This window comes from Ochotona princeps, chromosome 6 (genome assembly GCF_030435755.1).
Source record: "Ochotona princeps isolate mOchPri1 chromosome 6, mOchPri1.hap1, whole genome shotgun sequence".
Taxonomy (NCBI): Eukaryota; Metazoa; Chordata; class Mammalia; order Lagomorpha; family Ochotonidae; genus Ochotona; species Ochotona princeps.
In genome coordinates, this window is record NC_080837.1 from 28,967,918 (window position 1) to 29,028,865 (window position 60,948).

At 44.8% G+C, this 60,948-nt stretch overlaps 1 protein-coding gene and 1 non-coding gene across 2 annotated transcripts; both read left to right on the forward strand.

The window, feature by feature from the left end:
- The first annotated feature begins 22,593 nt into the window (after positions 1 to 22,593).
- LOC118759396 (U2 spliceosomal RNA) lies at positions 22,594 to 22,780 on the forward strand. Its single transcript, XR_009245653.1, has one exon. It is a non-coding gene; the product is annotated as a U2 spliceosomal RNA (small nuclear RNA).
- Positions 22,781 to 24,400: 1,620 nt separating this feature from the next.
- Positions 24,401 to 60,275, forward strand: TNFAIP8L3 (TNF alpha induced protein 8 like 3). Its single transcript, XM_004578078.4, has 2 exons — positions 24,401 to 24,928; positions 58,818 to 60,275. Exons 1-2 carry the CDS (start codon positions 24,877 to 24,879, stop codon positions 59,378 to 59,380), a joined length of 615 nt encoding a protein of 204 aa, XP_004578135.1. The 5' UTR covers positions 24,401 to 24,876; the 3' UTR covers positions 59,381 to 60,275.
- The last annotated feature ends 673 nt before the right edge of the window (positions 60,276 to 60,948 follow it).

The window sequence follows — 60,948 nt, forward strand, 5'->3', positions numbered from 1 at the left end:
TTTCCGCTAGAAAAGTTTGAAAACAATTGGCATTGTAGTTGTCACTTAGGGAGCCAGCATTGTGGTGCGGTGGTAAAACTTCCAGCTGCAATGTCAGCATCCCATTTGGGCCCCAGCTCAGGTCCTGGCTGCTCCACTTCCAATCCAGCTCCCTGATAATGGCCTGGAAAAAGCAGTGGAAAATAGCCCAAGTGTTTGGGCCCCTTCCAACTATGTGGGAGATTCAGATGAAACTCCTATTTCCTGATTACTGCGTGGCCCAGCCCTGACCAGTGGGGCCCTCTGGGAACTGAACAAGCAAATGGAAGATCTTTCTGTCTCTTTCCTTTTCAAATAAAATTCTGACAAATTAAACAGAAAAGTAATATGTAGCCATTCCTAATCCAGCTCCCTGCTAATGTGCCTGGGAAAAAAGCAGAAGATGGCCCAAGTGTTTGGCCCTCTGTCATCCATGTGAGAAATCTGGATGGAGTTTCAGGCTTCTGGCTTCAGCCTAGCAGAGCCCTGGCTATTGTGACCATATTGGGAGTAAGCCAGCAAAAGAGGATTTCCATTTCTGTCTCCTCTTGCCTCCATGTAACTCTGCCTTTCAAACAAATAAGCTATTTTAAAAGGAAAAAGAATAAATAAACTCCACTGGTGGGAGTTTAGGCACCATTAGGTTATCAAGGCCTACCTGGTGGTACACAGAATGTTTTGGTACCTTCCACATCACACACTGCTGGCAACTGTTTCCTTCCTTGTGCCACAGGTGCCTCCATGCAGTGTCTGGCAGATCACACCTATTAGGGCATCCAGATCCTCTCCCAAGTGGAGAACCTCATCAGCTCTCCCTGAGGAAGTGGACTCAAATGAAACAGCAACAGAAAACAGATAAGACTTTCTGAAAAGAAACTGCACAAATCTATTTTGTCATTACTCCTGGAAATAGGGGACAACATACCCTGAGTTTTACATCTAGAAATTGAAAGAAAACAAATAATAGCTTAGGAAGTTCCTAATGAACTGGAAATCTCCAAAAAGACCATGGGAGGTAAATGTGGAAATTTTTCAAAATACCACCAGTTTACCAAAAAGCAATTTTCAGTTTGAATGTCCTTTGGAAGTTTTCTTCTATTACTTTCATCTGTATTTCAGGTTCATTGGTTCAAACAGCATCGCATGGATTTAAAATTTTCTTTCTTTCTTTTATCATTATTTATTTGCGCATTTGTTTTACTCTTTTGTAACAGAGCTTTATAGACTCTGGGGTTTTCTCTTCCCCGGTCACAAGTCCCTTTCCCTCTTAACGCCCTCCCACTGATTTTCCTTACATCATTACAATAGTATAGTTCTTCAAGAACTATGTCAGTCATTCTACTTAGGTGTGTCCTGACATTGTTTTTTTTAATTGTATAAATTTTAATTTTGATAATTTTTACATATTTGATTAGGGTACGAACGGTCAACGGCTAGAGGAATGTTTTCACATTCTCTTTTTTTCTTGTTGTGTCTAGGGGAAGGGGAAATAAGGGAAGAAGGCACACTCAGCCTCTCAACCATCCCAGGGTCCCCGATGTAGGGCATGCTCCAAGGGCATTGCTCAAGTGGTTTTGATAGTTTAACAGCTCTGAATTGCTGCTGATCTTGTCACTCCAATCACAATGAAATCTGCTCAGACTCCACTGGCTGACATAGTCCACCCAAGAATCTCTGTTTGCCCAGGTAATCACTGCCAACTCTGGGCTGGAGTAGTTGATTTGTTCTGTCTTCCATCCTCTGTTATGTTACAAGATGTCAGTTGCTGAGTCAGTTGTCTCTAGCCCTGTCTTTTATTTTTTTTTTAAGATTTATTAATTTTTATTGGAAAGGCGGATATACATAGAGGAGGAGACAGAGAGGAAGATCTTCCGTCCGATGATTCACTCCCCAAGTGAGCGCAACAGCCAGTGCTGCGCCGATCCTAAGCCAGGAACCTGGAACCTCCTCCAGGTCTCCCACACGGGTGCAGGAACCCAAGGTTTTGGGCCGTCCTCAACTGCTTTCCCAGGCCACAAGCAGAGAGCTGGATGGGAAAGTGTAGCTGCTGGGATTAGAACCGGCGCCCATATGGGATCCTGGCGCTTTCAGGGCGAGGACTTTAGCCGCTAGGCCATGCCGCCAGGCCCTCTAGCCCTGTCTTTTATTCAAACCAATAGGTGTTGCAGCCCAGCCCGATCCTTCCCAGTGCACACTCAGCCCCCACACAATTGAGTGGAAGTTTTAGCCAACTCAGAGCTATCCGCAATAACTCCCACCAGGCCCACCCCTGCTCTGGTTCCCGTGTTTGCTAGAATGTCCAGCAGACTGGTCCAGTTTGTTCCACATCCCATTTACCTTTCATACATGTCAATGGGCATTAAAGCTTAGTTCAACCCAACCTTCCCCACTATCCAGCCCATACATGTGCCGGTAGGTCCGCTCTCTGTCTACCCATGCCTGCCACTAGTCCTAGTTCTCATGCTCACCAGTGGGAGTGGTAACCCAAGAGGGAGGTGCCCACTGTTTCCCTAATGGGCTCACTCCCACTCCTGGATCTTGCACTCTCCAGGTGGTTCTGCAGAGTCCCACCATCCCATTCCGGCACCTGCCAGCTGATGCTGCAGCAAAGCCCAACCAAACCCATACCCACTTCAGCTTATGCATGCACTAGTAGGAACAGTCAACCCAGCCTGGCTTTTCCTTGATCCAGCTCACCTGCAGGCCAACATGTGTTGTAGCCCTGGCCGGACTGGTGTACCTCCAATCCCAGCTCTCACTCTAACCAGCACGAATAGTGGATCAGCAGGGGAGCTCCCTATAGCCTCCCTCCCAGGTTTGCCCTCTTCCCCCTGTCTCATGTGTGCTGGTTGGGTAATGCAGCCCAGTGTGGCATGGCCCACCTCACCTCAGCATTTGCCAGTAGGTGCTGTAGCCTGGCCTGGCCTGCCCCGAGTTCTAGCTCATGCTGGAGGGGTCTACAATCTAGCCCAGTCTAGCCATCTCCCAGTCCCAGCCCTAATGTGAACTGGCTAACATTATGGCCTGATCTGGCATGACCCACATATTATTCTGATGCTTGGATTTGCCAGTGGGTAATATGAGCTGGCCCAGTCTGGCTCACCCCAGATCTGAGTCAAATGTATGTTGGTGGGTACTGTTACCTGGCCTGGTCTGGGCTTCTCCCTGTCTTTGTTCTTGCACTCACCTACAGGTACTGTGTCAAGTTCCACAAGCTCCTCCATCAGAACCTCTCCCAATACCAGATCTTGCGCACACAGGTAGGACAATGGGCCAGGCCCACTCAGTCCACCTCCTGTCCTAGTAGGAATAGTAGCCTTTCCTTGTGGCCCTCACTCATTTTGGTTCTTACTATTGGGTTAGAACAGTCCAGCCAAGTCTAGTCCAAACCCAGACATAGCTCATGCATGGCTCAGCAGGAGCAGAGACCTAGCCCAGACCGTCCTACACCCACCCTGATTCTCACAATCATCAGCGGGTGCTGGAGTCTAGCCCAGTCTAACACACCCAGACTCACTCCACACCTGTGCCAAGGGAGACTGCAGTCATGTTCAGACCAGGTCACAGCCCCACTCTGGCCTCCGTGCTCACCAGTGGGAACCAAAACCCAGCTAGGGTATCCCCTTAGCTCCCCAACCAGGTCTGATCCCAGCCATAGTTCTCACGCATGTCGGTGGTTGCTCTGACCCAGTTTGGTATTGTCCCCTCCCACCCTTGGCCTTTGCCTTCAGATACTGCAGCCTGGGGCCTGGCCCAGTTAGCCCCTAGTCCAAACCCCCAGTCCTCTCCTTGGCAGGTGTTGGAACCTCTCATCTGCTCAGTCTGCTCCCATCCCTGGCTCTTGTGAAACAGTAGGTGTGGCAGCCTAGGCCAGCATGATCTGTGCTCCAACCTGGTTTCTGCACTTGCCAGTGGGCTATAGATTGCTCAACCCTTCCTGGTCTGCTCCCTTCCAAAACCAACTCACGCACTTGCCGAAGGATAGACCTATATTACCCAGCCTGCCCAACACCCAAGCCTGGACCACGTGCTCATCAATGAGAGCTATGACCTACCAGGGGAGTTTCCCAGGTTCCTCCATTTGGGCCCTCTCAGACCCAGGTCTCATGCATGCCAGCGGGTGCTTGGCCCTTACCCAGCACAGCCTGCACCATCTGTCCCGGTTTTGTATATGCTGGTGTGGCCCAGGCCACCCCACACCCTGTTTTAGGATGTTCATGTGGGTGCTGCAGCCTGGACTTGTCCCGCTTGTTCCTAGCCCTAGTGAGCATCAGTGAGTTCTATGGTCATGCCTAGCTCAGTCATCACCATCCCAACCTTCAAGCTAACCAGCGGGACTTGTATTTCCACAGAGTAGGGTCCACATATCCTCTCCCAGAATCAACCCCTGGACCTAGTTCTCCTGCACGCTGGTTAGTGTCATGGCCAGTCTAACGTGACCCATCCCCCGTTCTGACACTCACTGTCAGGTACTGGGATCTAGCCCTACCGGACAGGCCCCCAGCCATAGCTTGCATGTGCACTGGCATTTGGAGGTCAGCAATGTTCCATGCTAACAAGCCCAACCCAAAACTCCCATGTGAGCTGGTGTGTCTGTCTGACCCATAGAGATCTTCTGGTCTCTCCCCTCTAAACCACCAGGTCTCAGTCCCCTTGCTTACCTGCAAGTACAGTGGCCCTGTCATTGGATATCCCTCAGGATTGATTCCTCACCTACATGCACAGTGGCCTTATCCATGGATGTCCCTAGGCAGTGATTCCATACCCCCGAGACCCAAGAGCTCGCCATGAGGCAGCCAGCAGGTAAGGCCCAGTGCCAGTTGGTGCTCTGGCCGCCCACAAGCCCAGAACAATCTGCCCCCACATAGCAGCAGTGGATGGGGAGCTATAACCCCCAGCCAGAAGCCTGGCCCAGAACAAGTTCCCTCAGCCACCGCCATGTGGCTGTGGGATCCAGACACCTGCACCGCCACTGAGACTTACCTGGACTCTACCCACTAACATGGCCAAGTGTATCTTGACATTGTAAGTATGGACAATGACAGAGAGTCCAGCATTAAATTGTCAAGACAAATTTAACAGTTTCATTAGGAGTTCACCTTTGATTTGAAAGCAGAGATGCATACTGCATTGTATCTTCACATCTGTACGTGATAGTCTCGATTACACAGTCACTATACATCCCCTTAAATGAAAGCCATAAAACAAAATCAAAACAGGAAGAAAAATAGAAAAATTAACAACAAGGTAAATAACATGTTACTAAATGACCAATGTACTGCTGAAGAAATAAAAAAGAAAAAGCCTTCTTGAAGAAAATGATGCTACTGTGTGATCTATGTGTCACCAAAAAAATTGATGACAAAAAAAATCACTTTTTTGAAGAAATGAAAATAAAAACAAAAACATCAACCCCCCGAGATGTAGTAAAAACAGTACTGGAGGAATAGTCATAATATCAGGTGCTTACAAAAATTTGAAATATCTCAAATAAATGATCTAATATATATCTCAAGAATTTATTTAAAAAGAAACAATGAACAGGAAGCAAGAAAATCTGAAAATCACAGCAAGAAAAAATGGAATTGAAATTAGAAAGTACAATTTGCAACAATAGAGAACCATTTTTTAAAGAACATGAACAAAACAAACTTTTAGCAAAACTAGCAAAGAAAACCGAGAGAGAAAAACCAAGCAAAATTAGAGAAAAAACAAAACATCCTAAGAAACCAGTAAAGATCTTCCACGCAATGACTCACTTCTCAAGTGGCCGCAACAGCTGGTGCTGTGCTGATCCAAAGCAAGGGGCCAGCAGCTTCCTCCAGGTCTCCCACATGGGTGCAGGATCCCAAAGCTTTGGGCTTTCCTCGACTGCTTTCCCAGGCCACAAGCAGGGAGTTGGATGGGAAGGGGGGCCGCCGGAATTAGAATCGGTGCCCGTATGGGATTCCTGTATGTTCAAGGCGAGAACTTTAGCCACTAGGCTGTTGCATCAGGCCCCTCTCTCTGATCTTTTAAATTTCACTTTGAAGCCCAGAGCTAAGCAAAAAGAAGCCTACACAGTGCTGCATCTGGGCATTTGTCCACTGCACATCCTGCACTTCTCCAAAATTTGGCTAATGAACTACTACCTTCAACAGACCAAAGACTACATAAGTAGTAGAGGCTAAATGAGAACTTGAGGGTCTTAAGGGAACTATAGGGCAAGATAGTGGTATGATCTTTTCTTGGGACAACAGGATCAAGGCTCAGCCATGCCAAGAAGTTACTTGGGTCCCTTCTTCTAGGTCTCTCATTGATGGGGGGCCTGACTGTAAATAGCTTTCTGTCTCCAGGCCCAAGTACCCTGAAGGATTCAACCAATGTAAGAAGCCAGGCATTAGAAACATGAAAAAGAATGAAAATACCACAAATGTAGTCTCTCACTCCCCCTCTCTCCCTTTCTCCTTCCTCCCTCTTCCTCTCCACCTGTATACCCCTCTGCCTCCATTCCTCTTCTCCCTTCCCCTCCTTCCACTTCCTTTCCCTCTTCCTCTCTCTTCATCTTCCCCTTCCTCTCTCTCTCATTTCCTCCCTCTCTCCCTTTTCCCTTCCCAATGACCCCTACTATCTTTAGAATTAGGGATATCCAGAGCAGAGGAAATGCAGTCCTTTTTTTCTGTCTTTCTCTCTCACTCTCACTGTACCTTTGGGATTAGGAATATCCAGAGCAGAGGAGCTGCTGAACCCAGAACCCTCATTGCTGGGGTACCTGCAGCCACAGACTTCCTATTAGAATGCCCAATTGAGAATCTCTTTCTAAGAGACAGACGTTTGCAGAATGAACATTTGGAGCAGATTAAGATGTTACTTGGTGGCTTGGCATGGTAGCCTAGCGGCTAAAGTTCTCACTTGTGCATGCACCAGGATCTTATATAGAGGCTGGTTCTAATCCCAGTGGCTCTGCTTCCCATCCAGCTCCGTGTTTGTGGCCTAGCAAAGCAGTAGAGGATGGCCCAAAACCTTGGGACCCTGCACCCATGTGGGAGACCTGGAGGAAGTTCCTGGCTCCTGGCCTCGGATCAGCAAAGCACCAGCCATTGCGGCCACTTGAGAAGTGAATCAGCAGATGGCAAATCTTTCTCTCTGTCTCTCCTCCTCTCTGTATATCTGACTTTCCAATAAAAATTTTAAAAAAGATGTTATTTGGGTTGCCCATACCCCATATTAGATTGTTGGGTTTTAGTCCTGAATCTGCTGTGGGTTTCAACTTCCTGGTAATGTGCACCTTTGGAGGCTGCAGGTAATGGCCCAAATACTTGGGTACCTGCCCCCACGTGGGAGACCTAGAATAAGTTCCTGGCTCCTGGCTTCAACTAGACTCTGCCTTTAGGCATTTGGAGAATGAGTCATCATTTGGAAGATATCTATCTTTGTCTTTCTACATTTACTATTAACTAAATAGATTTTCTTTTTAAAAAATCTGTATACAGTCAACTAGGTGGTCCTTCTGTATACAGTCAACTAGGTGCTTCTCTGGAAAAAGGTTTGGTTTTGTACCAAAACTTTGCCATTTACAAGCTATGTGACCTGGGCAAATACCTAACCCTTTCTGAGATTTCACTTCCTCATCAATAAAATGGGTACGAAGTCCAGTGGTGCCTATCTTACTGGAAATTTGGGAAGATAAAGCTAAATCTTGAGGGTTGTCACTGTGGCAGAGTAGGTAAAGCCTCTACCTGTGGCCTGGCATCCCATATGGGCACCAGTTCAAGTCCAAGTTGTACCATTTCCAATCCAGTTACCTGCTAATGTGAAAGGCACTGGAGAATGGCCCAAATTCTTGGGCCCCTGCATCCATGTGGGAGACTTGGAAGAAGCTCTTGGCTCCTGGCTTTAAACTAATCCAGCCCTCAGCAATTGCAGCCATTGAGGAGTAAACTAGTGGATGGAAGAGATTCTCTCTCTCTCTCTCTTTCTCTCTCTCTTTCTCTCTTACTTTCTCTCTCTGTTAACTCTTTCAGACAGATCAATCCTAAAAAAAAAAAAAAAAAAAAAAAAAAAAGCTAAATATTGGTACAGGCAAAGCACATACCAAGTGTCCCACGAATTTCCTAAGGCCAAGAGAGGGGACCCTGCTACAATAACCAGATGGAAAGGGTCTGCCCACAATCACTCTCATAGGTCTTTGGTGTGGTAGCCAAGGAAACAGGCCCAAGATCAGCAATGCACAGAAAGGATAGCTGAGAGCACTGCAAGTGGCACAGAATCAGAGGCTAAGGTGAGCCACTTGAGCTGCCCGCTCCGCCCTCGTACAGGGAGTGGGAGGCAGGCACCTGAAAGCTATAGAGAATTGACAGACAGTTTCCAGGCTCTCGTCCAATAAATTTGGGGCTCTGGCTGTGCTTGGCCAATGCTCATGAACCAAGCTTTCCAGTCACGTAGTCTGGGGAGGAACTGCTCCCACCTACTCTGCCTCTGTGACTTCCTTACTGCCACCCTCCCCACCCATCTAAGCCTCGAACTAGCTCTCAAACTCACAAAGCCGGCTCTCCACTTCACCCCGCTGCTGCCTTTCTTGGCATGTCTGTGTCTGTGCAGCTTGCTGGCTTACTTACAGCTCTCTGTCCACTTGTCACCTTAACCAAAGGAATGTCTTGTATGCCATACAGAATCCTAAATGTGACTTTTCCCATCCCTCTCCAGTTCCCTTATTTTCTTCACAACACTTTATACCAGTTGGTTCACTGCATACTGTGAGTTTGTTATCTCCAACTCTTATAACACTAACATGAAGGTACTTTGTTCATTCCAGTATCTTTAGAGTCAAGCCTGCCACCTGAGCATGTATCTGCTCAATAAAGACTTTTTTAGATTTATTTATTTGAAAGTAAAAATTATAGAGAGGGAGAAAGAGAGAGAATCTTGCATCTGCTGATTCACTCTCCAGATGGCTATAACAGTCAGGGCCAGGCCAGGCCCCAAACAAGAGTCCAGCAGCTTCTTCCAGGGACCCAAACACTTGGGCCATCTTCCACCGCTTTTCCCAGGTGCATTAGCAGAGAGGTGGATTGGAAGTGAGACAGCCAGGACATGAACTGCTGCCCATAGAGGATGCTGGTGCTGCAGGCAGTGGCTTTACCTGCTATGCCAAAACTCTGGACCGGATGCTCAATAAATATAAATGGATTTGAGCTCATAAGGAAATTTCTAAATTCTTTCATCTGGTATGTGAAGGATACCAGAATTCTGAATTCGTTCCAGAACTGGCCAGGACTAATCCAGACATCAAGAAGGTCATAATAAGGACTAGTTAGAATGAGTTCAGACCTTCGGAGGAGGGGATTGAGTTGAGACAGGGCAACATCTCATCTTGGGACTGCCATTATAATTGCTTCAAATACCTCTCCTAGGATAATTTTATTCATATTGATTCAGTGACATAAACTACTGTTGGTGGACTTTAAGGCACTATGGCTGGTAGGAGTGCTGTCAGGTATGACTCAGCTAAGTGACTAAGTCATTTCATAACTCCTCATAAGGCCAACTCCAGTGGTAATCACAAGATCATGTATGCAGGTAAGTTAGGACAGAAGTGAGAAGATTTCAGTCCTGGTTTCAGCAGTTTCACAGGTAGGAGAAGCAGCCACATATGTCATGTCTCAGAGATGCAGTTTTCATAGCCGTGTCAAGGCTTCTCTCCCTGGTGCTTAAATCACCACCTCACCATGGAAGCAGCCAGCTGGGTGCCAGCACAGGGAACAATTCATGACACACAGTCAAAGAATGTCCAAGCCCCACCCACAAGCCCAAGGTCACGACGCTTGGCCCATCTGCTCATGACTGAATCCATTGAGAGGAATTATTTTGGTATATGAACACATTTCTCTAGTTCCTGTCCATATGTGGGGAGAAATGGCACACATCTCTTGTGTGACAGTGCCCAAAAACAAGCAGGCTGTGAGCCTGGTGACTGACAGAAGCCTCACCCACAGCCGGGACTGACATCCAAGAGGCTTTCCTGGGAGTCTCCTTGAAGAACAACACCGTTCTCCAGTGGAGGGTGCTGCACAGCAGTGACAACAAGAGAGAAAATAGAAAATGAAACACCTGTGCTGAGCCTGTGGGCTCATGGAGCAGCAACTACTGAAGAGACTGTTCCTTTGCAAAAGTGTCACTGTCCCTCCCCTATGGCCCTGCCTTCCCTGCTGACTGGAGCCTAGGTACTGAATCCCTCCTGGACCACACCTCATCACAACTAAACTACATCCCCATGGAAGAGTTGCATCTGCACAGCATTCACGTGCATGGGATTTGATCTATACCTTTTGTAAAATAAATCGTTTAAATGACAAAACAGCTATCAAAATTAAGCAAGATTTAAAAAATAGTGCATGAAAGACCTAGAATATCTATGGCTGGGAGACAGTGTGCACTCAGTAAAGACTACTTTGCTTAAGCGCCCCACTGTTTTACTTACTTGATATTTTTATTACCTTCCAGTGATTAGTAGTTCTTTTTAATTTATGGGCTAGATTTCCCCTTTTAGTTTCTTCCATTTTTTGTTTCAGAGAATTTGTGTTTGCTATTTTGGTTATAATAAAGTTATACATTAGAACAACCCAAGTCTAATAATAGTCCCAGGCATTATAGTGGCTTTAGGGACATTCACCCCCCCCCCCATTAATGAATACTTCATCTTGTCCTAAAATGAATTTTTAAGGGCTTTTCAAAAATAAATGTAGCTGGATATACAGAAAGACTTTATTGTTAAAGTTTGGTCACAGGTTGGCTCTAAGCCTCCAGAAGTCAGTGAAGGGGAAAGCTGAGCAGGTAAGGCTTGCAGGATTGAAAAATTCCAGCTGTTCCAAGGGAATGCAGTTTTCCCTGCACTGAGGTCTAGATGTGCTCTGTCCAGCCCTCAGCAGCTGCAGAGTCACCACCGCCTGTGATCCTGCCTGTTGGTACAAACCAGCACATCACATCTAAGAGCTACTCAAGAGAAGTCCAACTCTAGCATGATCCAAGAGTGGTATTTTACTTGTCAAAGATGTTAATGAAACTTAACTTTGTTTCACTGACTACAGATGTGCAACAAACTAACTTCAAAACCTACCAGCTTAAAACTGCCCTTTTATTTGGCTTCCAGATATGTGGGACAGAAATGTACATAGGACACAAGAATGGCTTCTATCTGTTCCCTGATATTGAAGGCTCACCTAGGAGCAATAAGAAGCTGGCATATGGACACACTTTCGTTTATCTGTCTGAGGGCTGATGCTGCCCATTGACTAAAACAGGCACATTCATAAGTGGCCTCTTCACATAGCCAATGTTGCCTCACTGCAGGAAATCTGGGTCTAGTCAATTCCTACATGAAAGCTCAGAGCTCCAAAGGTGAATATTCCAGAGAGCCAGACAGAATCTGGATAGTCTCAGAAATTATGGGAACTCCCTTTCACAGCTTATGGATGGTTACCAAGAAAGCCACAAGCTGACTCAAATTCAAGGGTAGAAGACATGGACGCAACTTCTTCATAGGAGGGATGTTAAAATCACATTGTAGGGCTCGGCGGCGTGGCCTAGTGGCTAAGGTCCTCGCCTTGATCCCATATAGCCGCTGGTTCTGATCCCGGCAGCTCCACTTCCTCTCTATCTCTCTTCCTCTCAGTATATCTGACTTTGTAATGGAAATAAAATAAATCTTAAAAAAAAAATCACATTGTAGAAATCACATGGATGGGAGACACTGCTGCTACCATGACTGCAGTATATGTCTCTACTTTGTGCAGCCATTCATAAATACTGTTTCTTGAAGCCAAGCTATCGATTATAACTGGGAAGACCTAAGGGAACAAAATGTCCTTCTGATGCTAAACACTAGGTGGAGGAAGTGGCTGCTTGGTTTAAATAAGCATGTAGCAGATTTGAGAATCACAATGACCATAAGATAAATGGATCATGAGAATGTAGGTCTTCCTGTGTGTCTCAAGCTGCCATAACAAAACACCACAGATGAAGTGTCTTAAACAACAGAAATTTATTTTTTCACTGTCCTGGAAATTCCAGGTGAGTGTATTAATATGCTCCATTGTTCATGAAGGCTTGTCACCTTGGAGGGCAGACAGGCACCTGTCCTCTTCTTTGTGCAACTACATACACACACCTGCACACAAACAGGTAGACAATAATCCCATCAAAAGGGCCTCACTCTCACAATACTGTCCAGCCCTTTGAGATAACCCTAAAAACCCCATGTTCAAAAACCACCCCAACAGGACTAGAGTTTAGCCTATACATTTCAGGATTGGGTGAATACATTCAGTCATAATGTCATAGTTACAGATACGCCAGCATTCAGTGCAAAAATGGTGTCAATCACTAGAGATTTCCAAATGTCTGGAGTCTTTAATCAAGAAAACAAATCACTCAGCCATGTGAATTTTTCACTTTTTTTTTTTTTTTTGCAACTCAGTCTTAGAGTCGGAATGCAAGCCAGAGACTATGACACAGATATAAATAGATCCAGAGCATCATTATATATAATTTGGAAAGGGTTTCACTGGCATACATCTGTAAGCAGCTCAGGAATACTTTCAAGCTGTGTTTACATGATATTGAACATCTGGATGAAAACTAAAAAAAAGTAATCAATTTGGACTGGAAACAAAACAGAAGGATAAATCTCAGTGCACTGGCCCTTGGAATAGCGAATGCAGAGCTGATCCTCACATCCCAGGAACAAGACAATGGTGCATGAGAAGGGCCACTGAAGTGGCCAATGGGGAAAGCACTGTGTAGCAGAAGAGACTTCAGAAAGAGAACTCCGTTATGCAAACAGAGGAGGAGAACGAAAGAAATCAGAGACTATGAAAAACAGGAAAAATAGAAATCTAAAGAACAAACTGCTACAACCAAGAAATTTGAAGCTGGAAAGCAATGATTTCAGTTCAAGTAAAAAAGTCCAATAAATACCTAAACTGTCAGTGAGTTATTCCTTTTCTCTTTAAGTTTGAAAACTGTCATTATATTTAAGATTGATTTAAGCAAGAGAATACAATAAGTGTTATAGTAATTTTACATTTATATACTTGCTGCTTCAGGAGCTTGAGGTAATGGTCTTGATACAGTGGGTCAAGTGCCAGCATCCCTTATGAGTGCCATTTCCAGCCCTTGCTGCTTCACCTGCTTTCAATTATTTTATTTATATAAAGTGAACACATTTCACATATTTCACAGTGCAGATTTAGAAGCATAACTATTCTTTCTACCCTACCTCCCTCCTGCCTACATATGAACCATGCCTTCAACCTCTTAGTTAATTTTCATTCTTTCAGGTAGAAACCTTTGTAAAATGTGGTAGTTATTTAGTGTTTGGGTCTCTAAAAAGAAAACACTATACCCAGCGTCATAAATTACCCCCCAAACTATCAGTTTCTCTTGCTTCCAGGCAAAAGTAAAATAATGAAAATTTCTGGGGAACAGAAATCTGACCAGAGCAGAACATGGATCAAATTTTCTGCTCCATGACTTTGGGAACTCACCGAGGGCAATGTGCAAGCAGAAAGCTAGAGGCATCTTGACCTACAGGCCTGGGTTTGATGCTGTTGTGTTAATATCACTATTACTATGGCCCTCCATGTATACAAAAACTACTTCACAAACACTAGTGTTTCAGTGGTCTCTGTTAAGGAACCCAGTCCCTTGAAATACTTTAGTTCTTCTCTCCACGTTTTTGGAGTTCTCTGCTCTTTCCATCAGTTCTTGTAACAATACAACTTAGGATAGGTTCCCTTAGAAGCAGAACCTGAAACAAGGATTTGAAGGCAAGTTGTTTGTCTCAGAAGCGGTCTCAGGAAACAGCAAAAGGGGACAGTGAGACAGCGATACAGCCAATTCTATTGTTAATGGGAAGCTGGGGTTATCCCAGTGGGGCTTGTGTAAAGCTACATGAGGCTATTGCATGTAAAGGCAGGGATCTTAATTTTATTCCTAGATTCTGTCCATCACTCTCTGAGGGCAGAATATGGCATTTCAGCAGCTAGCAGGTATTTTTTTTTTTAAACTGTACCCTGCTGTCAGACCAGATGCCAAATCATGTGTTCTGTCTTGAGCTTGCTTACTTCTTCTTTTTTTTTAAAGATTTATTTATTTTATTACAAAGCCAGATATACAGAGAGGAGGAGAGACAGAGAGGAAGATCTTCCGTCCGATGATTCACTTCCCAAGTGAGCCGCAACGGGTCGATGCGCGCCGATCCGATGCCAGGAACCCGGAACCTCCTCCGGGTCTCCCACGCAGGTGCAGGGTCCCAATGCATTGGGCCGTCCTCGACTGCTTTCCCAGGCCACAAGCAGGGAGCTGGATGGGAAGTGGAGCTGCCGGGATTAGAACCGGCGCCCATATGGGATCCCGGGGCGAGGGCTGGGCCTGGCGGCGTGGCCTAGCGGCTAAAGTCCTCTCCCTGAAAGCCCCGGGATCCCATATGGGCGCCGGTTCTAATCCCGGCAGCTCCACTTCCCATCCAGCTCCCTGCTTGTGGCCTGGGAAAGCAGTCGAGGACGGCCCAATGCATTGGGACCCTGCACCTGCGTGGGAGACCCGGAGGAGGTTCCGGGTTCCTGGCATCGGATCGGCGCGCATCGACCCGTTGCGGCTCACTTGGGAAGTGAATCATCGGACGGAAGATCTTCCTCTCTGTCTCTCCTCCTCTCTGTATATCTGGCTTTGTAATAAAATAAATAAATCTTAAAAAAAAAAAAGTAAATCTTTTAAAAAAAAAGTAGCAGGGCTGTGGGAATGTGACTAAGAGTCAATGTGGGCATGGACAGTAGCCACTACACTATAGTTCTGATACTCCACTTCTCAGTCCTGTTCTCACACCAAGCAGGAGTTTTAAGTAAAGATAGATTGGCCTATTATTGAGAACCCAAGGAACTCTCCTTTGAGCTAGAAATGTCTCTTTTGATAGCTCAGGGGCTTTTACTACCTGATTTCTCCCTGGTTCTTGGTTAAATTGTTAAAGGTGTTGTGAAACAATGGATAGTTTTTTAAAAATTATCAGGGTGTGTGTGTGTGTCACAAAAAATCCAGTCAAATCAATGTTTGAAACAAAGGGTCCTCTAAATAGCAAGCTGTGTTAGGTAAACTCTTTCAAGTTGAAAACTGATGTTGGTGTAGCCAACATAATGGAAAATGCTCAGACTCCACCAAAAGTCTATGCAGGTTATGGCAATTATCCCAAGAAAGGTACCTGAATGTATACATTGGTTTATACAACATGTGGGGGCAGAGCCAAAGGGAAAACCTTGGGTCAATGGACATGCAGGAACCCAGGGCAAAAGGGATGTCAAGCTACAAACAATATTTATCTCCTGCCTCATCTTCTAGGGGTAAGAAGACTTGGTCAGGACTGCTCAGGAACCAGCAGGAAGGAAGAGCTGGACGGCAGCAAAGGAAACATGCCCCTAGCATGGAAGATGGCAGGTATCCTAAAGACACTCAGAACTAGTCTTAAAAGGGGCAGACAGTGCTTGACATATTTAAAGCCACTTAGAAAGTTCATAGGCTGTTAGCACAAAAACCCAGGTGTCTTTACTCCAACATGGCAGAAATTACCCAACAGTTAGTTATCCAGAGGCAAAGCCAAGATGTGAGCTGCAGAGTACAAGGGGGAACATGGGTATAAATTCCCATGAGGATAACTCAGGGGAGAAGGGTCTGCAGCCAAGCCATAGAGTCAAAACCTCTAGCCACCACAGCAAAGTGTCCCAGATGGCAGGGAAGAGACAAGACTGCCCCTAAGCTAGCATGAGAGGGACAAGTAATGTTCACACTAGGGAGGTGTCTACAGCAAAACGAGAAATGAAGAGTGACACAGAGCAAGGTGCAGAGGAACCCAAATGGAGTGGATGTGGGGCAGACCTCTGACCAATCTATCACTCCTCAGATTCTACCTAGTTCCTTGTTTTAAAATGCATCTGGGGCTCTCCTTTGGTTAGGAAACAGCAGGATAGTAAAAGGGAAGGGTTTCAGACACAGAAGAACAGTAATTGAGGAAACTTGAGCTCTGGCTTGGATATAGTTGGATTTGGTAGAAGCTACAGAAGTGTCTGTTTCAGGAGAGAACAGTTCTCTTGAATAAGGTCACGGTGACACAAATATTACCTTGCAATAATGTTATCCTGAAAGAGTTTCAATAACTTTAACCACTCACTAATGTCTAGATAACCACAAATTTGCCAAGATCTAAAAACCAGATAAGACTGACAGCCAAAGGAAAACGTTGTTGCGACACTGAAGCTTCCATGGGAAGACAGTTTTAACTAAAAAACAAATTTGATACATCTGGCCATAGCATGTTTCCCATGCTTGTAGTAGAGTTTCAGGGCTCAAAATGTTCACACCCATAGTCAAGAAGTTAGGGAAGTAACAAGAGGAAGGACTAGGGGTCCTACCAAGAATGCTATGAATTGGGCCTTTCCTTAGGAAGTCCAAAGGTTCATGGCTATCAGGCATTGGGTCCAGTATTTTGGGCCCTCCCAAGAACTGATGGCTTTAACTAGGCTGACTGTTTTTAAACATGGAAGGGAGGGATTAATTAAAAATAATGCTATCAGATCGGTGCAGCACCAGCCATTGCAGTCACTAGGGAGTGAATCATTAGATGGAAGATCTTCCTCTTTGTCTCTCCTCCTCTCTGTATATCTGACTTTGCAATAAAAATAAATACATCTTTTTAAAAAAAATAATGCTAAAGGAAGACTTGGTGGGGAAGAAAGTGTTAGCTACAGACAGGAGAGGAATGTAAAGTTTGGAAATTCAGGAAAGAAGATGAAGGAATGTGGCCCAGCACAATAGCCTAGTGACCGAAGTCCTCGTTTTACATGTGCCAGGATCCCATATGGGTGCTGGTTCATATTCCTGCAGACCCGCTTCCCATCCAGCTCTCTGCTTGTGTTCTAGGAAAGCAGTCGAGGATGGCCCAAAGCCTTGGGACCCTGTACCCACATGGGAGACCTGGAAGAGACTCCAGGCTCCTGGCTTCGGACTGGCTCAGCTCCAGCCGTTGCGGCCACTTGGGAGAATGAATCGTCGGACAGAAGATCTTCCTCTCTGTCCTTCCTCCTCTCTGTATATCTGACTTTCCAATAAAAATAAATAAACTTTTAAAAAAATCTTCAAAAAATAAAGAGAAGATGGAGGAATGAAGGAAGGGAGGGAGGTAGGGATAAAGGAAGAGAAGGAGGGATGAAAGAAGGGGAGAAAAGGGAAATCTTTGGTTAGACAAAGAAATTTAGAGTCAGTCACTTCTTGTTTTGGACAATTCCATCCCAAGTAGAAATGATTATTGCAATACTGATGAAGTAAAAAGAGGAGAAAGATGAATATTGAGGAGAGTGATTTGTGAACTAAAGGTAGATAAAGATTTAAAACTGGATATAAGGAAGTAAACAGAAGGCCCACAAAAGAGCATGGTAACATGATAGGAGATTTGAAAAACAGCCAGAGACCTGGGTTCTAGTCCCAGCTCCAACCTTAACTTGGCAGAACACTCTCTTTCTGGACTTGTTTCTTCATATCAAAAGTGATGGGGTTAGACTAAGTGACCTTGAACATTCCTTTCTCCTTTTGCAGCTCTCAGTCCAACATAGATATTACGAAATCAGGGACTTATAAATGGAACCTTCCAGATTGAAACATGTATTTAGCTTTTCTAAGTACAAACTGCTTTGAAGAGAGAAACAAAAGCTTCCATTTAACACTTGGCGAGCAATATTTGTTCTGTAAAATAATTAGCAAGTAAGCATTATCGAAGTGGGTTGTCACATAATTGCCAAAAGAATTAAAAGAAAAAAAAAGTCAGGAGGCTCAATTTTCCCTCCCCTAGATCAGAAAGGAGATTAACACAAACCATGGGAGGGTGATTAACAAACATTAATGTAAAAGGAGAGAGCTAATATTCAATAAAAAGAATATAGGTCTAGGGGTCAAAAGCCTTGAAATCTAGTCCCAGCTCTGCCACTTGCAGGACTTGAGCATGCAATCTCCCTTCTGTCCTCTAATTTCCAAAGGAATTCAAAAGATCTTTATCATTCCACAGTGACCTCTCCTATGGTCAATCAGATATAATCATTAAAAAAAAAAAAAACTCTCTTCTTCCTGTGTGTGTACACACCAAAAAGGAATGCCTAGGGAAGCATTTTATATATATTTTCAAAGGAAGTATGTAATGCAGGGAAGTGGCTACACAGCTAGCTGGAGATCCGAGAAGCAGAGGCTGGTGAAGCAATTTAAATATTACCAATAGTAGGCAGTCACTCCCAGACTAGACTGGGAGTCTATCTGGTGGAGGCTATCTGGTGGGGGCCGGAGGTGGCGCTGAATAGATATTGGAAAGACTATCTTGGTTATCCCCTACCTCGAACCCTACCTCCAAACCCCACCCACCTTCTGCTAGTGCCTCCCATGGGTTGGATCTAGCTAGAAACCAGTGGTTCAGGAAACTGGTGAATGCAATCTACAGAGGTCAGCTCCTTGTGAATACAGAGAGAAAAAAGGAAAGAAATGCATCTGAGGACAAGTAGGCCAGGGCTGGCACAAGACCCAAATCCCACTTCTTCTTCTTCTTTTTTTTTTTTTAGATTTATTTATTTTTATTGGAAAGTCAGAGACAATGAGAGACAGAGGGAAAGATCTTCTGTCCATTGATTCATTCCCAAGTGGCCGCAACGACTGGAACTGAGCCAATCCAAAGCCAGGAGCCTGGAGTCTCTTCCAGGTCTCCCACATGAGTGCAGGGTACCAAGGCTTTAGGCTGTCCTGGGCTGCTTTCCTAGAACACAAGCAGGGAGCTGGGTGGGAAGTGGGGCTGTAGGAATATGAACCAGCACCCATATGGGATCCTGGCACATGCAAAGCGAGTATTTTAGTCGCTAGGCCACCACGCCTGGCCCCCAAATCCTACTTTCTTAGAACTTCTACCCATTAGTCCTGCATCAGCCCAGAATCTGAGTCCACATATGATGATATTCACACAGTTGTGCCCTGTTGGCTTTTGTTTTGATTCTTTCCCTGAGCCTGACATTCAACTTTCTCAAACAGAACAGTTTACAAATCTTTCACCAGGCTGGTTCCCCATTCTCTGGGAGCTCCCCAATATGTCTCCTTAAAATGTGGCACCAAAAGTTTAAAAAGCCCCATGTGTTAATAATATCAACTCCAATGCTGGAGGACTACTACTGTCTTTCTTATAGAAATCTGTACAGCTGTTCACTCATGTTGATCTTAACTAGAACCCACACTGTCTTTTTCTTGTAATTCCAAGTCTTCTCTGATCTGTCCTAACAAGGGAATATGCACAGATGATAAACACAAGTATCAAAGCAATTACAGCTGCTTTGTTGTTTCTTTAAAAGGAAGGAAGGAGAAAGGGAGGGAGAAAGGGAAGAAGGGAAACTAGAACAAACCTAAGTAGATGGCAGAGTTCTCTGTCACCCCACTAGAGACTCACTCCAAGGCCATGAATCAAGGTTTACTGGGGAGATTTTTCAACTAGTTCAAGGTCTGCCTAGCAGCAAAGAAAATATGTGAGACTTCATCCTTAAATCACAGACTGTTTCTTGCAGCATCTGTGGCATTCAGTTCCATTCACCTTGCACTTGAAAACGGAGAGTTCAAATAATATTTACAAATTGATGTTGAACAAAACTATACTTATTCATACACCTAGCGACTATCTGAATAAGGTTAAAATGGTCATTATAGCAGAACACGAGATGAACCCACGCTGGCTATTTATGATCACCAATTTCTTCATCAGCTGTTTACAAACATGTTTGAGACTTTTGCTAGAAAAAAAAAAAAAGTGTCACTAACCAGTAATCTCTGGAATCCATTCAGTTTTACCACTAAAAAAATGAGGCAGCCTTACCCCTGGCCAACCTTTAGGTTCTCTCCCATCTTCCTTAAAAAACAGTAAAGGCTCTAGTTACGGCTGATGCCTTGTAAGCTTGACTCTGTCTTCTCCCCAGTCAGGAGGATATTAAATCTTGTTATGCCACATGGATGTGTAAGGACCCAGAAAGTTGGGAAGGTGCTTGGCACACTTAGAGTGTACCCATGGAAGCTGTGTGAATCCGTATAAGAGCATCAATGCAGCAGCACAGTCACATTCTGCAGTCTCCAAAGTGAGTATCATAGGGGAGATGAGACACCATCTGTGATCACAGTGGCTCCCAGCAGAGCAGAACTACAGTCCTGGTGCTGCAATTCAAAAAGTTTACAAGTAATCTATAGGAAACTGGGCCAGGGAACAATGCAGTTTGGGCCCAGGCAGGGTCTTCTTCCTTTTTTCTTTCTTTCTTTCTTTGTCTTTCTTTCTTTCCTTTGTTTCCTTGTTTCTTTCTCTCCCTCTCACTCTCTCCCCTTCTTATACACTCTCTCTCTTTCTTTCATCTCCCCCTCTTTCTCAATTTCCTGTTCCCTCTGAAACAGTGTGTTACATTTACTGTATCTGTGGTAGCTACACAGGAAGCAGTCCTGTAGTCAGCTCATGAGAACAGAAGCTAGGATCCCAGAACAACCTAATGTCTGTACTGTTAGCTTCCATCTTCCACCTTTTATAAATTGTATGGCTTAGATTGGGTACACAGAGGACATACCCACAAAGAAAGAATGATAGGACTTTTTCTACTCTTCCAAACCTAAAAGAATGCTCTCTGAGCTCAATAACTGCTTGACAAATGAAAGAATGAACTCAAATAACTCACCCTCTGCTACAGGTGGTCATGTGCAAGAAAATTCTTGAAGGCCTAAAGTCTTGGGATATACAAACATAATGCAAGTACTCATATTTTGTTAGCCGCAATTTTCTGTCTTATTTCTCCCCTGTGGAAACCAAGGAGGCTGCTGAAGAGTCAGACACTGATTAAACATGTGTAGAAAGATTTAGACATGAGGACATTTACTGATACTATTATAGCAGAAAAACTAGAAATAAACTAAATGTCCAAATTTAGAGAAGTATTTATACATCTTATGAAACACCCATCTAGTACATTACTCTGCAGCTATTAAAAATCATGTTGTCAAAAAGCAGATGAAATAATATTCACAACATATTGCAAAGAGGAAAAATCAAGTTATCAAAGCAGAATGCTATGCACAGAAGTTCACTTTTTGAAAAATATATTAATGATAGCAACTGTTACAATTATAAATGGACTTTTATTTTTCCCTTTTACTTCTATGTCTTTTTCTATAGTGACATGTATTGCTTTTGAAATGATGGGGCGGGGGTAATAAAATCTTATTTTTGCTACAATAAAGAAATAGGAAAAGGGCCCTTCATTCAAGGCCATCTTGCAGCATAGTGCTCATTGAACGGATAGGACACCAGCTTGGAGCCTGCTCTCCAATTCCTCCAGTCTCACGGAAGCCACCTTAACTAAGAACCTTTCCTATGACCACAGCCAACCTCCAGACAAGCTATTGAAAATGGGTTTGTCCTGGCTGCCCTTCTGTCTCCCAAAAGCCCTAGAAAAGAGGAAAGAGTAGCAGCAGGGTTGGTAGATTTTGCAGAGTAGCCACCCTAGCATAGGAAAGCAATCTCCCTGCCTCTCTGCCTCCTCCCCTGCCGCACCCTAGGTTTGCAGACAGCTCTCTTTCCAACCCACAGGAGGAGACAGGCAGATGAGTCACAGCCCTGGCTCACATCAAAGGAGTATTATTGTGTTAGCAGAAATGGATCTATTTTATTATCTATTTCTTGACACCTTACAAATAGATACGCGTTTCCCACAAGACAGGCAATTGCCTTAAAAAGCCCACAATTTGTTTGTGGAAGTTACAGGACCAATGAAGATAAGAAATGAGTGAATCAGAAGAGCTGCCAGGCTGTAAGAGATGTAACGGAAACATTGAAGAAGGTGGTTTGCAATCCTCAGACCCTAGATTCAAGCCTGCAAAGTGATGCCATTCTTCCAAAAATACACGGAAGAACTACACAAACCCTTTCCTCTTACCTCCTTCCTAAGAGCTGCGTTTTTATTTTCTGCTTGCTTGCTTGTTTTGCTCAAGAGAAAAGGCTGGGGTAGTGGGATTCACCCTCTAGATTTCATGTCTTTCATGGAGGTAATGTACTTAGGGTACTATTTTAAGAATTTCCTTCTCTTACACAGATTTTTCCATATTGGAGGGATAGATAAGGTATTTTTTACTAACATTCCTCATTAAACTCACACACACGCCAGCAGTCATTTCCCTTGTCTTGCTGTCCCATGACAACAGACTGCAAATCACAGAAACTTGGACGGTAGGCACTGTTTAGTTTGGATCTCTCTTTCCCATTGTTTAATTTTACATTCAGTTTTTCATTCTCTGTGTGCCTCCTTTTGCAGAAATACTCTGTGAGTAAGTGTAGCGACTGCTGAAGGAGCAGATCCTGTCTGATCCTCTCAGACTTTCCGGGACATTTTGAACAGCATTTCCTCCTCTTTGCTCCTAAACCAGGAACTCATCAAAGACTTGCCGACTGACAGGCCTGTCTGTATGTATTGTAATTGTGCATCCCCAGGGCTTCATTTACTAGTGATCATCGCTTCTCGGCCTCTTGGCTAAGATCAAGTGTAGTGCTCCCCTGTTCTGTTTAGGGGTTTTTTTTTTTTGTTTTTTGTTTTGTTTTTTGGTGTTAGGTTTTTCCCTGGGTTTCTATCTCCCTCTCTTTGTAACTAATAGCACCTGTCATTTAAAACATACAAAGAAGCAAAAAAAAAAAAAAAACCTTCCAAAAACTGCAGGAAAGAGGAATCTAAGGGAGCAGCAAATTTCACATTTCCTGTTGTTGAATTTCACCACGGCCTGTAGCGGAAACAGTATCTTTTCAGTCAAATATGTTGCTATGAATTTATCATCATTTTTCCTGAAGTCTGCAAAGCTATTATGATAAACATTCTAATGATTCCAGTTATTTGGCTTTAAAAATTTTTTTAGTATGAGCTTGCATCCAATTTTTGCCCTTACTTTTTTTCTCACTTAAAGATTAAATTTTAAAATATTTTGTTTTTCCAGATGAAACCCATTATATTCAAGTATAAATGTTCCTTCTTTTATCAAACATGATCTGCATGAGTAATAGCTTCCAAACTCATGATTTCATTTGCTTTCTTGCAACTACCCATTGAAGATGCCCACACTTGAGGAAAAGGAAGGAGGGTAGCTATTTGCCTAAGCATACAACTAGTATGGAACTTTTGGGAATATCTTATGTAAATCCATCAAACTTTCCAGTTTGGAGTCTGGACATGCAAGAAATGTTTTCTGAGAACAGAAGGTAGATTTGTGTTAAAGCCGAGCCCACACCTTCACAAACAAAGCGCCCCCAGGTGGACCAGAAGCCAAAACTCCCTTGGGACAACAGACAACATCAGACAGCAGACAACAACAGACAACATCAGATTTCAAGTCCACTTACTAGACTTGAAACCACAAGAAAGTGATCCACTCTGAGATTCAGTTTCCACTTGTGCCAAATGGGGCAACAAGTTGAATTCTACGAAATTATCAACTCTCAACCACCCCTCACTCACTATCCCCCAAGTAAAAGCATGTTTAAATTGTTCAGCTTATATGGGTCATTGTACAGATTAGATGAATGTGCACAGGAAATGGCAAACTGGTCTTTTTAAATCTTTCTCTTCCTGATCCACCTCACACAAGCACACACCCAAGACCCAGAGTTTGCATTCTCCATGCCCGCTTTATGTTAACAAAAGGCACTTGAGGCAGTGTAAATGCTGGAGCCTGTCACTCCAGAAAACCTGCGTGGATAATAAAAAATTAACAGCAGAGGTCATACTGCTCCATTTATTTCCCTTCTAGCTTGGTCTCTTAGTAAGCAAATGCATAAATACTCCCTACCCCACCCCCAAAAGATGGAGGAGGATGGAAGGAAGAGCGGGGATGGAGCCGGGAGGGGGGCGGAGGGAGTTGGACACTGAGGAAGTTTAGAATTCTAACTCAAAAGGTTTTAAAATCAATTGTTGCCCCACGGGGTGAGCACTGAGGGATGCAAAGTGGCGGAACTACTTGGTTGGTCGGACAGGTCTTACCCACTACTGTTGGCCCCATCTGCCCCCCCCACACACACCAGGGGAAGGAGCAAGCAGTCAGGCTGTGCATCACTGCCCAGTCAAGTTTGCTTCCTCCCTTGCTAGGTGCCAGGCCCTCCACGTGAATTATCTTACTCTCAACACGCCTACAAGAAGGAAGCTGTCGTTTTTGCCTCCTTCCCCGCTTTGCCAGAGAGGAAACAGACACAAGGAGTTCTAGTCTAGAGCGTCTGACAGTGGAGACAGGCTCCTAACCGGCGAAGCCTCAGATCTCTGAACACTCTACCAATCTTAGATGAATAGAAGCACTTTTTCCCCCCCAAAGAATCCTGCAAACTCAGCCACACCGGAGGGAAGGGGATCAGCCTCACCATCCAGCACCAGTTCAACTCACTCCAAAAATCCAGGCTCTGGTAGGGGAGGAGCAGCGCCGCCCCCGAGGTATTTAACCCAAGCCTGGAGCTTGAGGGGCCCTTGGACTCTCCAGCTCCACAGTGCTAGCGCCTCCCCCTCTTCAACCCCCCTCCTCCAGCACACCCCACCCTCCACCCCGCGCTAGCCCCGCTCACTAGCCGGTGCAGGCAGCCTGGCACCGGCTAGTGAGCCCGGCTCTTGCGTCTGCTGAGCCGCCCCCGACCACTGCCACCGCGCACTGCCCAGCCCGCGCCACCCGGTTGCCAGCAGAGTGTACCCCGCAGCAGCCCGAGCCGGGACGCCAGTCCGAGCGCCCTACAGACGGCCAGGGGTCCGTGTTCACGCAGCCAGCGGCATGGATTCGGATTCCGGGGAGCAGAGCGAGGGCGAGGCCGTGACTGCCGCAGGTAACAACCCCCTCTCCCACGTCGCTCACCCCTCCGCCAACCCGCCCCCGGGCAGTCTTGCTGGCAAGGCTGGAGCTGGGGAGGAGGGGAGGCCTGGGCAGGAAATCTGAGTATTTCTCGGAGCTCCCAGGCGGGAGGCCAGTCCCCAGCAGCAGTCGGGTCCCTTCCAGGCCAGTGCTGGGGACCGTTCTGCGCAGAGTTTCCTTTGGGGTTCCCTTACCCCCTGGAACTGGGGCACTCAGGAGGAAGAGGAGGTACATTGCCTGGCGGCTCTAGGCGCTGCGGGTCGCTTGTTGGGGACTCCAGTCTCTTGCTCTGGGTGGGGGCTGGGAAGGGCTCGGGAAATTTGTGTCCCATAGTTTGTTGCAGGGAAGGTTGCACACATTTGCCTTTCGAAACAACTTTCCAAGCGCCGGCCGGGTCCGAGGACCAGGGGCCACGCTGCAGAGCAGGTGACAGGGTCCCAGGGAGTGATGGGGACATGGAAGCAAAGGCCCAGCAAGTGGCGCCGACGGGCAGGGGACCCCAAGACAAGCTGGTCCATCACACGAGCCCATCACATAGCCGAGGGGATCCCGGAATTCAGACGCAGGCACACAGGGGCGGACTTTGCCTTCCGAAGGCTTTTCACAATCAATAGTTTTCAAAGTGGATGCTTATTTGGGAAGAAAATAAGTGTCCTCCCCCGCCTTTCCCTGATAGTAAGCATCTACAACCCAGGTCAACTCAGTCACTGGGCTCTGTCCACCTCCACCCTGCCCACATCCATGCACCTGACCAGGTCTCAGGGACCCACTGGCTGTGGCACAGACCTGTGACCTGCTGACTGGGACCTCCTAGTATAGACAGAGGTCTTTATTTTGTATCCTCTCCTCCCAGTTCAGAGCACGGGGCTCAGGGGTGGGGACCAAGCAACAAGAGGCACTGCCATTCCAGGCATGGGTGTAGGGAATACAGGTTCAAAAACCAGGCAGGACCGCGTCCTACTGCATTATTCCTGCACTTATCAGTACCCTTCATCAGGCATAACACCCTGCAGGGCAGGTTCATCTCCATGCTGCCGAGGCTCAGAGCCCGGCAAGTGGGTTTGCCCACATCTCAAGAGCCTGGGAGGAGCCAGGGTCCTTAGTACTGGGCAGTTGGAACCAACACCTTAGAGGTGGATGGGAGGGAATGGACAGGCTGATGGAAAAGGAGGATACGTGTGCACACACGCGTGCACGTGCCTGTGGCCAGGACATCCTGCTCCGCTGAGCTGTGTGAAGAACCCTTGCATGCCTTTGCCTGTGTTAAGCACTGAGCATTTGCCTCACAGGTGGCTTGTGGAACTCTCACCATTTAAAATGTCCAGAAGGTGATTTGTGTTTAAGTAAATTATTTCCAGAGCTACACCTGTCCAGATGTCCACTCTCTCCTACTAGTTAAGGTTAAAGGTTGCAAACAGGAAGGAGTAAGAGGAGGCCCAGGGAAAGGAAGAGGGAGGAGAAACTACAGGATTCTATGTATCAAGGTGAAAATGGGGCGGGGGAGGCGGAGTTCTTATGCACTCTGCCATCTTCCCTCCCAGGCTGTCCTAGTGCTCACTACCTCCGTATATATCCGTGTCACTTTGGGCCAGAATGCCTCTGCGTAGCTGATGGCAAACGCTATCACTGAGCTCAGGTGGGTCTCATAAAGGACAGGGCAGCCAGATTTCATAAACTGCCGCCTTGGAGTGCACCTACCAATTTTCACAATTGTTTCCTTCTTCCTCCTGTGATTGAGTCTCACAAGTTGAACATTTACTTTAATGTCATGAGCCATTCTGCTAACTGGCACTCATTCTCACTCATTCATTAGTCTCAATCATATTCTCCTTAGTGACAAAGCTTCAAAACTGAATGCTAATTCACCACCTTGCTATGGTTCCATCCTGTCATGCCAACTTTCATGTTGCAGATTCAGACACAGGTTAAATGACAGGAGTGTTACCCATAGGGAATGACCTGTGCCACTACAGAAAACTCGGCGCTCATCTGTGAACATGTATGTGTGCAAGCCGGGAAAGACAATGGGGTCAGTGGGGCCTCTTGGACTAGTCCTGTGTGTGCCTGTGTACACCTACCTCACAGAGCTGACCTGTAAGGGTTGTCTCTTCTCCACACCCTTCCTTTCCTGAACATAGGAAAAATCTCTGCTATCAGATGTTGTAACGTTGAAGCTACACTCTGGAATCAGAAAGACCTTGATTTCAATCTCCACCTGGTGGGTAAATTTTTTAACCTCTCCAACCTCAATATTCCCCTCTATAAAATGGGGATAACAATGCCACAGTATCAGAGACCAGCTCACGGAAAGTCCTAGTCATCGTTCAGAAATCATCATTTAATGATAATTGCTGTTTGATTGTGATCTAATTAGGCCATGTGGAATAAGAATACTGCTAAATAACACAACCCAGTGTTGTATTAAATCTAAATCACTAGGTGTGCCTAAAACAATTTGTGGTGCTATAACTATCACATTGATATAACTGCCTACAGTGTTTTTTTTAAATGTTCCCCTTTTCAGTCTCTTATCTCTAACCAGTGTATGTGTGCATATACATATATATTTATTGGGAATGATTCTCTTATTTAAACTTTTTAAATTTCCATTTTTATTTGAAAAGCAGAAAGAGAGAGACAAAAATCTTCCATACACTGATTCATTCCCCAAACACCTACAACAAACAGGGCCATGCCAGGCCAAAGTCAGATGGCCAGGAGCTCAATTCAGGTCTCCCAAACAGGTGGAAGGGACCCAATTATTTAAGCTATCATCTGTTGCTTTTCAGGGTATACATTAGCAGGGAGGTTGGATCAGAAGTAGAGTAGCCAGTGTTTAAACCAGACATTGTGATATGGGATGCAAGTGCTCCTAGTAGGGGCTTAATCACTGTGCCAAACACCTGCCTTTGATGGGGAGATTTTGCATTCATTTGTTTTCATCCCATCTTCCAGCCAAGACATAAAGATGAGGACATTTCAACCTGCTGCTTTCACCACTCTCTCCTCCAGCTCTACATAATGTTTGGAAAAAAAAAAAAAGACAAAGAACAGAGTACACTACGCAATCCACCTGCCAACCTGGAGATGAGAGGAATTCCTTCTTGTCAAACCCTTCCCTTCCCTTTAAAGTGGCAAAAGGTACATGAGGAGATGTTTGCCTTCTCCCTTCCCACTTCTGCCCATCATGGTTACTTTTCTGGTGCCCTGTTATCAGGGAAGTAAGGGAATCTTCACGATCACTAACTCTATACTGTACCCCTTGCAAGTGCCTCTTCCAACAGTCCTCCTGCTGCACTGGCGCAGATCTTTCATCAAACACCACCATGCAGCAAGGAATGAGGGGTGTCTGGACGGAGATTTGCCTTGATCTGCATTTTTTATTATTTAGAAAGCACAAAATGATGTTGTGCCTTTCTGTCATTTTATGGTTCTTTCTATGATTAGGGAAAAGGCAAGGTTTATGGAATACTGGATTCATTCCAGAGACCCAACTTGGCAATCTTTCTTCTGACAAACCTACCATCTATCTCTCAGAAACCCAACAGCCTGGTATATTAACTTCAGAGTGATTGAATCTTCCCTAAGAAGTAACATGAGAAAAAATATTAGCAATGTCAGCCTTTTTTCCTTTATGTCTCAGAAGACCACAAGGCAGGCTGCCCTGAAGAGGGCAGAGAAGCTCACTCCACCCACAAGCAGATAGTCCAGGGCAAGCAAGCTGAATGGGATGTCCTTGATCCTGGGTAGGTACTGCAGAAAAGTATTTCCATATGACAGATGTGGGATTTGACAGAGGAAAATGAACCGGGAAAATCAAGGCCCTACCCTCTACTCTACCAGGTTTCTAAGAGGAAGCAATACAACCTAGGAGACAGATACAACTTGAGAAAAAAAAACACACACACAAGTAAGCAAGGGGGCAACTGGAGTAGAGGGCACACATGGGAAGGGTCCTGGAAAATAAAACTGAGTGTAGGGAGTGTTAGTTAAAAGATCATAATAACTTGGTTGGATGGTGTCTGGAAAGCTTCCATGATTGATGGAAAGAAAAACATGGCCGAATGAGAGCTGGGTAGAGCTTTGCATTTCTCCATCTCTACCTGATGGAGAAATATAAGGCCTTCTTGGGCTCTGAGTCTTCAGCCACCAGGGTTTGGCCATAATGTCAGAGAGGGTGGTAGCACTAAGGCAAGGCAGAAGAGGAAGGATACAAATGGCATTTTAAAAAAATCAACAACAGAAGTTGGTGACAGATTGTGTGGAAGTGGTGAAAGGAGAGGGAGAATGGAAGGGGAGAGTGGCCAGTTGGAGTGAGGATGTCCAGAAAGTCAGGGAAGTGTAAGAGACGGGCTCCTAGTGCCACACTCCTCTCCATCCTTCAGGTTCTTAGCATTGCTGGTTTGATTAACGGTTCTTTTCCCCTTTAGACAGATAACTCCATGGGCACATTGGTGCTGAAAGATTGTCAGATTTGATCATTTGCTGATTCCCGCTGTTAGATCCACACACACAGGCTGTTGAGCAAACTGCTGATGGGCAGATTGATGGTGGGGATGGCCAGGGGAACAATGGGCCATTTGGCTATTAGTCAAAGCTCATTCCTGGTTTGTGCTTATTGAAACTTGCATGGGCCTGTGCATTGTCTACACAGTAAGCTGCGGCTGCTCTGAATGGCAGAACCTAGTCATGTGCTTCTTCATGTTCCCCAGATTTTATGGGAAATAGTAAATGAATGAGCATCTCGAGGAGTCTCCTGAGAACTTTACACTAAAAAGTCAGACAAGCAGCCAAAAACCTGTCCTGTGGAGTAGAACTGCCAGAGATTTCCTTCAGTGTTTTGTTTTGTTCTAGCGTTTTAAGATTTCTTGTACTGTCTTAAACTTGGTTAGGAATTTTGGACAGTCTGTCCTGTACTCCAGGACTTGAACTTGGATGGAGAGATAAGACATACTGACGATCACAGCCTAAGCCCATGCCTAACGCCTCCTAACCTCCCTTACCTGGTATCATAGCCTCACTACACTTCCATTTATGTTCTTCCTTGATGCTAGTCACGTACCACTGTGTCTTTGAGAGCTATTCTTATGCAGGGCTATTGGCTACCTATGGGAAGGCTAAATCTTTTTTGTTTCACTTTTCCCATCACTCAGGAACCCTAAACATGGTGACAAGTTATTGGATGGATGGGTGAATGCATGGGTAGCATTTTTTTAAGATTTATTTATTTTTATTGGAAAGGCAGATATACAGAGAAAAGGAGATACAGAGACAAAGAGCTTCCATCTTCTGGTTCACTCCCCAAGTGGCTGCAACAGCAGGAGCTGATCCAATCCGAAGCCAGGAGCTAAGAGCTTCCCCCAGGTCTCCCAAGCAAGATGCACAGATAGTATTTTAAGATGGTTTCTCAGGAAGCAGAGACATAGGTTAGCATGCATGTTTGCTTGGGCCCTCTCTTGGGATCAGTATCTGTGGAAAGGAAGAAGAAGGGAGAAGAAGGGAAAGGAAGGGAGCTGGCACTCAGGGTACAGAGCTGGACTGGGGCAGCACACTCAGTAATAGCCTCCATCATTCCCATACTGAGTTCTGGAGCTGGAAGGACCCTTTAGAACGGTTCTGAGTTGGGTAAGAAGATAGGCCTTTTCAGCTGTCACAGTCATAAGATGACAAGCCTTCTAACATGTCACCTTGAGTGAGTCTGCACCTTTCAACTGAGGACTTTTGCAGTCAGAACTCCAAGCAGTTTGTAGAGGAGAGTTCTTCAATCCTGAGGGAGAGTGCAGACAGTACAGAGCAGCATGCAGCACAAGTGGCCTCCATAATTCTTCAGAGCTGTTTCACTAGGACACTAGCCCTGTCTACCAGCAGAGTTTAAGGGGTAGCTATTCAGCTTCCAACTATTTTTAGACCTCTTTAGGCTGATGGGATTGCTTTTCTGGAACTCACAGACTGTACTCAACTATTCAATCCACACAACCCAAAGATACTAGTAGGTCATTGTGGTGTTGGATGCTATGGGAATATACAGAAATGGAATCAGATATGGTCCTGCCTTCAGGAAGAGAGAAAACACTCCTCCCTAAAGTGAGTCTGAAGATTGGGCAACACCCACAACAAACAGTGCAGGATTTGGAGTGTGGGACAAGGTAGCTGGAAGTTCTGGCAGAAAGGCTTCTGCAGATAGAGAATCTGTGTTGCATATGTACATATAAATTTCCTATGTTATTTTTCTCCTTAAAAAAAATAGCACCTGCTTTCTCATTTGTCAGCAAGACTAAATTATAGTCACACTTGCCATTAGCACTTTTCGCTAGCTGGTTTGTTCTCCTCCATTGACTCTTATTTGAATTCACACATAAATCTCTGTAAAGACACTATATAAATAATTTGTCTTGTATTTCAGTCCCTTGGCTTCCAATTCTTCATGTAAAATGCCTGTGTAGGTGGGTGTTTGGGCTGTACTCAATGCAAGTATAGAAATAAAAAGAGAATGAGAATTTAAAAGATAAATTCCCTCTAAAAAAAATCAAATGGAGAAAATACCTTTCCCCCACTTTCCTTTCCCCCACATAGATTCCTTTAAAAAGCTCACAGAAAATGGAATCAAAAGATCAAAAAGATCAAAGTATTTGGGAACAAAACATTTTGATACTCGTATATATTTTTCCGTGGTATACAATTTCCATTAACTTTCTGAAGACTCTCTCCTCCCCATTTATTAAGACATGCCAGAAAAATATTTTATTAGACATCAGAAATGTTCTTGGGGCAGGCATGGCGGTTTAGCAGGTAAAGCTAAACATTCTGCAACACTGGCTCCCCATATGGGCACCAATTTGTGTTCTGGCTGCTCCACTTCCTGTCTACTCCCTGGTAATGACATAGGAAAAGCAGTGAAAGATGGCTCAAGTGTTTAGGTCCCTAACATCCACATGGAAAACCTAAATGGAGCCCGTGGCTCCTAGCTTTGACCTAACCAACCCCAGGCTGCTACGGTCATGTGGGCCAAAGGATGGAAGACTTCTTTTTCTTTCCCTTCCTCTCTCAGACTCCTGAAAAGTAAGTAAATTAATTAATTTAAAACAAACAAAAAAGAACCTGCCTCATTAAGGCAGTAGGTAGTACATCAGTCTCAAGAAAAAAATGAAATCATCTTTTTAGGCAACTGTATGGCATAAAGTTTAAGGCTGCTTTAAAACAATCTTTGTGTTCATATTGAGTTTCCTCCACATCATTGCTTGGGAATAAATTTGGGCCAGCTCATGGAAAATCTACCAGGGCGCAGACTATAAAAATGGAAGGTTTGGCAGCACAGAAAGTGCTAGACACACCCTAATAGAAACCAGCATTTTATAACTCAGTTCTCTGGGAGATACTTCAGTGGTGTCCAATATTGCTTAAAACTGTTGAAAAACCACAGAGACAGCTGCTGGCTGTTAGGCTGTGTTTCAACAGTAAAATATACTTTCTGTGAAACTGTTGTAGCCCCTAAAGGAAGCATTTTAGCAATATGCAGCTTTATATTTCACTAACTGGTTCGTTTATACTGGTTCGTTTAAGCTCCCAGTTTATATTTTTATGGTACAGGCATCTGATTTCACACAAGGGAGGAAATTCTGTAAAAAATCTGCTGCTGTTGAGCAGACACATCCCACATTCCTGAGTTGGGGCCCAGGGTTCTACTAGAAAGGTAAGCAGAATGGGGAAGAATACAGGAGGGAGGCAGGGGCACTGCCTCAAGCAGCAGTTCTTTCCTGCCACGTTTGAATCCCTGGTCTCTGGGTTTCCTTTCATTAAGATTGAGAAAATCAGAGAGGAAAGATTGGTTTGGAGATTACAGAATAACACAGAGCTTAAGAAGTTGTAATAAAACAAGATGAGAAATGGTACAGATGATCTTTGCCAGTCAAACACCAGGCAAGGATGACGAGTATTGAACATAACCCTAATCACTGGACCCTTTTGTTAATTACAGCATTAATTGTATCTCCACAAGGCCCTACTCTAAGCTGCAGGCATTCCCAACATTAACCCAATAACGCGTGAACAAGTACAGACTGACCCTGCTCCAGATCCGGGGCTGGTGAAAGATGATTTAGGAAGGCAGAGGAAAAGCAGACTCTGAGCCACTGCTGGAAAAGAAGGACTTAAGGAACCCTATAGCCCCAGGCTTCATTAGTGTCCAGGGGACCTGGTGAAGACAGGAGTGCAGAAATGTCTAGCTAAGGTAAGAGAGATGCCAAAGACAAAACTACCTTTTTCAGGCTGTATTTAAGCTGAGTCCTAAGCCCTGTATTCACCACAACCTCTTTTTTTTTTTTTTAAGATTTATTTACTTATTTGAAATAGAAGGAGAATTAAAGACAGAGTTCTTCCATCTGCTAGTTCACTCTCCAAACCTGCGACTGGGCCAGGCTGAAGCCAGGGGCCAGCAGGAACTTCATCCAGGTCTCCCACAAAGACAGCAAAGGCCCTAGTTAGTACCTAGGTCATTCACCATTGTTTTCCCAAGTGCATGAAGTTGAACCTGAAGCAGAGAAGCCAGGATCCAAACCAGTGTCCATATATGATGCCAGCATTATAAGCAGCAGCCTAATTTGCAGTGCCATAATATTGGCCCCTCAATCCAGCACTCAGACTATTTCAGATGTAGAATCCCCAGGACATGGTGACTCAAGGGAGAGAAAAAACTCAAAGCCAAGACTTTGGCAACTGTGAAAAGAACTTCAAGTGCACAGCCAGATGACTTGGGTTTAGGTTTCCAGTAGTCTCTTAACTACTACTTTTTAGTAACATTATTTTCTCACCGAATGAATAAAGTCATAGTGGAATATATGAAAACAGCACAAGGAAAATAAAATTGCGCCCTAAGAGTGAATGCCTTCTCCCAAAGCAGAGAATGTAGTCCAAAAGCAATCCTGGAAAGATCCTAGAGAGATTTGCTGAGAGAGAGAGAGAGAGAAATAAGAATACCCCTTCCAAAATATTTATCTGTGGCCAGTAAAAACATCTAGCTGCAGAGCCAGGCAGCATGGGAACCAAATCCATGGTGGGAGGGAAAGGGAGCAGATCTTCTGAGTTTTCTCGCCTTCCCTCAAAACATATGCACTTAAAAAAAAAAAAATCAGACTTACTCTGGCTATTGACATGTCAAAAAGACAGCTCTTCTCTCCCCTTCCTCTGACCCCCTTCTACGGCGTTCCTGACCTCCCCCGCCATCCCTCCTCCTCCACTCAGAGGTGAGCACACCTACAGCCCACCCCATGTGCTGCCCAGCAGCCCCACTCCCAGGACAATCCAAGAGCCCTTCTCCAGGGAACCCTCAGAAAATGGTCACGTTTTTTGAAGACCTGAGAGGCATCTGGTAGGTTTCACAGATGCCCAGTGACAAAGGCAAAAGTTAATCTGCTTTGGGCTTAAATAGGTACTAGCTTCAAAACAAAAGTTATATATGCCTCTAATTTCACATTCGTGTTTTACTGTTCTTTAGACTGGATTTTTTTTTAATGTAAGTTGTAAGAAAACAGGCATTTGTCCATCTGTGTTAGACCTTTCTCCCTTTAGAAGTTAGTTTCCTAATTCATGGATTCAATCCCAATCCAGCAAGGCAAGCAGAGTTAAGTTTATATACGTCAATGTTTAGAGAGCCCAGAACAGTATCTGGTAGGAAACAGACCTTCACTTTCTTGACTCTTCTTTTTTCTTTTTCCCATTTCTGGATGCATGCATACTGGACTCCCTGCAGCCTTCCTTAATTTCTTTCTTTCTTTTTTTTAAAGACATTTTTTTTTAAGATTGATTTTATTTTTATTACAAAAAGTCAGATATACTGAGAGGAGGAGAGACAGAGAGAAAGTGGAGCCACCAGGATTAGAACCAGCGGCCATATGGGATCAAGGCGAGGACCTTAGCCACCAGGTCACGCTGCCAAGCCCGTGCCTTCCTTAATTTCTACCCTGCCTCCCTCCGCAGCTGCTTTTTCCCTATCTATGCACGCTGAGGTGGCGACTGCCACCTTGATGTTAGGTTCTGACAAACAGTTTTCTCCGCACTGAGCACCAAGCCTTCTTCCCAACATCTCTGCCAGCTGTCCTGAGGAGGCCGCTTCACATCCACGCCTGGGCCGTGGCCTTGCCCTCCACCTGCTCCACTCCCAGCTCTGCTGGCTGCCTCCACAGCCCCAGGCCACCCAAGGTCCCCCGACTGACAGCCCCAGGCCACCCAAGGTCCCCCACTGACAGCCCCAGGCCACCCAAGGTCCCCCGACTGACAGCCCCAGGCCACCCAAGGTCCCCCACTGACAGCCCCAGGCCACCCAAGGTCCCCCACTGACAGCCCCAGGCCACCCAAGGTCCCCCGACTGACAGCCCCAGGCCACCCAAGGTCCCCCACTGACAGCCCCAAGCCACCAAGGGGCTTCGACTGACAGCCCCAAGCCACTCAGGGGCCCCCGACTGACAGCCCCAAGCCACCAAGGGGCCCCTGGCTGCGAAGGCAGCAGGACAGTGAGCAGCCGTGCACACAGCCAGTTCACATCTGAGGAGACTGAGCACAGGGGTGAAATCAGCTCCACCACACAGACAAAGGCAGATTTCCTCAAATTTAAAACTTCCCCAGAGGGGAGAAGACGGGGCAGAGACAAACTAACCAGTAACCTCAGTAAAGCATTGCGGTATCCAGTCAGAAACATTTTCGAACTATTAAGCGCGCAATGGTATCTCCACGCAGTAGAAAATCACTCGTCAGCTTTTCCTCATTGTCCCAAAAGTGCGAAGACCAGCTCCTCCCGAAGCAAAGCGCAAAGTGCCGCGTTTCCACTCACCGCTTCAGGAGTGGGTCGTCCAGGGTCGCCAGCCGCGACGTGAGGCGGAAGCACAGCCTGCGCGGAGGAGGCACTCCCGCCTTCAGAGCGGACACTCTCGCGAGAGCAGTGTCCGTCCGCAGTGTCCACAGGACCTCCTGCTAGGCCTGCAGCTCAGCTTCCTAAGGGGCCACTAACAAAATTCCTTCATTGAAAATTTAATGGTAAAGGGATATGTCCACATTATGATGTTGTGTATGAGACAAGCCCAATATGCTATAATCTCCATCTTGCCACACCAGGGCACTTCAAAACATGGATAGAAAAAGAATGGAAAAGATAACTTTCAGTGCAAAAATACTCAAAGCCATGTATAGTTTTCTTATTATTTGCATTTGCAGCAAATGTTTTGAAGTACCTTTGTGTGTAAATAAATGCACACACACACATCCCCATACATACACCTTCCTATGTAAATAGTGCAGAAGGGGAGAAAATCACATTCACTAAATACTTAAATGTTTGCTACTTGGGGGAGGAGTGGACATGTGACCAAGCAGGTTAAGCTACTCTCGGGATGCCCACCAGCAGCTTCCAATCCAGCTTCCCACTAAGGTGTCTAGGAAGGCAACAGCAGATGGCCCAAGGACTTGGGTTCTTGCCACCCATATGGGAAATTCAGATGGAGTTCTGGCTCCTGACTTCAGGCTGGCCCAGAACTGGCTTTTGTGGCCATCTGGAGAGTAAGCTAGTATATGGGATATCCCTCTGTTCTTCTTTTCCCTCTCACCTCCCTCCCTCCCTCTTCTCCCTCTTCCTCCTGTCATTCTGCCTTTCAGATAAACACATAAAAATTTTAAGTATTTATTTGGAAGGTGAATGAGAGAAAGGTAGAAACAGAAGGAGAGAGATCTTCCATCCACTGGGTTAACTCCTCAGATAACCTCAACAGCTGGACTTGCAGCAGGTAGAAGTTTGGTCCCACACTCCCTACTCCCCATCACTGGCTGTAATATTTAAAGAAGAGATCAAAGACTGTGAGAGGCAGAATGATTGAGATCCAAGTAAATTCTTGACGAAGCCAGACAATGTGGCGAGAATGCTAGGCAGCAAGCCTGGTTCACTCAGTTTGTTCTGGAACATTCCCAGCTGGGCTTTCGCCTTATCCCCGGGGTGGGGAGGTAAGTGTTGGGCTCAGGTATGGGTAACAAAGGTCTCTTCCCAACTATGTTTAATGTTTTGTTTAAAAAATTTTCTTATAAACAGCTCTGCCAAATTGTCATAATCCTGTAAGAGTGGCTGAAGTATGAACAGAATGTGAAGATTGCTGACTGGGAGACACCACATAGGCAGTCACATTTCAAGTTCATTGTCCATTCCCAGAAACTAACCAAGAAGCAAAACTCCTAAAAGCTTCCAGAAAAAAAAAGGGGGGGTCGGGAGGCCCTACTAATGTATTACATACCGAAGTAGCAAGACTGAGAGCTGGATGACTGTGACACAATGCCTTCAGTCCTCATATGAGTGAAAGCACCAATCCCAGCATGGAGCTCTGCACCCAGTCAACCAAAAGTTCAGCTGTGAGTGGAGTAAGAATTTTCTAGGATGTGTTTTGTGTGTTTTTTAAGTCATATGAGTATCTATGTAATAGCCTCTATTTTGCCACCTGGTTCTTGGAGTGGGTGGCTGATGTCTGTGCTGGACAAAGTGCTCCACTGAAATGGGGAAGTTAATGAAAACAGAGGAATCATGAGATCCAAGAGATAAGAGAGGACACCAGAGAAGGGAATCAGGCTAAAGGTAGAGCCCAGGCTGACAGCCTGGGTTGGCCATGGAGGGAAACGTACTCAGATGCAAACCAGGAGACCAAGGGTTCCCAGAGGGTCTTCTGAGGGGGAAAAAGTGGAAGCCCTGGAGTAGTCAATGTGTTTGGATCTGTTGAGAATATTATATTCTGCTGAGGACTTTGGGAGTGCCTTGGCTCTAGACAAACAGAAAGGCAATCAAAAGATAAGCTAGCAGTGTTTAATTCCTGGGGAAAATGGGAGGAGTAAGAGAAAGAAAATGCTGTCTTGCAAGTCACAGAATCCTACATGACTCAGTCACAGACAGCATCGAAATCACAGTAATGCCATGGCCATTAGACTTAACTGAATGTTGAGAGAAAACCAAATTGTAAGATGGAAGAAATGAATAGGGAAGAGAGCTTAATTGTCCTCTTCCTTACTAGGAAGCTGAAAGTGAATAAAATCAAGTACTTAAGCATGGAATTTAAATATATAGAGGTAATTATTCACTGAAGCAGCTAAAGAGGTTGAAAGTATCTTGTCTCCATGAAACTAGCTGGCATTTGAAGGGGCGGAGTAGCACAGGCTGTTTTGTGCCTTCTAAAATGATTGGATTTGAAGCACCTGCATTACATTTGAAATAAATCTTAAAGAAAGAAAGAAAGCAAACAAGCAAGCAAGCAAAGCATTAGTTCAGTAAGTCATGGTATGACCTAGGTTCCTCTCACTCAGAAAAGGAATGCCAAGTGTGGTTACCGTTACTGTTTCTGACGTGAAAACAACTGTATTTCAGCAAAATGTTAAGACAGCAAGTCATTCATTCATGTACTGAGGCTGTGTGCCATTCAATCCCTAGCTGGGCTGCTGGGATGCAGAAACCCTGCTTCTTGTCCTCAAGGCATTCACTTACTGGGGGGAGATGAAGTCATCCAGCTAATGGATGACTGATGGATCAGAAAGGTATCCTGGAGGGGAAGTAGTTGTTGAGCAAAATCTCCCAGGACTCAGAAGTCCTTCCAGTAGAGCCCAAGAGCTTGAGTAGGAATTAGGCTGAGTCCAGTAAGGGGGCAGTTGGTATCAGCACAGGGCAGCTTGTTGGGGCCAGGGCCTGCTGGGCCTGCCAGTCTGCAGTATGATCTGTGAGTGTTGAACCCAACACAGAAAGAGATGCCTGCTGAGCACCTGCTCTTGAGTGAACACAGACCGAGCTAGGTCTGACAGAGAAAGCTTGGGGGTGACAGAAGCATCAAGAGCCCCGGAAAGCAGAGAATGAGGGCATTTTGAAGGGAAACCACAGAAGGGGAAAGTTGGGGGTTTCAAGGTCATTGGTCCAAGATGGTCATAGTGACAGAAAGCAGGAGGAACACGTATTCTGCTGCCAACGAATGGCAGGAATGAGCATGCAGAGCTTGCTGGAGACAGGAAACCAGTGTGTGAGAGGACAGAGGCAGCCCAGGCACCAGCAACACTCAGGCATGATGCATGCCTGGGGCACGGGGAGAGAGGAAGGGGAAGTGTTGTTTAAATTTTATTTATATGAAAGGCAGAGAGTTAGACAAGACTCCTGTTTGCCGGTCTATTCTCCAGACACCCTCAACAGGAGGGAGGGCTGGGCCAGACTGCAGCCAGGAGCCAGGAACTCAGTCTGAATCTTCCACTTGTACAGCAGGGACCCAACTACTTGAGCCCTCACCTACTGCCTCCCAAGGTGAACAGTACCAGGAATCTGGATCGGAGGTGCAGGGTAGCAGGGACTCTAACCGGACACTCCAGTGTGGGAGGTAGGTGACTCAAATGGAAGCCTAACTTACTAAGCCACAGCCTCAGCCCCCATCCTTGGCATCTTTGAGGGATTTCAGCTGCTGACTTGCTTGGAAAATAGTGAAACCTTTTGGTGGCACTGTTTTATATTACCATGAAGTATAAAAATTTTACTTTCAGCCATTTACTGTCTTAGAGACAAGTACTGGGAGAAAATAATTTAGAAAAGATACTTGGAGAAAGACACACTTCTAAGTAATTTCCACAAAGTTAAGCCTCTCCTGTTAGTTGGCTCTTTCCTTCTGAGGTGAGTGGGCCTTCTCTTGAGTGCATCCATCAGAGTGGGGGATCCAAACAAGCTTAGGAGCCCATTCTTAGAGACTTTCAGATGTCCCCCACCCCCAATCTGCAAACTGCATTCTACAAGGCAGATGCCGACTGTGGTACCAGTGGAGAAGCCAAACAGCCTCACTCAGGTCTCAGATCTTAAATCTAAGGATGATAAAAATCTTTACTGTAGTGTATAGGTAAGGCATATCATAGACAGCATATTACATGTGACCCTTTGCTGCCATCCCACATGCAAACTGACTGCCATCCCAAATATCATCGTACAAAATTCATACTGAAGACAAAACACTTAAGTAGAACATCTAGCAAGGCGTAGTGTAGCCTATCAAGTCATTTCCCATCCAGAGGCCTCTTCTGGCTTCTCCTCCCTCACGTGTTCCCACCTCCCTAGGATACCTAATAGTTTCCTGTAGTGTTGTTGGGGTTCCCTAGGTTGTAGGCATCGAACCTCAGCGCCTTCTGGAAGCCTCGGTCCTTTAGGCCTCAAGACCTGTTGCCAGCTTTGAGCCACTTACACAACAAATTCTGTATCATTTTATTGTTAACATTTTAGGTTCTGTTCTCAAAAAAGTGAAGGCTTCCCAAAATCCCATCTTTAGTGCATCTGTCTGTTTGCTTCATTGAAGTACTATCATGCCGCCCTTCTGCCAGAGTCTTTGTTAGCAACGTGGGAGCCTGTGCCTGGGACTCCGGGTGCCTGCTGTGATGGAGAACAGTTTGGGAGCACCACCAGGGAGGATCACCTGGAGAGACAGCTCCTAATGATGAAAATAGCTCATGAGTGAGAAGCAGCATGAGTGGGGAGGCTCCGGGGGTAGCAGAAGGCAGGCTGCAGAGAGAGGACTCCTGCTGAAACTGAACACAGAGGGTGTGGTGGGCGATGACCTTCCCACAGGCACCCACCCCAGATGTTCATGATGTTATCAGGACAACAACAGAGTCCAGGGGGCTCAGGCGGGCAGCTGCGAGCAAAAAGCAAGGTGTGGGTCTTGTGCTGAGCAGGGAAGGCATTTGGGCACATTCAGTTCAGTGGGCATGTGCGACCACCCACGTGTGGATCTTGAGCAGATAGAACCCGGACGGTAGAGAACGAGAAAGAACATGCTAAAATCATTCCTTCAGACATTTCCCAAACAGACATTAGTTGGATAGCCTCCACCTGACATGTGACATCTTCCTGTTGAGGTCATACAAGTCTTCCAAGCACCGATACCCAACAATTCAGCAGTAGGTGTGGGCAAAGGACCGCGGTGGAGCTAAGAGCCAGGGCCTCCCTCCCTGAGATGAGAGATGTGAGGGCTGGCCAGGCCATCACATTGAAAGGACACTATCTGCTGTGCCTCTTCTTCCTGGATGAGGATCTGCTGGATCCAGCTGTGGGCACCAGAGTATCACGGCATGGTTGACAGCCAGACCCAAAGGCTGGGACTGCATGGCTCTCCTCGGCTAGGGGAAAGCTGGCTTTGGTGATTAAGTGAGCTGTCTTTGGGCTTCTCATGCCAGCACATTCTTTGTTGGACTTTGGGCATGTAGGCCTCTGATGAGAGGGCTAGCTTGGATTAGACAGAACCAGAGCATCTGCCTGGGGGATTCCTGCTGCTTCCTGGCTTATGAAGGAGCATCAGAAAGGAATCCTGCCATGTGTCAATGGACTCGTTTTAGACACACTTCCCTACAGAAGGCAGCCTGGGTTATTTGCTACTTTCCACATAGACCTTCTAGCAAAACTTGTAAATAAATTGAAGTCCATTAACAGGGGACTGGAAGGGTAAAGGTTACATATGTACATCATCAAAAAGATATTACAGGCAGATGGACATCTGTCCTAAAAGTTAAGACACTGGTTGGAATAGCCAAGTCCTGCATTTGATTATCTGGGATTCAAGGGCAGGTTTCCTCCTGATTTTATCTTCCTGCTAATGTGCACCCTGGGAATCAGCAGTAGAGATGGTCCAAGTTGGGTCTCTGCCACCCATGTGGGAGAACCAGATTGAGTGTCTGGCTTGGAGCTTGTCATTTTGAGGGATGAAGAAGCTGGTGGCTGGGAGCTATTGCTTTTTTCTCTCAAATTGATTAATCTTTTCAAAAAAATAAAAAAGGTTGGCATTGTGACACAGCAAATTAACTCACTACCTCTGATGCCGGCATCCCATATAAGCATCAATTCCAATCCCAGTTCTGCACTTCCAATTCAGCTCCCTGCTCACAAACCTGGAAAAGCAGCAGAAGATGGCCAAAGGGCTTGGGACCTTGATTCGTGGGAGATCTTGAGGGAGTTTCTGCCTGCTTCATTTAGTCTGGCTAAGCTCTGGCTGTTGCAGCCACTTGGGGAATGGATGGAAGATATCGCTCGCTCTCTGATTCTGTCCCTCCACCTGGGTAAAAGAAAAGAATTGTTTTATGCAGGCAATATTGTATACCTTAAAAAGATCCAAGAGATGCTCCATATTATCTGTCAGCTATAATAACAAAGCTTAGCTAAATTTTTCATAGGAGCTAAACACACAGTAACTAGTTGAATTATTTTGCATCATTAATAATCACAAAGAAGCTATTATAAAAAGTACACTAACAGGGGGTCTGGCGTGATAGCCTAGTGGCTAAAATCCTCGCCTTACACGCACCAAGATCCCATATGGACACCAGTTTTAATCCTGGCAGCCCTGCTTCCCATCCAGCTCCCTGCCTGTGGCCTAGGAAAGCAGTCGAGTATGGCCCAAAGCCTTGGTACCCTGCACCCATGCGGGGGACCCGGAAGCGGCTTCCGGCTCCTGGCTTCGCATTGGCACAGCTCCCACTATGGCAGTCGCTTGGAGAATGAATCAGTAGACAGAAGATCTTCCTCTGCATATCTGACTTTCTAATAAAAATAAAATAAATCTTTTTTTATAAAAAAGTACACTAACAGAGACAATTGTAGCTATTTGTTTATTACTTCAAAAGTAAATATGCTGAAAGATGCAAAAATTAATGTAAATTACTCTCCACATTATTGAACAACATAGAAGATCTGGCTGAATGGAAAGACTTTCCATGTTTCGACACTTCAAGTATCATAAAGATACGCGTTTACCTACGATTACCATGAGATATTCATGGCATTTAATCAAATGATCCCAAAATTCATATGAAAGTGTAAGAATAGTTAAGAAGAATGAACTAGAGAAAGATTGCCTTTTGGTCAGCTATGACTTATGAGTTAAAGTAATTAAGAAACTGTGTACTGCTACCAAAATAACTGCCAGACCAAAAGGACAAAGTGAAAAAACTCAGACGCAGACTCATACAATATGGAAACTGGATATTTTCAAAAGGGGGACAAACAGATAAGTAGCAGACAGATGAACTATTCAATAAAAAGAGTAAATGATGAAGAGAAAAATATTCAGACCTCATGCCATATGCACAAATAAATTCCAGATGGATTAGAGACCAAAATGTAAAAATGAAAACCTTAAAACTTCTGGAAAACACACAAGACTCATATTAACCATGGTAGGAAGAAAATGTTCAAAATTAAATGTGGGGGCTACCAAACATCAAGAAAAGAATGATCAACTTAAAATATAAACTTTTCTATACATTAACGTATAAATTTTCTACATGGCTAAAGACACCATGGTAAAGTTAAAAAGCAACACTACAGATTAAGAGGTAATTTATGTGATCAGCAGAGAGCTAGAATTCAGATTATATGAAAATTGGACCCTGGGGCAGTATTGGACAGCCATTCCCCATCCCTGGATGCTGGGATGGTTGAGAGGCCGGGTGTGTCTTCTCCCCGTCTCTCTACTACACCCAGATACAGGAAAAAGAAATTGAAAACTTGCAAACAATGATCACACCCACTTTTCCCTGACCCTTGACCCTTCCCACCCTGACACCCTGTTCAATTATGTGAACATCATCTAAAATAAAAATTGAAAAAAAATTTAAAAATAAGAAAAGGAAATGGAAAGAAAGTCAAATTATCGCTGTTTGCAGATGACAATGCTCTTATGGGCCTAAATGGAGAAAGCCTCTTAAAATTAACAAGAAAAGGGCCCGGCGGCGTGGCCTAGTGGCTAAAGTCCTCGCCTTGAAAGCCTCGGGATCACATATGGGAGCCGGTTCTTATCCCAGCAGCTCCACTTCCCATCCAGCTCCCTGCTTGTGGCCTGGGAAAGCAGTTGAGGACGGCCCAATGCATTGGGACCCTGCACCCGCGTGGGAGACCCGGAAGAGGTTCCTGGTTCCCGGCATCGGATCGGCGCACATCGGCCCGTTGCGGCTCACTTGGGAAGTGAATCATTGGACGGAGGATCTTCCTCTCTGTCTCTCCTCCTCTGTGTATATCTGGCTGTAATAAAATGAATAAATCTTTAAAAAAAATAAAAATAAATTAACAAGAAAAAAAACATACATTTCAACGGGGACAAATATGAGTAAATTATACAAGTAAGTAAGTTGTATAATTTACCAAAAAACAAAGTAAGCAACTCATAGAGGAGAAAAGTCTGAAAGCCCAATAAATATGAAAATATGAAATCTCACTAGCAATCAGGGAAATACACATATATTTAAAGATTTATTTATTTTTATTGGAAAGGCAGATGAGATTTAAGGAGAGGGAAAGACAGAAAGATGAGAAAGATCCTCCATCTTCTGGTTCACTCCTGAAATGGCTGCAACAGCTGGAGCTGAGCTGATCCGAAGCCAAAGCCAGGTGCCAGGAGATTCTTCTGGGTCTCCCACATGGGTGCAGGGTCCCAAGGCTTTGGACCAACCTCTACTGCTTTCCCAGTCCACAAGCAAGGAGCTTATTGGGAAGGGGAACAGCTGAGACACGAACCAGCATCTATATGGGATCCCAGCGCTTGTAAGGTAAGAATTAACCCATTGAGCCATCCAGCCAGACCTGGGAAATTTATTTTTTAAAAGATATCACTGTGTGCTTACCAGATTGGCCAGATTATTAAAGTTGGATTATTTGAGGTATTAATGAGGAAGTGAAACGTATGCTCTGTTGCTGGGGGTGAAAATTAGTACAGTCTCACTAGAGAGCCACTTGCAAATCTGCTCCAGGACGTGGCTGTTGTGTTCTAGGTGTAGAGCCTGGGACCTTGCTGGGTGTGTGCACAAGGAAACATGTATGGGCACTTTTTTGCTTGCAGAAAAGTGGAGAGAAGGTAAATGTCCATCAACAGGACTCATGGATATGTATTTATATAAGCAGCTGAGTGACTCAGCAAGATAAATCTTAAAAGCATGTTGAATGAAAGGTTTCAGAAGGACTTTACATGAAGTTTAAAATACTGTTATTAGTATATGAGGTTCAAAAGATTCATGGAAAATGTAAATAAAAACAAAGCTCATTTAGATGCAAAAAGAAAAAGTTGAAATCTAGGGCAAATATGTGGACCTAGCAGTTAAGCTAGCGATGCCTGGGTCTCCCTCAAATAAATAAAATTTTAAAAATTAATGAAACAGGGCCCGGCGGCATGGCCTAGCGGCTAAAGTCCTCGCCTTGAACGCCCCGGGATCCCATATGGGCACCGGTTCTAATCCCGGCAGCTCCACTTCCCATCCAGCTCCCTGCCTGTGGTCTGGGAAAGCAGTCGAGGATGGCCCAGTGCTTTGGGACCCTGCACCCGCGTGGGAGACCTGGAGGAGGTTCCTGTCTTTCTTCCGGCTTCGGATCGCCGCGCATCGGCCCGTTGCGGCTCACTTGGGGAGTGAATCATTGGACGGAAGATCTTCCTCTCTGTCTCTCCTTCTCTCTGTATATCTGACTTTGTAATAAAAAAATAAATAAAAAAATTAATGAAACAACTAGTGGTATAAAAATAAAGTGAGTCACTTGTAAACAACAGAGAACTTAGAAATCCACACATAGTTGTTTTGTAACATGCATTTTTCCTTGAACTTTCTCAAGTTTCCTCATCATGTTGATGCATACTCACACAGAAAGGCACAATTCCACAACCACAGATAAGTGCCTCTTCTCTGAGGAGGTAAAACAGAAGGCCAGGTATTACAAATTGAGTGCTTTACCTCCCTCTGTCTAGTATTTAGAAATCATTCCATCTTGGCAGGAGCCAACATAGGGTTGGTCATACGATCCTGTGTTTGTCTGTGTTTGTAGTGCTTTGTGGTTTTTTTAAAATTCATTTTTCCAAGGGAAGAAAGAACCTGCTCAATCTCCATCTGAAAATGGGCAATGCTTCAAAAAGCATTCAAAGAATTGATGTTTGTCATCCTATTCCTGGCACCTCATAGAGCTGCTGAATCCAGTTCTGCTACTTTGCAAATGGCAGAGCTGGACAGCAGTTTAATATCTCCCTTTTAAAAAATGTATTTGAGATGTAAAGAGACAGAGAATGTGTGTGTACACTCTCCAAATGCCCACAGTGACTGGGGCTGGGCCAAGACAAAGCCAGGAATCAAGAACCAAATCCAAGTCTCCCATATAAGTGGTGGGAACTCAGCTTTTTGAACCATCACTACTGCCTCCCAGCATCTGCACTGGCACAGAGCTACTATCAGGAGCTGGAGGTGGGTTTCCACAGCCTCACATGGTACTAGGACATCTTAACCAGAGTCTTAACCACTAAGCCAATGCCTGCTGCCTTAGGCCCCCTTTGCTTTGGTTTCCTTGGATATAAAATGTTGCTGCTGATGCTGATGCTAATGCTAATGCTAATAACTCCTTGAGTTGTTGCAAGAATATGACAAATTATTGGTGCATAAAGCACTTAGAAGAGTAGGCACTGCATAGGTGGAATCTAATTGTTATGCCTAAACATGATCTTCCATCCTTAGCGACACTAGTTATTTGTTAAATGCAGAAGGCATGGGCTTTGTTTAAAGGCAGCATGTAAGTAGGTGTTATTTTAGTGACAGTTGCCCTTCTACTGCAGTGAGACAAAAATATCTTTAGATCTCCAAAATTAACCTGTTGAGTTGGAGATGATTCAGCTCTCAGCCCCCAGTGACTTCACACGTATCTGCTTCAGTTAGCTCTGGCAAGCAAAATGATCAAACACTCATTCACTTAGAGCTGGTTGTAATATCAATATAAAAAACAAAAATCAATATGTAACTCTGTGCAGAGCTATAAAATTCCCTCTAAAAGCTACATCTACAAGTTTTGATGAATGTGTGCTATTGTTCTATCACATAAGACTGTCCCTTTATATTTTTTTAAAGATGAAATATAACTCCTTCCCGCTAGATGAAAGTTTAAATTTAGGCCTATTTAATGTTTCAAATAAGTGAGAAATCACAGTCATTAGGAAAGTAACAGCAATTTTCTGAGTGCAGATGTATTCAGAAAAAATTACAGGTTTTATCTGGTGAACTTGGGCTCGACTGCAGCTCTGCTGCTTCCCAGCTTTGAGTGAATGCTCTCTATCTGCTGTGCCTCCATTTCCTTGTCTGTGAAATGGAGCTCCTGTCCTTCTCATGCACTAATGTGGTAAAGTTCAGATGCACGGTGTATGCTTCCTCAGGAGGTTATCTTTTTCTCTGACAGTGTATTGGATTGAGTTGAGCTGTGGTGGATTAAGAGACCTAAAACAAGATGACATAATGAGCTGAAAGGTTTTCCAGTGTACCCTGCCAGTCTCTCTTCAATAAACCAAAAATTATTTCAAGGTTCTAAGAATAAGGGAAAAAAAAATCTTGGTCTTCCTCCTGAAGGTGAACAGTGCAACCTGTCAAGTGTAATTTTGCAATGCAAGATATTGAAAGTGATCTAAGTCTGTTCACCCGTAAGAAGCACCCTGTTTTGACAGTCACTGAATGCAACTGTCCTTACTCAGCACTCTAAAATGTCCAGCAGAACTGCAACATTTCATTATGTGTTGTTCCCTCCAAACACAAGAATCACTGTTCCAAAACCTGTGCCTCTCACAGGCCTGGGCCAAAGGCAGGATTTCAGGAACCTCTGAGAGCAAGCTGGAGACACTGTGATTTGCCACATGGCAAAGGGGGTAGAATCTGACAGATTCAGCACTCCCTACTCTGTATCTGGATCACTCAGTCAGTCTTCCACCTCCACCCCAACCCTCCTGTACCTTTCCTGTCCTAACTTAAATAACCCTTCTCTTGGTGGGGGAAGGATCTTCTAAATAGAATATAATCTGGCTGTGACTAAAGTAATAGAGAATTCACTTTAACTGGCTAAACAAGTATTTGCATTTTGAAGGAACAGCCCTGCTTATCCTTGGGTTTCCTAACGGGCCAATTATTTCAGAAACAGGAATTTTTTGTTGTTGTTGCTGTCATCTCTTACACATGGAATTGGATAAGATTTCCTTGGGGTAGGACAAGAGAGGTGTGAGTTGCAAAATTTGACAGGCCAGAGTGGCCACCTCCACGTAGATGCTCTACAGCCACCTGGAACTCAGAGCTAAACTTATCTTGCCCACATGCTGGCTTCTCTTTCCTGATGACTATTTCTGCTGACACCTTTTTAAAAATTTTTAATTACTTGAATGGTAGAGCTATAGAGATAGAGAGATCTCGCCCAACTGGCTGCAATGGCTAGGGCTGAATCAGATTGAAGAGAAGAACCAGGAACTCAATCTGGGTCTTCCACATGGGTGGCAGGGACCCAAAATCTTAAGCCATCTTCTGCTGCCTTCCATGAACACTACCAGGTAGCTGGATGGAAAATGAAGCATCCAGGGCTTGAAACCACATCCCCTCATATGGGATGCCAGTGCTGCAGGTGGTGGCTTAACTTGGCTGTGCCATAACTCCAGCCTTGTCAGTCGGCATCTTAATGACCCCCACACACTGCATCCCTATCTCTAGAGCTTGAGGAAATAGCATCATCCTTGACTCATCCCTCTTCCCCAAAGGCCATTCATCCTGTGGGTCCAGAGGACCAGACAAAGATTGAAATCACAGTGCCTTATAATTGTCTTGTTCATTGACCTGACTTCCTAATACCTTTAGGGAACACACAAGGCAAATAAAAGTGTCTGAAATCTAAATTTCAGGCCATCTGAATTTTTGCATAATTCATGGCTCATTGCTGCTCAGATCTGATTAGGTCAGCACTTTTATAGTCTGATTAGAGAAGCCCCACCCTATGTGAATATGTGAGCTTGCTCTTGAAACCATGAACATAATCTTCCATGACAAGTGAATCTGTATGACCAAGAACATATACACTGATGCTGAAATAAATCAGAACTGCTAGAAAGGAACAAGCCACTGATGGACATGATAAACACCCCCTCCTCTGTCTCTACTCTAAGAATATCACAACAAAAAGTACATATCACACCATAGTTCCTACAGGACCAGTCTGCATGTTACTATTAGTAGAACATAGATTATCCCATGACCAGAAAGATGGAAACATACATAGAGATTCTAATACTTTCATTTCGTGGACCCTGCCAGTGGTACCTGGTGAAGGCTGCTACCCTCCCAACCACAGTACCTCACCCACACACCCCACAAGCTGCTTGCTTCTTGCTGCACGTGGTGGACTTCTGGTCTCTCCGGAAGCCTGAGTGAGTCCAAGGGATCTTTCTTCAATACAGATCATTGCTTTGGAGAAATGGAGGAGCCAGACCCCCAAAGTCCTCAAAGATGTGCAGGGTCAGCCGTTGGTCAAAAAACTCATTCCCTAGCCCTCCTCTGTCTTCTAAGTTTTACTGCAGATACCTTTTAAAGTATCACTACATGTCTTTGTCAGGTCTCAAAAACACCATCTCAAGTCTGAAAGGGATTGGATCAACAAAAGGTGTTTTTCATGAACCTCTAAGCTTTGAGCTTTCTTTGTGTGGGGAGGAGAGAATCCAGGTTTGTACTGGTCCCTAGCTCAATGGTGCCATCATTCCTTAACAATTACATTTCATTCTGCCTCCTCCAGCCCCATGTTCTTTTATATTCCACAAACATCCAAACAGCAGTTTTATAAAGGAAGTGAAAATGTCTCGCAGTGTAACTTCCCCGGAGATGCCTCCCTTAGTTATTCAGGCAACCCCAACCGTGTGACATTTATGTTTCAAAACACCACTTAAGGTTCCTTAATCATCTTGTCTCCACAGCTACCTAGGGACGACCAAGAACCAAAGCAAGGGCCTCGTCTGCTCCAGGAGGCATGTATCATTGTCATGGGTAGCCCATCCTGTGGACCATCTTGCCTCTCCAGCAAACCCCATCCTACCACACACTTAGGGAATACAAAAGGAAACTGGGTTGGAGAACAGATGCTACCATTCTCCCCACTGGCTCACAGCCTCTTATCAGTAGTGAAGGATGGAGCCCGAGGGCCATGGCACATGTCCATTCTGCTTTTCCAGGTGCATGAGCAGCTGAGCGGGAGGATGGTTGCTCATCATGGAAGTTCAAATTCAAAATTGTTTGTGAGGCTACTCCACCTCAAGGAGGTTTGCTTCAAGTGTTTTCCTGACAGTTTCATATTGCTGACTGTGTACCAGAAGCCTTAACGTGGAATCTCCCCAGGATTTTACCTTGCCATGCCTACTTCCTTCTACTCTGGATCCCCTGTCTTAACACACAGTGCTCACTAAGCACTAGATTATTCCTCCCCGGGTACCATCTCCACACTTCTGCTTAACATTTTTATCTAATCCCCTGTCCTGTCCTCTTCAGCTGTTTACGGAAGTGGGCCTATTTGCTGGCTGTTACAATCATTTCCAATTTTCTCATTTTGACACAGTTATCTCTACTTATAGTCAACTTTTCTTTTTTTTTTTTTTATTATTTAACTTCATTAATTACATTGTATTATGTGACACAGTTACATAGATACTTGGGTTCTCCCACCTCTCCCCAAACCCTCCCACCATGGTGGATTCCTCCACCTTGTTGCCTAACCACAGCTCAAGTTCAGTTGAGATTCCCCCATTGCAAGCTATAGTCAACTTTTCCACACACTCCTTAGAAGTGTCATAAGGGAGAGAAGTTGCAGAACCCTGTGAGTATGCCGAGAACATACAAGCCATCCCTGTGGCCTGTGTCCATAGTTAAAGCACTCTCCTGGCTTGCAACAGCCAGCTCAGAGCCTGTCATCTTTTATAACCGTATTTGCTTTATTTTTCCCCCAAGTTTGTTACCTCGTTCTTACCGTGCTCATGTTCATCTGCCCCTTTTCAGCCCACTCACTCGGCTTGGTAAGAGTTTCCTGCTGTTTGTCACCGTCAGCTTGGCATTTCACCATCTGGGAGAGCCTAATGTTTTCTAGAAATCTGAAAACATCTCTTGTACTCCAGCTGAACATCATTTAGAAAAGCAGTAACTTCCACTGGTCCAAGCACTTTTTCATGCAATAAAGTGCCCAGTGAAGTTCTCTTATTTTTTCTCTTCAAACTAGTGACTACCATTGTCACACTGTTCTCCCAACCTTTCTTCCTGAAGGTTCTGAGAGTACTTATTCTCAGAGCACTGTCTAAGCTTGTCCACTAGTCCTGACAGGAGGAAATCCTGTATTCTCTGACAAAGAAGCTTCCTTGGTTTGTCTCAGTGTGCTGGTCAGATGAGTTAAGTTATATAGCTGCTTAATGACATTTTTATCTCTATGTTCAAAGAGTCTGGAATACCATGAACAATTCAGTAACTTCCCTGGTTAGAAAATGGGAATACTGGTTCAAGCAAAGTCTCTCTGGCCAAAAGCGATTTCCTAAGGCTCCTGGTAAAAAGAAATAAGAGAAATAAGAAATCTACTGCTGTTTTATCACCAACAAACATGTGTCCACTATGAGGCCTGTATCCCCACACCCCAGCTCTGGACTCGCAAAGCACAGCTCACACTCTTCCTCAGTCCACAGCGTCCCTGCCTCAGGGTTCCCCAAGTGAGCCATTTGCAGAAGGCTGAGACAGAGGATGGTTGGAAGTGAGTCCAAGATCATTTTTTTTTTAAGATTTATTTATTTTTATTGGAAACGCAGATATATAGAGAGGAGGAGAGACAGAAAGGAAGATCTTCCATCTGATGAAGTGACAACAGCCGGACCTGCGCCGATCTGAAGCCATCAGCCAGGAGTCCTTCTAGGTCTCCCACATGGGGGCAGGGTCCCAAGGCTTTGGGCGGTCCTCGACTGCTTTCCCAAGCCACAAACAGGGAGCTGGATGGGAAATGGAGCTGCCGGGATACGAACCGGCACCCATATGGGATCCTAGTGCGTTAAAGGCAAGGACTTTAGCCGCTAGGCCACCGCACTGGGCCCTTGAGCCCAAGATCTTCATGAGCAAGACAGCTTCTGAGTATAAGTGCTCCCTCATGGCCACCCTTAGATTGTGTGCCCCAGGGGGTTGTAAAATATTGTTATAAAAAGAATATTCTTTCTCTCTATCCCATGCTAATATGTAGCAAAACACATGCCACAGGAGGGAGTCTGGGGCAGAAGGTATCTAATAAGTTTGGAAAGCTGTGGACTGAACAACACTCCATAGGTATCTTTACTGCAGGACTTGTAAAAGCCCTACCAAGTGACCTGTTATGAGGAAACTCTGAAGGGCATGCCATTAGAGACTGTCATCTACAAACTCACTTAACTGACCCCAGAAGCTACTTTCCTGGAGCATCATGCAGGACTAACGACAACTGGGATGCATGTTGGGGCATGGCACCTTCAGTGAGCGGGTCCCACACTGGCTGTAGCAGAATCTCTTCAGGAACTGGGAGAATCTAAGGCAGACTGGGGATCTACTTGGTGGCAGGGGTTTGTCATACTTTTTCGAAGCCCAGTGACTGTCACGGGCCATGACATCTAGGTTCCTCTGTTCTGGACGGAGGACCTTTAAGACAAGAGAGGGGCTGACCCTACAATCCTGCTTATCCCACACCCCGGGAGTTTGTATCTCACATTCCTTCCTTGGTAAATAATAAATTATAATACAAGAGAAGTGGCTGGCACTCTATCAGGGCTTTTGTATCCTGGGGACAGTTACTGTTCTATGTCTGTGGCCTTGGAAATCACTTGCTAACAGTAGCTATCTTCATCTACTTACATTCAAATCCATCTTTAGAGCCCTCGGGGTTTACCTCAGCTGTTCCAATTCAGGTCAGCTTGGGCTGTTGCACATGTTTGTAAATTTGAACTCACTGTCTGTATCTGGTCTCTCTAGAAGGTCATATTTAGAGTTAGATCCAAAGGAATACTGGTTTTTGAGGGCTCCCCCCCCCCACATTAGTGTCTAAAACAGAGAAAATCTAATAGTACATGCTCAATAATTACAGAAAAAAAGGAGGTGAAAGGAAGCTTAGTCTGAAAGGGACCCAAAGGGATTATGATGGACTCTAGAACTGAACAGTAGTGGAAGGACAGTAAATATGGCAGCCCGTGGAGGGGGTGTACTGCTTACCCTGATGAGATGGTAGTCTCTGAAATACTAACAGCATCGTCCACACCTTGAAATGTTTTCTTCATTACTTCTCCTTTCTTCATTCTTAGGGTAAAATGATATATTTCAGCAATAGAATGACCAACTTGTTCCCCATTTGCCTGAACTTTTGACACTAGTAGCAATGAAAATCTGTCTGGGAAATCTCTTACTGTTAGGAAATTGGACAGTTGGACATTGTGGTGCAGTAGTCCCTGGCTAGGTTTGCTCCAAGCTCTTTTCTCCATCACAAGAAGGGATTCGAGGAAGAAACAGAGAGAGAGGTTGGGAGAGATGCAAGGTTTATTTATAGGCAAAGTGAAAGTACACACTCAGAGGTGTGTGTGAGTAGGCTCAGGAGGGAGAACTACAATCAACAAGATTCCAGGCCTTCCTTTTAGACCATCTGGAAAAAGGTGTGGCTTCTGGAATGGGGTTTAGTTGAATATTCAAAGAGGGCGTGGCTTGGGTACTGCCCATTTCCTTTCCTTTTTTTGGGAATCTTGGAAGTGTCTTAGCATCAAGTGCATGATGGAAGTGTGAATATCAGTCATAGTAATTTTATTATAATGAGATTATAACGAACTGAAGGTATCATAGGAACACAGCCTGCAATCATGTGGGATATTTTTAGTTGACATTAGTTTTCAGTGGCAACATCACAGACGTGGTTTTCACTACACAGAATGAAAAGGGTTGGTGATGCACAGAAAGGGAATTTTGAATGTGCAGGAAGCAGGAGATTTGAGCAACACAGGCCAAACTGCCACATCACAGACTGGGCTGCTGTATTTCCTGAGATGAGTAGACTGGAAGAGTGTGGCAGTGCGGACAAAAGCAGCTCCTCCATATCAACATTACCTCCCTGCCTGCCACAACTCTACTCAGAAGACAAAAAGAGTTCCTTTACCAAATAAAACTGGGAAATGTCACGTTGCGTTTGGGCCACCTGGATTAGCTTACTGCTGCTGAAACAAATGACCAGTTAGTGGTTTAAAACAGCAATTTGTCATCTGTTATTTCCAGAAATCAAAAATCTGAAATTGGATTTTCAGGCTGACAGTACGCATTAGAAGGGCTCTATCATTTGTGGGCACCATTTCCATGGCCTTTCCTAGCCTCTACAGGCTCGTGACCTCTTCCTCTCCATCTTCTCCAACCTCTGCTTCCAGCATCACATGTATTCCTCTGTCTCTGCTGCCTCTTTCTTTCACTTACAGTTGTAATTGCATTGGGTTCTCTGGATAATCCAGGATAATCACTCCAAACCCCAGATGCATAGCTCATGCAAAATTGCCTTTCTCAAGGAAGGTAGCATACTCCTGGGTTCTGGAGAATGAGGATATGGACACCTCAGGGAAGCCGTTCTTCTGCCCTACTGTACCCACCACTCTTCTCTGAAAGGTGGTAGAAGACCTTAGTGTATTGAAGGAATAATTTTAAAGTCTCACAGACAGGAATCTCACTTTTTTTGACCCAGTGTTTTTCAAATTTACTTAACCTTGGAAGTCCTTCTTCCCAAGGACACCTCTTAACATACCACTGGAATTCTGCTGCCCTTAGAAAAGAGCAGAAATCAAACTGGTGTGCACACTTCCCATAGTACCGAGATATGCCATGTAACATGCCAAGAGAGGTTGGAGTGACCCAACTTACAGGCCCCAATTTATCTTTCCAACTTCAGTACCAACTCTCTGAACACTTATATGCAAACCCTCCACTTGAACTGACTTGAGGTCAAGTCCTAGTGACTCTCCCTTCTCACTGCTGCTTCAACCATGAAGACCTCATTCTTGTTGTACAATCCCAGGATATAAATTATCCTAGGTCAAGCTCAAAGGATCCTGTGAAACTCATTCTGGCAGTGCCTTTTTCCATCAAGGCACCATAACTTGGTCCTGCCCGCTGCCCATTTAAAGGTACCTTATCAATACAATCTACATTTGATCTTTAATGTACCTTCCTCTAAAATGTTAAAGTGGTAACTTACTCCAGGAGATAAATTTGAATGCCTGGGGATGATCACTAAAACCTTCTCTCAATTTGAGTTTCACTCTATGTGCAATGCTGAGTTCTAGACAACCATTTTGCATTAGGTTATGTGGGTAGAGTAGAATAGAGACACAATTTCAAGGGAAAAAAGGGATAGTCCGTTTTTCAATTTTGAAGGGAGACATTCCTCATGCCATTTTCAGACAATAATGGACATTAGACCACGATAGTGACTATATTACAATACTGAACACATTTAAATGAATGATTTTGCAGATTAACTTGAAAATGTCAACAATACCCAAAAAAATCACATCTTTTCATATTATTTTACCCTAAGGTAAAAAATGATTGTTGCCAAGTTTTTACAATATACAAGGATGCACATAGTTTTTGTAGAATTCTTATGGAGTTTATGCTGTGGCATAGCTTGTAAGGCTGCTGTCTCTGATGCCAACAACCCATATAGGCACAAGTTCAAGTTTCAGCTGCTCTAATTCCTATGCTGCTCCTTGCTAATGCATCTGGGAGAGCAGCAGAATATGGCTCAGGTGCTTGGGCACCAGCATCCAGAAAAAGCTCCTAGCTCTTAGTTTGGACCAGCCCAGGTTTGGCTGTTGCAGCCATCTGGGGACTGAACCAGTGGATGGAAGACCTCTCTCTTTGTCCACCTCTTCCCTTCCCTGCATCTTCTCCATAATTCTGCCTTTCAAGAAAATATGTCTTTAAAAAAAATTATATGGGGAGATCCGAACAAAAGCTGCAATGACCACTGTCTTGGAACACAGTGGTGCAAATACTGGTGGTAACAAGGCCAGGGGTTGGAATCGGGCCAGCCAGCAGGGCTTCATCTTAAATAGTAACGTGCTAGACCCTGGGTGCAAAGTGGGGCTTACACACACACACACACACACACACACATATCTCTGCTCTCACAGTGCTACACGCAGCCCTAACACTTACTGAGGGGATCCATTGCCTCAGTGTAAATGTGTGCCTGCTGCATTTCCAGAGTCTTTAAAAGGAATTTCTCAAATAGCTAGCAGCTGTGGCTACAAAGGATTGATTCTTTCCTTGATATCCCAGAACAGATCTATTTAAATTCCATTGGTCCCATTAGAGCAATCACCTGGGGAGGCATGTTCTCATTGCCATGACAGAGCCATTACTCAACTCATCAAAGGTTTTTCTGTGGAATTGACCTCAAAGCATACAGGGTAATCTTTTGAACTTCCCTTGTACTTGCAAATATTTGCTTTTGGAGGACAACTTGGATTTTTGGAAAGACAAAGGTTATTCATACAGAGGTCTGGTGACCATGGTAGATGACCAGACTCAATAGGAACATCATTGGTCTCAGATCCTGTAAGAGCATAAGTCAGGAATCCAGAGCTTTGTTGTGGCACAGGAGAATTAGGATATACCATTCATTTATTGTATTTCTGCACAATATGTGTATGTTCTATGTGCACCAAGACAAAAGTGAAAAATTCTTGCCATGTCAGTATCACTTGGCTGTGAAATTGCCTGAGGAGCCTGTGGTCTCAGACTGTGGAAACCTCTTGGTCCCTACTGCTTTAGTTCTGCTGATTCCACTGTGGTGACCTTGCTCCGGGCTATACCCAACTGGGCCCTGCTGCTGGAAGAGACCCAAAAGCAGAAGAAGCTGGAAGAATCCCAGGCTGGGCCAGACCAGGAAGGGGATGCAAGGCCATTGTTTAAACTGTGTTTAAGTGTTTACTGGGTTTGTGTCTGCAAAGCTGCAGCAGCCAGTGATTCACCACTGCCCGCTGAAGGAACTAGTCTGATGTGAGCAGAGTGGGTAGGATCCAAATTGGGGAGGGCCCAACAAGAACAGGAACCAGTGCGCAGGGCCACTTCTCCGGTCATTCTGTCTATCACATCTGCCACTTCGTGTGGCACAGGGCATTGAATAAGAGCTCTAGGGTTTCTAGGGGACTTCCAATTGTCAAAGGAATATTGGTTTTTCTTAGTGCAAGTTTGGTGATTCTATTTTACTACTTTCTTCTTCTTCTGCAATGGTCCTCTGGTGTTTTACTCAGCAGACACCACTCCACCCTGTGCCCAGAACTGTTAGGTGCTATGGAAGATGTCTCAGGCCACTAAAATCCTGTGGCAAGATAAGAATAACAGGCACATATGCTCTAGGGTAAGCATAATCAAGGGCTTGCACTTCAAACATAAGCTCCAGCTAACTAGGGACTTTCTAGATAGTTTATCAGATCTAGGACATCATCAACAGTAAGATGCCATTCTATATGCTTTTCAGAAAGGAAACAATTGTGCCAATTAAATTTTAAACTGTTGCTGTTTTGTGACTTGGAATTTTTATCTATACTTATTGAAAGAGACTTTTTGGACTTTTCTATAGACAGTGTTACTCTCATTTTTTTTTCACAATGCAGAAAATAACTGAAAAATAAATTATGGTTTTCCTAAGCTTTTTTCACAAAGAGAACACTAATTGGGTGCAACACTTTAAAAATATAAACTTACCAATTTATTTAATTAAAATGCAGAGTGGCAGAGGGAGAGGAGGCTCTTCCGTCTACTGATTCACTCCCCAAATGCCTATAACCACATAGGCAAGGCCAGCCAAAACCAGCAACCAGAAACTCCATCTGAGTCTCCCACATGGGTGGCAGGGACCCAAGTAGTCAGGTCATCTTCCTCTGGCTCCCAGGAATGTTAGCAGGAAGCTGGAACATGAGTGGGATAGCCAGGAATCAAACCAGGCACTCTTGACATGGGATGCAAACAGCAATCGGCAGCTTAATGTGCTATACCACAACATCTGGACCTGCAACACTCTTAACTTGGAATAACTGATGTTGGTATTTCTCAAACAGAGCCATGGTTTATGGTGCCAAGAACCCTGGCAGGGAAATATTTCTTAGAAAAAAAATATCTTTTGACTTTCTCCCAAATCTCTCATACCTGTTGTATATTTCAACATGCACACAGGAAAAGACAGTCATAGCACAATAGCTCCCTGGCAGTCATGACTGGCAGACACATTCTAATATCAACATCTCAAAAGGAGGAAGACACAAGTTAGACTCGATGAAATACAGATTCTAAGACTCGGTCAGAAAGCCTACCTATGATCAACTATCTATGTCTTCCCAAATGGGGTTGATATTGGAACTACATTCTTGCCATTAAAGAAAGAATTTGTTCGCATGTAATTTCTGGAACTGAATAGTTTCCAATGTGACAGAGGGAAGAGGAAGTTCGCTGTGACCTTGTAGAGGCTTTCTACATGAAATAGGTCAAAGAAAAATGAGACTCTTACCTATACAAGAGGAGATCACTTCCGGCAAAGGGAAGAGCATGAACACAGTGTAGAAGGTTCAAAGCGAGTGAATAAGCTTGCCATGTGCAGAGGAAAGTGTCGTAACCAAGCTGGGGAGGGGTTTGCTTAGAAAATTGTATCGGTTTTTGCTTAAAGAACATAAAAATCAACTTAGTCTTTTTTTCTAATTTGAAATGTGGATTATCACAGACAAAAAGACAGACCAAGAGAGATTCCTGTCTGCCAGTTCGTTCCCAATGTGCCTGCAGCAGCCAGGACTCAGCCAACCACGTAAGCCATTGCCCATGTCCTCCAAGGAGTGGCACTGGCAGCAAACCAGAATCACGAGCCAGAACTGGAACTTGAACCCAAATCCAGGCACTCTGATAGGAAAAATGGAAGTCTCAAGCAGCAATTCCAACCAGTAAATCCCAATTTAGTGTGTTTTACTTGTGGAAACATAAGAAACAGTTCTCATATTTCTATAACACTTCTTTCCTTTTCATAGGTCCCGATGTTTTCAGTTCCAAGAGTCTTGCCCTTCAAGCCCAGAAGAAGATTCTCAGCAAAATAGCCAGCAAAACTGTGGCCAACATGTTAATTGATGATACCAGCAGCGAGATCTTTGATGAGCTCTACAAAGTCACCAAAGAATACACCCACAACAAGAAAGAAGCACACAAGATCATGAAAGACTTAATCAAGGTGGCGATCAAAATCGGGATCCTCTACCGGAACAACCAGTTCAACCAGGAGGAAGTTGTGGTTGTGGAGAAGTTCCGGAAAAAGCTGAACCAGACAGCCATGACCATGGTCAGCTTCTACGAGGTGGAATACACCTTTGATAGGAATGTGCTTTCCAAGCTCCTGCATGAGTGCAAGGAGTTGGTGCACGAACTGGTGCAGCGGCACCTGACACCCCGGACCCATGGGCGCATCAACCATGTCTTCAACCACTTTGCAGACGTGGAGTTCCTCTCCACTCTCTATAGTCTAGATGGAGACTGTAGGCCCAACCTCAAGCGAATTTGTGAAGGGATTAATAAATTGCTAGATGAGAAAGTCCTTTGAGTGGTCTCCCTCCTCCCAGACTTTGCTGATTGAAAGTTGCACTGCCCATTGTCATCTAAGTGAGAATCAAGAAACAAGAAACCTTTGTCAAAGTTGCCCACATTCTGTCCTGATCCATCTCCTGATGCTGATGCTGGACTGAACTCGGGTGTATTGCCTGAGTTCTCTGACGCCTGTCCTACCATCACCTGTGTTTGCAAGCCCAAAGGACTGCATTATTTCCAACCAGAAAGGCTGCTTTGTTCATCAGGTGAGCTCAGTTCATCTCATGGCAGGGGAAGGAAGCCTGGACCAGGAGCCTGAGGATGGGAATTTGCTTCCCACTCCATTTTCCACAACTCCATGCTCTTTATCCCAGAACCACAGGTCTGTCTGCCTACCTCACAGGGCTGTTGTAAGGACAGAAGGAGATGATGTGTGTCCCTGCTTTGGAAAATGATGCTGCAAGGTTACTTAGTATTTCCCCTTCTGAGTGTGAGAGGGATTTACACGGATCTGAACTATGAAGCAGCATAGAAGAAAAAGGACAGTAGAATCTACCAGGCTGAGGTGGTAACCTCTCTCTCAACGTATTGTTTCAAGAAATACAACATAATCCAAAAGTGTGGGGGGAAAAAGTCTAATTGCAAACTAGAAGAGTTGTGTTTTTTAGGTCTTAGAGCAGGTTTATGATCCTGTGGAGGGAGGCTTCCATGGCCACTAGGGGTTGCCCACCCATCACACAGAAACAAGGAAGCACTGTGCCCCTCCTCCCATAAGGGGCACCATCCTCACTGGCTTGCACAGGGCTTGCACAGGGCAGTCAGGCGGAAAGAACCTTCATCCGTATTTCTTAGCCTTTCACAGTCATTTTGTGCTGTTTTCTCTGGTTCATTAATAAACTGAAACTATACCATTAAAACTAGATGTCTTGGAGTTGTGATTCAAACTAAAATTTCTTGGAGTTAAACACAATGTTAACAATAATGGAGTTGAGTGTGGTTATGCAACAAGATGGAGGAATCCACCATGGTGGGAGGGTTTGGGGAGGGGTGGGGAGAACCCAAGTACCTATGAAACTGTGTCACATAATACAATGTAATTAATGAATTAAAAATAATAAAAAAAACAATAATGGAGTTGAGGAGCTAGTGTTACAATGCAGTGTGTTAAGCAACTGCCTGGACTGTGGGCATGCCACATGGATACTAGCTTGAGTCCCGACAAAACACTCGCTGCTGATATACCTGGAAAAGCAGTGGAAGACAGCCCAAATGCTTGGGTCTCTGTACCCATGTGGGAGACCCAGCTGTAGCGCCAGATTCCTGGCTTCAAGGCCCAGCCTTGGCTGTTGCAACCATCTGCAGAGTGAACCAGTGGATGGAAGATTTCTCTGTCTCTCCCTGTAACCCTGCCTTCAAATAAATAAACTTAAAAAAAAAAGAATGCTATTGAAAGGAAGAAGAAAATGAAGAATGAGAGATCTGTACTCCAGGTTTTCAGGTAGATCAGTGGGGAAGAGGCTCCCACACAGACCACCTCCTCTGACTCCCACAGCCTAGCTTGCACACTGAGGTGTCTAGCATCTT

What these genes read in the sequence shown, in the direction of transcription:
- TNFAIP8L3 (XM_004578078.4), top strand. Translation starts at nt 24,877, where the DNA reads ATGGATTCGGATTCCGGGGAGCAGAGCGAGGGCGAGGCCGTGACTGCC. An exon ending in CGAGGCCGTGACTGCCGCAG is followed by an intron (nt 24,929 to 58,817) that starts GTAACAACCCCC and finishes TCCTTTTCATAG; the next exon opens with GTCCCGATGTTTTCAGTTCC.